General features: G+C 38.5%; 1 protein-coding gene across 1 annotated transcript; it reads left to right on the plus strand.

Annotated features, from left to right (window-relative positions):
- Positions 1-3,631: 3,631 nt before the first annotated feature.
- On the plus strand, positions 3,632-45,103 carry nos1 (nitric oxide synthase 1 (neuronal)). The gene is made up of 29 exons (XM_040051156.1): positions 3,632-3,841; positions 6,742-7,536; positions 10,192-10,294; positions 13,781-13,918; positions 21,699-21,844; positions 22,169-22,331; positions 22,524-22,615; positions 24,627-24,768; positions 24,872-25,011; positions 26,022-26,196; positions 26,807-26,908; positions 27,279-27,473; positions 27,556-27,641; positions 28,129-28,273; positions 29,176-29,280; positions 29,366-29,424; positions 29,531-29,647; positions 31,313-31,487; positions 32,145-32,283; positions 33,338-33,416; positions 33,629-33,822; positions 34,573-34,742; positions 36,207-36,417; positions 37,407-37,494; positions 39,152-39,273; positions 39,470-39,618; positions 40,095-40,289; positions 41,015-41,133; positions 42,012-45,103. Exons 2-29 carry the CDS (start codon positions 6,815-6,817, stop codon positions 42,025-42,027), a joined length of 4,287 nt encoding a protein of 1,428 aa, XP_039907090.1. The 5' UTR covers positions 3,632-3,841; positions 6,742-6,814; the 3' UTR covers positions 42,028-45,103.
- Positions 45,104-55,655: the final 10,552 nt, after the last annotated feature.

Here is a 55,655-nt window from a genome sequence, read left to right on the forward strand (position 1 = left end):
TGAAAAGGCAGCTACACCTTGAATATCTGCCTTTTTTTTTTAGTAAGTTAACCAGCTAAAAAGTAAAACATGGAGATGGGCTCATGTTAGGACGGTGAGTCCCCAGAGAAGTCAATCAGAGGCAAAAACAATAAAGCCCAGGTTTTCCATAGTCAAATCAAAGACAGTGCATCCATCCATCCATCTTCATCCGCTTTATCCGGCGCCAGGTCACGGGGGCAGCAGCCTAAGCAGAGAAGCCTAGACCTCCCTCTCCCCAGCCAACTCCTCCAGCTTATCCGGGGGAACACCAAGGCGTTCCCAGGCCAGCCGAGAGATATAATCTCTCCAGTGTGTCCTGGGTCTGCCTCCTCCTGGTGGGACACCTCACCCAGGAGGCGCTCAGGAGGCATCCTTGTCAGATGCCCGAACCACCTCAGCTGGCTCCTTTCGATGTGGAGGAGCAGCGGCTCTACTCTGAGCCCCTCCCGGATGGCTGAACTTGTAGTAATGATGAACAGAAGGAGGAGGACACAAGTGGAAGGTTTTGTGAAGTGGTCTGGGAGAAATTATCTGCTTTCTGAATGTGAATAAGTCCAAAGAGATTAACTTTTGAAGGAAGATGGCAGCTACACAAACTGCGTCTATCATGGGACAGCATGTGATGGAGGCTCCTGGGTATCCACATTGACAACAGATTGAACTGGAAGACCAACACTGAGGCTATGGAATGCAGTCTACTTAGATGTGGTCTGCTGAAGGAGCAGGTTGGTACTTGTAACTGATTCCTGTCAGTTACATGATTTATGACATTGCAACATTGCATGCAAACAGTGTTTCCTTATGTGATGCAATCATAATTCATTCAAAGGCCAAAGGATATCAGTGACAAACCTTTATTAATTTTAACGCCCACTGTTATTCTTGCATTTTTGAGTACTCTAGAAGATGGGAATGCCTGCCAACACATGATGAGAGACGATAATAACCCAGGTAATGTCAGTTATGCAAATTATTTATGCAAATGTACCGTTTATAAGATTGGGGAAACCTGCAGTCAGCAGAGACTGAAGAAGTCACTTGGGTGAATGACGAAATGTTTCTCCCACAAAACGCTACGTCCAGATGAACAGAATCAACTTTTGGAGATAATGTCAGTTATCTGTCATTAGATTTTAATTATCTTTTCACTCATTTTAAATTATACTCTCCCTTGTAGGTGAAAGTTGTGTTAGGTGGATGACACAATACATAGTCTTCAGTCATTGAATGAGCTTTTTGAGCAGGCAGATTGTAAAGGGAATTTCACAAGAGTACCTCTTTCCTTTAAATATTATCAATCCCACTATACAGTGCTGTGCAACAGTCTCATCCCTCACTTCTTTTAGATTCTGCTTCCAGAGAGCTAGACTTGAGCAGTCTTGAGCAACTCTTCTTCAGGCTTTCTGAAAGTCATTTTTTCTGTGGACATTGACTGCTTTTTCACTCATTTTCAGGTTTGGACAATATGACCTCAAATCAAAATCATGATTAACTTAACATTTTACTTTGATACAATTAATGAACAATTATTATTATTACTGTTATCATCATTTGGCTCTTGTCCTTATATTTGATCGACAAGGCTTGTGCCGTAAATTTGGGACAATATTGACAGAATTTAACGAGATAAAAAAAAAAAAATCAAGAAATAACTAAGATGAGCAGGTTTATGTCATTTATAAGTTGTGAATGTCACTTTTGATTAGTATTTGATTAATTCCGCTCTATTTTTCTTTCAAGCATTGGTTATTGGCCATTTTCACAGGAATTTTCTTTTGATTTCTGCATTTGTTGAGCCACTTAAGTTTGTTTGTTTGTTTATTAAGCCATCCAAGGGATGAACCAGTGTTGTGTCTTCACAAAACAAACAACATAGCAAATTTTAAATTGCATCTTTAGACAGTTTGTTACTTGCAGGTTGTCACAAAAACATCTATTTTGTTCCCATTTCTTTGAATCCACAAAAAATATAAATAATTAGACAGTTTGATAGTGGGAACATTACCATGTTGTATTAAATTAACTGATTTTGCGATTTTAAGGAAAACCGTGGCAATACAATTAGAAGTATTGTCAATGTGTAAGTTAAAGTCGCCGACCTAAATGAGCTGAATTCTCCGACTGGAGAATTTATTTTGGAATTCTGCAGGGAATTTAGGAGTTTGGTTGATCGCAATATAACTAACTGAATTTTTGCATACAATTATGAATGATAATTCAAAGAAATGAAATAAACCGGAAGCAGATAATGTTATATATATAATATTTCCAGTTTGGTGCTTTAAACATGGATTTAAGTGCAGAAATACAGTACAAGATAACATGATAATGTGCAGGCAAGTTATTTTGGTAGGAGACCTCAGGAGAGGTGGAGAGTTTATGTCTCTCAGCTGGCTTCATAGTGCGTCTACCTGAAAGTGCTGGAAGAGGTGGCCGGGAAGAGTGGCATCTGGGAATCTCTGCTTAGATTAGTGTCTCAAAAAAGTCTCAATGATAAGCCTGCAATGTGTTGGTGTTGCAATTGTTTTTTTTCTGTTTCAGTCCCCATCATTGCTCATTTTGGTATAAAACTATTTTTGTAAATTATAACTAGTCAGATTTTTCTCATAAAGACAATGTATGATACATTTATTAGCATGTAGACTATGTTTTTTTCAGATGCTGAAACCTGTTAAGTTCAAGATTTCAGGGATAACCGTGTTTAGTTTTTGTGTTTCAGTGGCCACTGTAGTTCCTGGAGAAGCATGGGCTGTGGGGAGTTTCTGCAGGATCATGATGAGTCATGATACTTGAGGCAATGCCAAATATATGCCATGAGTTTTTAATGTCATTTTCATTTTAGGGTGACTGTGGCTCAGGTGGTAAAGTGAGTGGTCTACCAACTGGAACTTTGGTAGATTGATCTCTAACTCCCACAGTCCACATGCCAAAGTATCCTTGGGCAAGATACTGAACCCCTTTTGTTCCCAATGCATCAATCGGCATTCGAGTGAATGGATATTTGCATGTTTTAGCTTGTTGTTCTCTTTTAGTGCCCACTGTTCTTCTCAGCTCTTTGAGGAGTGGATTGCTGGTATTTAAACTGTTGACAATGGTTTGTTGATCTATCTGTCTTTCAAACATATCTCTTATGAATAATATAAAGCCATTTAAAGTCAGTAAGAAAATGTCCATCACAAGGTCGAAGCTGCAATCATTGTATGGCAAACTGATTTTTATATTTATGTGTCTCATTGAGATTAAATATCTCTTTTTCAAGAGAGACCTGATCAAGATGGCAGCAGAAATTGCAACAAATGTAACAGGACAGCTCTATAAAGGCATTTCAAGTAGGACACACGTGTACAATAATGCAGAGTTACAAGTATATTTGCAAAACAGAACATTTCTTTATTTTATATATAAATTCCTGTTAACCACTGTGTATTTATCAAAAAAGAGGATATTAGACACTGAAAAAAGGAAAGAAAAAAGCACGAAACCCTGGGAATCACTTTTTGGCACATGACCACTTGCATGCTGAGTGATGACGATATCCGAGATAACTAAACCCACCTACAGTTCATTTAAATGCCCGCGCACGGTTCTCTCCGAGCTCGTCACAGTGTCTCCCGTTGCTCTGTATTTATAAAGAGCCCCGGTGAGCAGAAAGGCACAAGCGTGCCTCGTCTCTAGAGAGGCAGAGCGCGTTTCAGCGACTTGGAGACGTCTTTGGATGAAAGAGCTGGGTAGCCGCTGCTGAAGCCGAGAAGCAGGAGCGCAGGAGTTTTAGCCCAAGTTCACCGCAGCAGGTCGTTGTGCCGGCGACCTTAACTCAGGGGTGAGTTCTTGTTTTACTTCACTGTCCTCCCTTTATTTTTTCTTCTGTCTCCGTGGAAAATGGGGCTGTGCATTCCGCTGGTGGACGAAGAGCTTAAGAATAAATGAAGCGCTCTTAAACTAATCTGCAAACCAGTTTTATTTCAAAATTATTTGTCATGCACAGCAGTAGATTTGGCAGCCCGTTGCTGCTGTTTTTTATTTTATTTTAATTTTATTTCTGGTAGCAAAAGTGTCACCAGAACTTGTTGCTGAGAAAAATAAACACTATATCCGCGGTCTATGTGAACATTTTACGATTTTCTGTCGAATGCATTCAGTGAAAGGAGCAGTTCAAAATAAAATTATTCTACATTTTTGAATTTATTCGCCCATAGATTTTTCAAAAAGTAATAAAGGGCATTTTTAAGCTAGATGTTGCTCTATATTTAATCGATGTCATTTGGTCGTCTTTCCCAGTTAATCTTTGTTTCCCGAGCATTGGCAAGTGTTTTTCTTAGCAACACGCAGTTTCGCTTTTGGACTTGACAACAGAAATCAGACATTCTTGCTTTCACAGCTAGGGGGTATTGGAAAAATGTGTAATTTCGTTCTCGGTTTTTTGTTTTTATTTGTTCATTTTATTTATCTATTAATATTTTACCTTAGTATAGGTATTTTTAATGAACTTCTCATTTGTTCGTTTTGTTGCTTCTGCAAGCAGAGTGGGGACAGTTCCCGAAATAAATCTCACCTGTGTGTTTGTTTGACGCCTTGCCGGATAATCTCTTAATCCGCTAAAACAATGCTGTTCGGTCCATATTATCACCCTAACATTATTTATTATGTGCAACCTCGATGTTCCCTTTAACAACATGGCACTGAGGTATAAGGGGCCGACCTGTTAAAATAATGCTGCCTGGTACCCAGTTCATTCATTTTCTTAGTGGCAACTTTTATGAGCAACATGTGAGCACAACATAAACATTAGTAAAGTTTTTAATACTGTCACTGGCTCCTTGAGAGGAGACGACCTCCGATCCCTCTTTTCTCCCATTGGTTCACGCCATATTGAAAACTTTGGTGTAAAAATGAGTTATAAGTGGGCAGTTTATCCCTTCAAACGGTAAATTATTAGAAATGAGTTATTAAAAATGAAAACATACATGCAAACTTTGCAGAAACAAACTCAACCAGGAGTTACCAAAAACATTAAGAATTAAGGAATACCTAACAAGTACTTAATAACGCTGGAATATTACAGTAGATCGTGATTTGAGTCAGATATATGTACGTACACATTTGTCAACGAATACGGGCAAGCTATAAGCCACATTGCATACAGCTTAGTAAACAGTTGTTTGCTCACTCTAGATAATAGCATTGTAACCTAGTTAACATTGAGACGACTATGACCACTATGTTGCCTAACAGATAATCGTTCTACCCAAACCAGACAGAGCGGCAATCTCAAAAAAGATTTTAATCCTCATATTCGGAGCACATTTCCATCACTTTCCACGTCTGTTATTGGCAATTTCCTATCTTCGTGGGGTGCAGCTACAAAGGAGGATTAAAGGGCCGCCCAGCCTATAAAAGTTACTCCAGCACCTCAGGAGAGCTAAGCTAATATTTATGGATTAGTGGCAGTTTTTCCCAAGGCTATGAACTGAAGCCATGACCCCGCCCCCTGGAATGTGTGATTTCACTTATACGGGAGTGGTTGTTTGATGAACTGATTCAACTAAAAGGTTTACATGCCTTTAGTAAATATTGGGAAACGTGCATATTGTCATGAGAGCTTTGGAGAAGTTGATTTTCTGTCAAGTGGATTTCTGAAAAGTAGGCAAGAGTTCAAAAAAACCCTCTCTAGATTTTTTTAAAGATTTTTTTTTACCTTTTTTTTTTTTTTTTGGAATAACCAAAACTGGAATGTGAAGACCGTCAGCGTTCAGAGGGGCGCTGACCTTGGTGCTGAATTATTTCTGCTATGCAGCAGCATGCCTGCCCTTCTTTACTGTCTGCGTAGCGGGCGCACTGAGCAGCTTTACTTGAGTGCCTACTGTACATTTGCAGGCGCCATCACCCACGCGACCAGATGTAACGATTTCAAAGAACAAATGTAGTGGCGTTGAATTAAAGAGGTAAACGCATTATTGTAGCGTCGTGAAGACTGGCACGTTTTTTTTTAATCATCTGTAAAGTTCATTGGAAGTGCAGAGGCTTAAGCATGTGGTGAAAGACAATGCACTCCAGACTGGTGTGTGTGTGTGTGTGTGTGTTAATTACTGAAACCTCAAACAAAAGTAAAACCTTAGCTATTACCTTACCTGTGTTTCTAATGGTAAGAGCAGCAATCCTACCATATATAAGTACGCCAATCCTGTGCTCAAGCATGCAAAGTATATGTAAATGATTCATTATATCAAGTACCCCCAGGAAATCATAGAGATCAGAGAAAATATTATTAGATCACTGTCACTGGTGCATCAACTCAATTCCAGAGCATGATGTATTAAGAAAAAGAAATAAGTCCAAATTGTACCAGGTTCTTGTTCAAATGCAGCAGGAAATTTTTCCACTAGAGAAATCAAATATTGACATTCCAAAGTGCAATTAATCTTTCAGTTTTTATATACTCAATATTTGCTTTTTTAAACATTACAGAACATGGCCATGTGATAAGTAGGATAATATGCTTTTCATGTTTATGACAATATTTTGCATCTGTAGCTCAGCAGGACTTAATGATCTGTGTAACATTACCTTGTGAAAGCACTCTGCTTTAATGACTCATATACCCCTCTCTGACTGATGTTAAATTAACACACTGTAAACAAATCATGCTGTCAATGTAATTTCATTCAAAACTAATAGAACTTTTATTTCCCTCCTCCTCTTTCTACTTCTGTTGCTTTCCAGAAATCTTCCTGAGGACACACTTATACACACACAGACAAGCACACACAATTACACACAATAATACACAGGCACCATGCAGGAGTCGGAGCCTACAGTGTGCCAGCTCCAGCCCAACATCATCTCAGTGCGCCTTTTTAAGAGGAAGGTTGGCGGTCTGGGCTTCCTGGTGAAGCAAAGAGTTTCCAAGCCACCTGTCATTGTGTCAGACCTCATCCGTGGTGGAGCAGCTGAGGAGTGTGGCCTGGTGCAAGTGGGCGACATTGTGCTGGCAGTCAACAACAAGCCCCTGGTGGATCTGTCATATGAACGGGCTCTGGAGACACTGAAGAATGTGATGCCTGAGAGCCATGCCGTGCTGATTCTCCGTGGGCCTGAGGGCTTCACCACACACCTGGAGACCACGCTTTCTGGAGATGGGCGCCAGCGTACAGTGAGGGTCACACGCCCTGTGTTACCATCATCAAAGTCCTACGAGCAGTGGTCCCCTCTCAACGCATTGAGCCCTGGGCAACAGCAGCAGGTCAACAAGGATAACCAGCTAAGAGCCATTGAGAACCTCTCCTCTCCATCCATCACCCAGTCCCTCCTACAGAGGGGAGGCATGCAAGGCCAGGACCCCCTGCTGATGAGGGATGGGGGCCGTGGAGCTCTCCTGTGCAACGGGCTGGAGGAAAACAATGAACTGCTCAAGGAGATTGAACCAGTGCTGCGCCTCATCAAAAACAGCAAAAAGGAGATCAATGGAGAAGGCCAGAGGAATGCTGGGAGAAGAGATGCCGAGATTCAAGTGGCCTGGTAATTTGTGATGTGATACAACCTTATTGATCCCTTAGTTAAAGTGTCTTTGTCCACCATCCTCTTCACAGTGAGGGTTGCCATCAGAGACCAGATAGAATTAGACTCAGGATGCAGTTCAAGGACTCTTAAAGATGGTGGCTATTGGCTGACACAAGAACTTGCACCTGGTCTTGTGATTGAAAGTATCCCTGTTCACTCTGCCACCCCGCAGATTCTGAACTACCTGACGCATCTGTGTTAATTAGCTGTAATAGACAGTCTCTCATTCAACTAATATGACTCAGCTTACAGTGCCAAGTAATTATCGTCTGCCTGCTGGTCTCTAGCAAGCCTCACTTAAAATAAAATTGCTCACAACATTTCTCAGGACCAATTCAGTTGGTATTCTTCTACTGCTGAACCAGCTACTTTATGTAGGCTTACAAATACATCCTTTAAACAGTTTGGCAGTTTGGCAAACTTTTGCTTTTTTATAGATGTAAAGCTACTTTTCTTTTTACTTTTTACTTTTTTTTTCTTTTTGCTTGCTGTATGCATTGAGGCTGTTTAACCAGGATTAAAATACACAGCATGTGAGCATTTCCCAGTAGGCATGTGCTTTATCAGTAATGGATGCGACTTCCTACATTAATCATGGATAATTAATTAGTTAATTAGTTTTCTGTAACATAAAGCTTTACAGAAAAAAAAAAGTATTGTCTATCAGTTTGTAAGTGAGCTGCGCTTCTTATGAACAGCCCCTCTAGGATATATAGTTCAGGTCCTGCGGTATTTATGCATAACAGTAGTTTTGAAAAAGTGCAAAACTGGTAACAATTCTGTTTATTTTACACATTTGACTTTTATTTTATGATTTATTGAGGAAGACTTGGATTTCTTGCAGTTTGTTTAAGTTTTCCCTCTAGATGAGTTTTTCACAAGGCTTCTAAGTCAGGGATAATATAACATCCTCGATTCAGTCTACATGCTCTGCACAGTGTACTGTTATCGGCGTCTCAGCTATCTACCATTGTACTCCCACGACCAATTGAAATCAAATTGAGGCTGCAGTCTCCTTGAATCAATATCTCATTCTTGACCAATCCATGTGCATCCTCCTCTCTTTCATAAATACCCTTTGAGTGATTCATTGCCTTCTTGAGAAACACGTGCTCTGAAAAGACGGAACACAACAAAAGGAAAAACCTCAATGCAAAAACAGCAAAGTGTATGGTTAAACAACCGTACCTAATGCTGCCACCTGTGCTCCCACAAATAGGGATTTAAATACATTTGATTGTGCATGCTGAGATTTGTTCAGCACTGGTAAGAGTCAGTTAACTTAATTCTATTTTGCTGTCGGAAAATTATTTCTAAAGAGATGCTGAGGAGAGAAAGGTTAGAGTGATGAATAATACTAATATATTTTTTAATACTAATATTTTTTTAATCTCTGGTCATTTTTTCATTGCCAATTATACCTATTTGCACAGAAAATAAACTCACATTATAGCCAGTGTTGCTTGTTTTCAGAGGAGAAGCAATTACAGTTTCACAATTAAGCATGAGGTTGAGTCAGAGCTAATGACAAATGACACATGCAACTTCTCTCATTGTTTCTGCATGTTTGAACTCCACCTCCGATTTGTGGGGATGAATATGATCTCGCAAATTGCGGCAATAAAGAGATACAGTGTGACAGGGGGTGTGAAAGGGAGAAAGGATGCCTGTGAGAATTTACAATTAGCATGCATGCATGCTTATGGGGGTGGGGAGGGGGAGTGTGAAAGAAAGTAGGAGGCACAATGTGCGTGGGCGCTTTCGATTGGAGGAACGCAAACTTGAAATCACACAAAGACGACTTTGGTCTCATATGGTTTGCAAGAGCGGCAGCTCAGGGATATCCCTTCCCCCCCTTTCTCATTCAATCTCTTAGGATTAGATAGTTACAGCTCACAGAGAGCTCTCACTGTTCATATGTTTTTTTTCTTTTATCTCTGATGAATAACAGCCGTTCATACTGTAGGGCTATTTACTGAAAGAAAAGCAGATCTGCGGTCAGTCACCTTGATTCACCATCTGTTTATGCATCTCTGTGTCTGATTTTCGATTCAGGAAAACACTTAAATCTGTATTTTCTTACTATTACACACACAAACAGTTTAGGCTGTAGAATGGAACTAGTAATAAACACATGAATTTCTAAACAAAGACCACATAGGCAAGAGATGCTAAACGGATGTTTTTTCACTACCACTTATTTGCATGAACTTGCAAAGTATTTTCAGTTCAATTTCACAACTTAAAAGTAGCAGAAACACTTTTGAAATGAACTTAAAATCTGTGTTTTCAGTGTAAAAGTTTAGTCACATAAATGTGTCTGACTGAAGCGGTGAGCTATGCCTGTCTTTGTGCACCCACTATGTTCTGAACAGAGAAATTCCGTCGTGGGTGTGCAGAGCTTTTAAAAATTGTACAGGGTTTCCTTATTTAACAGTATTTTAGAGTGTCTACAGATCTTCTTTTTTTTTTGTTCGTTCTTTGCTAAACGGAATGCTTGTTTGATGTGTATGTGTATGCATGTCTTGGATGAGGTTTTAAATTAAAATGAAAGATTAGTTTGCACCAGATGCGAGTTTATACACCTGACAGAAAATTGTATCTGACTTCTAGGGACCTTGGCGTGGGAAATGGCACATCCCCACAGCTGGTGCCAGATAATGACAGAATGCTGGAAAACATGCCGGTGGTGCTTAACAATGCTGACACTGACAAGGTAAAGTGAAACAAATTCCCAGCCCTTGAAATGATTTAGAGTGAAAGAAAGCAGGTGTAGGCATAAGTTTTTCATCTATACTTTGATAGATCAAGAATTTGGAAAATAAACCTTTTTGTGTTCCCTGTGTGTTCGAGTCTTCCTGTGCAGGCTTGGTTAGTTCAGCTGTGTAATGCATGTAAATCTGTGACTGCCTTTATGGTTCTGTGCCCTTAAAACAATCATCCACAGTGTTCTATGGTCCCATGCATTCACAAACTGAGCATGCACATCCATGTTCTTTTTACATTGTGCAAAGCCTTTGCTTAAGATCCTATCACCTAGACATTAGATCCAACCATCAGCAAGATTGTGCAGCATTAAACCCAGATTATGCCTTCTACACAGAAGGATCTGGCCACAGGTCTAAATGTCAGCGATAGGGATAGTAATCTGCACATGGTTATCCCACTTCAAGGCCCCATCAATGAGACAGGATGGCCTAATGAATGCGTGCAGCTGCTGATCTGTCTCGCACCATCAAATGTGACCCCTGTTAAATTGATCCATCCTCTCAGACCTCCACAAGAGAGAGTGTTAATGTGGATGCTTGAGAGAATATATGTACGAGAGGGTTAGAAAGTGGGAGGGAGGGGAGATATGGATGGTGCTTGATAACAGAGTGGAAATGTTTAATGGAGTAAGAAGCCATATGTCTTTCATTGTCGTGTGTAGTTGCTAAAGTTGAGGAAGCCTATCTGCCTGTGAGAATGTGTGTTTGGGAACTGGAATCAATGTGTGTCCAGTATATGTGCACTTACTCATGCAGCAGGAACCTCCCCTGCAGGCGTTTTGCTAGACACTCATACTAACTTTGATGGCTCCCTGCTTAGTACTTAATGTGACAGACTCAAGTACAACAATAAGTTCATTAAAAACACAAAAGTTAAATAGTTTCAGAAAATGGAGATGATTTTTTCCCCTTTTTGACTACAAAGATTTTAAGTGACACATTGATGCCCTGCAAATTAGTTTTCTCACTTTGGTGAAGGATTTTCCATGTGTCTCTCACTTAAGCTTCTGCATAATTTAATGTGTAATAAGCTGACTGAAAAGGCAAGGTGGTGGGATGTTCTCTCATATTCAACCGTCTAGTGATTTATGGAGTCACCAACTCTGATACTCCACTGAAAACAGAAAATATGCCTCTGTGCTTCCTTTTTTTTGCACATTATGGCTTAATCATCACTGAAGAAGGCATCAGTTGTCAAATCAGAAATGTATTTGTCTTCAAAATCTAAAATATAGAACATATCTCTTCTCTCAAACTCTCAATTTCATTCATTTCTCTATTCATATCTACATGTCCTGTACGCTTCATCTTGATTTCCCATCAGAGGGTTTTGTTTGGGTGGGTGGGGAACTTTACTGCATAACCACATTTACCAGAAAATGATTATGCCCCATTATGAAATCATTTTCATCTAATTAGCTTCAATTATCTTAATTTCTAGCACCATGGATCCTCCCTTCTGACATAACCACACCTTATTCTTGATATTGAGGGCTCATGATGGATAATAGGATTTAAAATAAGAGATAAGTCTGTGTGTAATATCTTGGGGAGGACTGGGTCATTTAAACAGATAAAGCATGATACATGCACCAGCAAATGCTTTTTTGACATTAGGCACTGGAACATATTATTTATGCAGTTTTGCCATTCAAAATACTTGTGGTGCCAACAATATTATCAGTTGAAGACTGTAATAGCAGCTGTTGCTAGCAGATTTTATCAATAAACTGCAGACTTTGGATGGAAATCCAGTTTTCTTTATTTTTTTTGTTTTATTCTTCTTTATTTTGTTTTGCTGCTTATCACCCTCAAGTCTAACAAAGACTTAGGCAGACCTTCACTGGATTAAAACAAAACAAGATTAAACCTTTCTTCTATTCCCTCCAATGAGAAATGTTTATGTCTTATCAGACTTAGAGTGCTGATTTATTCATGAAAGTGGCCCGTTTCACATGTTCCCACACCAAACTGGGCAAAAATGCACTTTCATGATGTGGTTTGAGATTCTCACTCCAAACTATGTTTAAATTAACAGATAGCAAAACTTGCAACCAGATTATGGGAAGAGCAAAAGGAAACACCATCCCTTAAGTGTCTTAAGACCACTGGCTATGGTGTGATTATGTTTTAGGTTGTATTATCTTTGCATTTGTAAACAGTGACCATCTTTGTACAGTACATTGGGTCATAACAAGGATGACAATGGGCTAGTCTTAGGCAATCACTTTTTCCCCTTACCTAACTTGAGCTGTTACAATCAAATAAACAAACGCATAAAATAATTCATTTTACCTGGAAGTTAAACATGTAGGGAGAATTATTCTAAAAGGATCTTGATGGCAGAAAAAACCCACATCTATACTGTGTTTAGCGATTGTTCAAAGAAACGCGGTTCTCTGAAACTTGCAGATGGCGATAAAAAATAAAAATAAAATGAAATAAATGTAAATGCCAAAGCTATCTTCCAGCCCGTGAGCAACAAGCCTTACATTCAAATGATACACAACTTTTATTTCTTTTTTTAAGTCAGAAAGGCTTAATTTTTCCACATCTGAAATACTTTGCCTGTTTGATGTGCATTCTCCTTATGGTACAATGATCTTTCATCTTATCCACAACCTCACGTCATATCTGAGGTGCTCGGCGGGGGTTATTGTTGTTCGAGCATTAAACACACTACTTGTGCGTGTAAAATCAGATTCTATTCACTCCTTCCTACAGTTTGAGAGGACATCAAATGACAGTGAGACCCCACAAGTGTGACACTGTCGGTATTCATTGCTCCAGCAAGCATGCAAGCAAGTATTTCAAAAGCTGCACCACTGTTTGACTAACAAAGCTGTGGAAGATGATGAAAGAGCTTCCAAGGTGTGCAATTGATTACTCTGATCTTTGGCAATCATTTGCCAGCCTTCTCTAGGAGCTCTTACAGTTGGCTTTGGGGTTAAATTGCAGCCATTCATCAGTCAATAGCTACAGTACTGGAAAACCGTGTGAGCCTAGAGTTAGCTTGCCATCAACCTGCTGTTAAATGCTGATTGCCTTTATTCTGGAGAGAAATGGAGAAAGGAAAGAATGCAGATGGTTTCTGTGCATGGGCCTGAGTGAGAGAGACATAAGCACAATCACAAATCAATATTCCTTGAGAACAAAGGGCTGAGGTTCACCGAGGCAGCCAGTTGAAATGCTTTCAGATATTTCACATAGTATTCTTACGTCAAACTCTCATGTCCAACTTTATGCACTCAAATCCATTTCCTGGCAGTGGGAGGTCTGCGTCACTTTTCAACTTACTTCGGTATGACTCCCAGTTATAAACAATCTATCCAGTTTCCACCAAAAGTATTACCGAGGCCAGAACATATTAGACAGTTAAAGTACAAGGGTCTGAAGAAATGAGTCATGTGTGAATGTCTCTGTGTTTTTTACAGCCTCCAGCTGAGGGCAGGACCTCACCCAGTAAGTCACTGCAGAATGGCAGCCCTTCCAAATGCCCCCGCTTTATAAAGATTAAGAACTGGGAGACTGGCACCATCTACAGTGACACACTCCACCACAGCTCCAGCAAGGTAAGACAATTAAAACTCACCTGAAGAAAAGATCCTTAGGATCACGGAGATCAAGGAGCCTGCTATAGCATCTGTGTTTGTCACAGAAAACCATCCTAGCAAGGGTGAGAAAGATTTGGATGATTCAATTATGTAGTATGCTGTTTCTTCACGTTCTAAATCCCTTTACCGAATAAGAAAGATTAGAACTACTGGCAAAAAGAAACACCTGTATGATGCAATCTTAATGCAATGCAATATTGTGTTTATATTCTTTACTTTATTTTTTTTTTTTTAGTGTTGAAACCTGCAAGTAATGATGCATTTTTCTAAATCACATCTTCCCATAATCTTCAGCCTGTTGTACTTTTAGACAAATAAACTATATTCGCTTTACGGCTGACATCTCTTAAGCAAAAGGAACAAAAGCAAACTTCTAAAAGCTGAAACATGAAAAAGTGTTTGGCTTTTATGCTTGAAAAATGTTTTGAGACTATGTGCAATCAAATGGAGTTCTGTCTCACAAAACAAACTGCTTAATTCTCCCGAAACAACCACAGAGTTTAATAAAGAGTGTATTCATTATTGAATTGAATCACAATGTACTGGGGGTTTTCATTGTCACGAAATATGGTGAATACTGATAACAAGTTTAAAAAGAGAGTGTGCGACAAGATTCTGTAAACACAAAGGTTAATACAAGATTTAATAATTTTATCAGCTATAACAAGAAATATAGTTGTGATTTTGCATTTGTTGACATATCACAAAAGGGGGAAACAGATTGGTTTTCCATGCTGAAACCCTTTGTGTCAGTTTTTGCATTAAGGTACGAGCACAGCTTTTATACTGTAAGCTGACTAACAAAGTTGACAGATGTCTGTGACTTAAATGGTAATCTTGAAGGCACTGATGAACATAAAGTACAGTGTCTTGGTTGACTGAATATGCATTTAGCCTGCAGACTTACCAACACATAATCTGCAAGTCAAGTAGATTGGAAAACAATAGCACAGCATGGCGTCTGCCTTTTCGCTGCTTCTCGCTAACCATTCTTACATTAGTAGAATCCTGTCTGAACTGTTGGTGATTCAACTCATTAGAATTAAGCAGGAAATCGGGGGGGTTAGGTAAATCTAGGTGAAGCTTATGAAACAATTAATTCTTCAGACCGAAAAACAACATATCACTGGCACAGCCTACCGTATTGGGACAGCTCACATGGTCAGATAGTGACTCACGTAGTCATGACTCGATGACTCAGCATTTTCAGAAGAGAGTGCTGGGAAATTAAATACGTAATGTTTAGTGGATATTTTTGTCCAAAATGCTGATACATTCATGAATCAGTAACATGAGTGGCTCAAGAAAACCAATTCATTCATCCCTTTATCAACCATCTGCAGCTGCTTTAATAAACATTAATAATGAAAGGCATTAAGTGATACATTAGGATTCATAAAATCAGTAGATGTACCTTTAATACTCATCGTGAGATGTGAATATTGAACAGAAAATGATGATTTCTGCTTTGAGCTAATGCCTAACCTCAGCATGATAACTGACTCGGAAAGCCATTGTTGAAGCGAGTTTAATGCAGTGTATCATACAGCACTGATTAAATGGCATGATCACAAAGTGTGTCAGTAGTTTTCCAGGTGTGATCATTTCACATAACATTTTCACAGGTGTGATGTGATCAGTAGGCTAACTTGAAGGCAAAAATGCGGCAAATCCAATGGTGCAACAGAGAGTTCACCCTCAGCCACAACAAGTTTTAAAAATTCAAGGAATAAAATAAAAAAGAAAAGAAACTTGTAAAGTAAAAGAAACTTGGCAAACAGGTGGATCTTAGGCCTCTGAAGGTTCTTATCTATATCATATATTCTGATGTTGTCAAGTTGCCTAGAAACCCTATAGCAACGGGCTAAGATTAACCATTTCTATTCACCTGTAACATATCAGAAAAAGTTTTTTTATTTGACAACAATAGCATCACATTCAGAGCCACAAAACTTGAATTACACATGATATATTATGACACCATCACTTTTCCCAGCAAAACCCCACAACTGGACTACAAAACATCTGTATAGTAGAACAGAGCTTGATCATCACAGGCGAACCACAATAATTGACAAAAATTATATAATAATGTATTACATTTAAAAAGCTACTATAAAAGCTATAAGATCGAAACTGGAGATTATTTTTGTGGTTTTGAGAATTTGTTATCAAGAAATGCTGATTATTGGTTGAAAACAAAAAAACAAAACAAAAGTCTGCACTATTAATGGCTAATCTTTTCTTGCTCCATCAATCTGCTCTGATTCCCTCTCTACGTAGACTCTGGAGCTCTGTGATAACATTGCACTCTTCTTTTCGTCTCCCAAATAAGAAATAATTAATCATTTTTGAGAAGTAATAAATTCAGAAATTCTCTTAATTGTTCAAGGACAAAAGCTGTGCACATATTCAATATAATATTTATCAAAACTCATAATGAGGCACTAATTCTCTCATTATAAAAATGTTAATTGGGTCCATCAATAATGGAGTGTTTGGAAAACTGCAGCAATAAAACCTGTGTTTAATTTTGGTGATCACATGACTACTAGTAATTTCAAATCAGTAATTATCTTTCCTGTAGTATAAAAATTAACACTGCAATTGACCTTTGAACAGATCATCTTTTCTTACTTCTCACTCGTTGCAATTTGGTGTCTTTGGTTTGCATTCAAAAATATTAACGGCGAATTGGGCAAGTGAACCATGGCTGTGAACTTGATTTAATGAAATCTTTAAATACAATTAATCATCAAGTTTTCAAAGATTAAAATTCCATCTTATGTAAATGAATGAATAAAATATTTTCTTACAAATTGAAAGAAAATAATAACAAAACTTCACAAATAGTTAATGATAAATTTGGAGTTCCTCAAGGTTCAAGTTAGGGTTCTCTGTTGTTTAGCTTTTATGTTCATGATGATAAACTGACATTTGTCCATCTACTTCCCACACGTGTGCTGATGACACGGTTAACATGTCATTAAAAAGTGCCCCTTTCGACATTTTATCTTCTTTTTGTTTTCAGTTTTTTTTAGGTTTGTTGTTGTTGTTTTTTACATGGCAGTTTTCAGTACAGTTTTCAAATGATTGTTTCATTTATTAAGTGTCACAAAATCCTGAAATCTGAAACGAGGCAAACACGTTTTAAAATAATGCACATGGGTAGATTTCTGTGACTACACGAAGTCAGTAAAAATATGTGGTTATTTTTCTCCAGACAGTTTATCAGTTTATCAGACAAATTCAATCTAACTGTAGGAGGGAGAAGACAATATTTAAACAACTAGGTGTCATAACAGATCCACTGCTTACATTTAAAGCACAAGTTTTCAAAAAATGTGAATGGAGTCCATTTTAAACATATTAGGAGTGATTTAACTACAAAGGGCTCAGAGGTGTACATGAGTGTTATGGTTTTTCTGTCAGATGAAGTATTGTCTTACCAGCTGGACAAGTAGGACCACATTACAGTCAGTAAATACTATTTAGGATGATTCTGCAAAGATAAAAAATGAAATTCAAATCATAACAGTAAAACTGAAACAAAAATGCTTTTTATTAAAATAGGAACAACATGATTAAACTGACTGCTATTTTACTGGTGTGTTTGCTTCCAGTGAACCATGTTTTCATTTGTCAATGTAAGGGATTTGAGCCTCCATGGAGGCTTATCCAAGTCAGTCTGAAGCCATTGTGCATCTTTTATAACTATTGCTTTCCCTTACATTTCCATCAGAACATTGTTTACTAAGTAGCTGAATATTGCATCACAATAAAACATCTAAGCACAAGAGCTCAAATTCATGTTGGGCTTTCCTAATGTCTAATGATTTCCTAACTGTGACTGTCATGTTTCGAGGGAGCAGTGAACTCAAAAAGACTGTGGAAGCTGCACCAGATGTATATAAAGCATGCAGACCAAACTGACCACAGTATCAGCATTTCAATACATGCTTCATTCCAGATACAGAATTTGAAATGCTCACGGTGTATCAAACACAGTTGGATAGCACCACCAAAATGAATGCACCCTGACGAAGAAGAAGCACTCCATTCTTGAGCGACATGCTTCCCGCATTTTTGCATCTTTGTGGAGAATGATTCATACAGCAACAGGATAATAAGCCCAAACACACATAAAAAGCTTTGTTAGAGTACAAAGGACAATGAAGACCTGGAAGTGGTGACTATCATATACTTTACCATTTATAGGGGTATTTAAAGACTGAGAGAAAGCCTGTACCAGATTCAGTGTATCATGTCTTTACTGAGGTCCTATGATGGTTTCCCTTGTTTTCTGCCAGTGTACTTACTGATAAATATAGCTTTATACCATTTCAAATAACAATGTCAGTGTATTTGCAAAAAATCACTTTCTTATCCACTCTGTATGACATCTGCATGATTTCATTCAAATGTCATACTGTTGGTCAAACTATCTAATTGCAAACAGCAGGCACTTGTTGTTGCTTCATGGGAATAAACTATGGCTCAGGACAGGATATTAATTGAATTTTAATTTTTGAAGTTTTGGTTTCCAAAAAAACAAAACAGGATGGATAAAGGTATTACTTTTTCCATTCATTTTTCCAACAAAGTTCTCAGGTTTTATGCAATGTAAATGAACCATAACATTTCCTTTTCAACTGTGTGCTTTCGTCTGTCTTAAAAAAAATAAACAAACAGGCTAATTGCTAACCTCAGATCTAGCCATGAGACATAAAGAGAAGATTTGATCACCAAAATCTGTCTTGAAGAAGTAAACATTTTAGGTGAATCTCCAGAAAGCTCATTAATTGCAGCTTTAGGTAGTGCTCAACTGATGTGTTGGTTTGTTGTTGACTCTCTAGCTCTGTCTCCATGAATACCATCCACACCAGTTCTTTCAAATTCTCAAGTTCACTCCTTCCTGGGCCTTTTGTTGTCCATCTGCCACTACAGACATCCTTCAGTGTGGCCAAAAATTTCTTTAAATTAAAAAATACATATACTTTTCTTGGGGTTTTTTTTTGTTAAAATTGAAATTTCAATATTTATTGAAGTAATATTTACTTTGGTTCTTGTCATAATCAAACAATACTAGGGAATAGTACAACAAGGTCCTGTATATGATAAATAAAGAGTATTTTGAATTCTGAATCATGCAAAGCCACTGTGCTACAGTCCAAGACAATAAACATTGAGGTAAAAGGGGGATGTGAAAGATTGGCATACTTAATGCCATAAGACTTGAGATTCATGTGCATCTTTCAGTGATTCAATGTGTCACAAAGCTGATATTGTTATTAATGAAAAACTGTGCTGCAAACCTAATGCAACACATTATCTTTACTGGTGTTCTTGGACTTTAGGACCTAAAACAGTGAGGTGGTAGGGTGGCTCTAATTGGTAAATAAGATAACCTCTAAATAGTTTGAGGATAATACCTCAGAAAGCCTCGGCTATGCAAAGACTATGTAAAAAGTATTTCTTGCTATGCATTTTCCCAAACTGCTCGGTCCACCTATTTTGTTTTCTATTTTGTCATGCAGCTAAAGTTTCCTCCTCTAGTTAGTAAGCCAGTCTACCAAACACAAGGTGAGCTGTGCTGTTTAAGTATTCACCCTTCAAAACACTGCAGCCATTTGTAAACAGCAACCGGCAGCCTAATTACTTTGGTGACTTATCGAACAGGCTGTCACATGCATCCCAATGAATGGTCTGTAATAGCATTTTCAGATTTATTGTATATCACAGACTCTGCTGTATTCGTGGATGATCCGTCTTTTTCGAAAAGGACAGCTGGCTGGCATGAATGCCTAAAGCAGGATGAGGAGCGGACGTGCTGGAGCACAAGTGATTCCTTTGTTTTATTTTTAACATTCTGTGTTTTAATCATCAGTTTTCTTATTCTCCTCTTACCTTCCACATCCATCACCGTACTTTAACCACCACCTTTTTTGTTTTTTAGTCTTATTTCTGTTGTCTTTTTGTTTTGTTAATTATCTTTTCTTCAACCTCCTTATAATTATACGTACTTTGCTTTTTTTATAGCTCTTCCTGAGTTTCTCTCTCAACTCCTTTTCACATTTTCCCTTTTCTTGATTTACTGTGATGTTGTTTGTGCAGTTCAACAGAATTTTTTTTCCTTTTTCTGCTCTTGCTGAGTGACGTCTTAGGTTAGTTGGAAGGGTCAAAGTTTTTGGGGGGCACACTGTTGGTGCATGTCTGAGTGTTTGGACAGTGTAAGTGGGTGGCTCAGTGTAACAAGCCAATTTTAGCACTGCAAGGGTCACTGTCAAATTTCCTCTTCAACTGCACGCCCGTGCTATCATTTCTGTCGTGAGCTTTTGCTCACTCATTCGTTTTCTCTCTAAGCTGGTGACGGCAAACCAAAGTGACAGCTGACTTCAACTTTAATCACATTAAAGTTACCAAACAAGGTTGCTATGAGCAATTTTCTCCTTGCATCTGCCTGTTTCACTGTCTTTCGTTCTTTTTTTTAATCTTTCCTCCTTATTCTGTCTTCCTGTCTCAGCTTAGTGGAACGATACCAATCTATGACTCACCGACTTACTCATTCATTAACATGCGTGCCAGCCATGTGTGAGTGATATTGTGAAAGAAATGTAACAGTTACAATCTTTCTATGCATTAAGAGTCCAGGAATTGTGAAGAAATGATCTTTATTTGAATTAAGTAGAATATGATCATAATCATGATATAACAAATACCTGGTGAGTGGATGTAATTTACCAAAGCCATGTTGCTTTGTATATTAAAAGGTTAGGAGTAGGTCTTAATAATAAAAACAATAATAACTATAATCTAATGGCAATTATTGGTAAGAAAGTTTTGAGGTAAATGTGCCTGTCAACAGATTTAGCATGTTTTATGGTGTTACTGTCTTGAGTTATTATAACTGAAATTACGACTGTTTTACACAAAGCCAAAGTTAAAAGACCAAGAAAAGAATTTTGTGCATGCAAAATTACAGTTCAGTTCAGTTCAGTTCATTTTTATTTCAAACATTTCAAACATGTGCCTTCACAATCATTACAAAATATCATTCCATTGTTTGTTTGAAAAGGAGTAGGCAGAAGTATTTACTTATTTGTCCCTACCCCCTCAAGTTTTACCTCTCATTCATTAAAAATATTTTTTAAGTCTTAAATTAAACAAACAACATATGAAACAAAAGTAAAGCAAAACAAAACAAAACATACATAAATCAAAAACAAGAAATTAGCAAGACCCACCACAGTATAGTTTCTTTCATATGAAAAATACAGAATGTGTATATTTGCAGATACACAAGTTATGGAAAAACAAAAAAACAAAAACAAAAAAACCAATAACCAGTTCTTCAGTTATGTTTCATATCAAGTAACACAGAATTCTGCCTTTTAATGATGTTCTTAGTTTGCATACAAACACAAAACAAAGATCGATGCTGAACATGTTTTGCGAGTGAGCGGAATGTTTCGAGGAGAGTGAAAGAAAAGAAGTAAAAGAAAATAACCACCTGGTTACGCACACAATCAAGATGATTTAAGCCATTAAAAGCTAGGTTCTTGTTTATCAGCTTTGGAAAGTAAGATATATTGATATACAAAACCATAAAATGAAGCCAGTTGTTATTCTCTCCACACTCATGCTTTGTATGTTGACAAATTAAAGGAGGTTAAATTAAAAATAATAATACATTCATCCAAATCCCTCTCTAATCTGCGCATGTTACTTTTCTTTTCAGATGCCAATCTGTTCCGAAAATGTGTGCCTTGGCTCTGTGGTGATGCCCAACCAGCACATCCGCAAACCAGATGAAGTCAGAACTAAAGAAGAGCTTCTTCCACTGGCCACCGATTTCATAGACCAGTACTATACCTCTATCAAAAGGCAAGCAAACTGTGTGATACCTAGACAGAGTTTAAGTCTCAGAGCATGTACCAACGCAAGCAAAATTCTGTGAAACAGGAGAAATAATAGCAATTTCTTATGATGTTGTGCTGTTTAGGTTATTTGTGTCTTTTTATTCTTAAAGTACTATACAGTGTATTCTTTATTCTAGTCAAAACAATATGCAGAACAGAGTAATTCCATACAGGACTGACTGAAACCTAGACGGAGACACATCATCTGTTGTGGTGACCCCCAAGGGGTTAGGCCAAAAGAAGATATGTACCTGATCTTTTATTTTATGATACCCTGTCCTGTCAACAGGTATGGATCTAAAGCCCATGTGGACAGGCTGGAGGAGGTGACCAAGGAGATAGAAGCTTCAGGAACTTATCAACTCAAAGATACTGAACTGATTTATGGAGCCAAGCATGCCTGGAGAAATGCTGCCAGATGTGTGGGAAGGATTCAGTGGTCCAAACTACAGGTAATTTCAGAATGCCTGAAATCCATGAATGCTGTTGTCTAAGATTTGTGCTGTTAATGTTTTTTTCTGACAGCTTGTCAATTAATGTAGACAGTTATATAGATGGATACATCTCTGCCAACATTTAGATGTTTTCCTATTATGAAGCACTCATAATATTTCAGACTTCTTGTTTTTATATTTGCTTTTCAGGTTTTTGATGCCAGAGACTGCACAACAGCCCATGGAATGTACAACTACATTTGTAACCACATTAAGTACGCCACCAACAAAGGGAATCTGAGGTAAACACATACATATAGTGCAAAGTGCTCAGCTCTTTTCTCAAGCCTTCTTTTCCTTTATTGTCTTTTCTTTGATTTGGTACTGTTCGCCATGTATTCTTTCCACTGCACTTGTTCCTCTCTCCATGTGTTGCCCCCATCACGCCACTCTTTCTCTGACTACCCTAACTTGACCCACTGTCCCATCTGTCAGCATTCTCTCTTAACGCTGTATCTGACACTATCTGCAGCCTGTCTATCTATTTGTCAGCATCTCAGCACCAATCATTGCCCTGTTGGTAAAGTGCCAGACCTTACTAACAAGCAGTCATTTGTCAGACCTGCAAAGCCTCACTCACTTTCTGCCAAGTCCTAATCACATGTGACACCTCACATTTACTTCTTGGATGATGGATAGCTTCTGACTCATTACTACACTTAGCCTGGCCTAGGGAAGTCAACTCAGATATGCATGCTGAAAAGAGCCAATATAATATCCAGTCCACAGCTCTCTGGGTGGCTGGCTTTAATATAAATGGCCACAGATTCAGAAATAGGAATATAATTATCACATGGTGAATTGAAAAAAATAACTTGGTTCTAAATAACTCCAAAAAAATTATCATATAATAGTATCTTTTTTTTTTTTTTTTTTTTATAAAAAATACTGTGCTCTTGTATGATACCCTTGGTCTACATACTGATAATATTATATAAAAAGTAGCACTGTACAAGGTAACAAAATAGTCAATTTAAAAAGGTTGCAAATAAACAAAACATTTCATGTTTCTGAATATCTACCATTTTTCTAAAAACTCTATATAGTCATAAACTATTTATTAATCCTTTCAATATTAGAAGAGGAAGAGAGCTCACACATTTTAATTACTGGCCTTAAACCTGTCAATTATTCATTAGTAAGGAACTTATCAGCTGTTTAGAAATACTTATTAATAACTGTAATAACTCCTTTACATAATAGTGATAACTTTATAAAGAAAAAGACCATTTTAAAATGTATCATTACTTATGAAATGCAGATGTCAAATGGATCTGTGCCAAAATTACTTAACACAGGAAAACATTGTCATATACTGTAAAATTAGCACATGTATGTTAAGTTTTCTTATACAACTCTTGGCTTTATTTAGTTCTACACTTTATATAATTAAAGTAATTGGAAATTAAAAATGCAGACTTTATATTACTGATTATTATTTAATGATTGCATCCTTTGATTAGACCAAGACTGGAACAAAGATGTACAGATGGTAAAATCAATAAATAAATCAGGTTTCTGTCCTGGACAACACACCCAGTTGTACGACAAAAAAGCAATAGAAATCATTATCCAAGTCAACAAAACAAACAAGGTGGAAGACTGAGGTGACAGAGGAAGCAAAATCTCAAGAATGCAGAATTTACTCCTGATTATTTAATTTATATCACCTCTTTTTCAAAAATAAAGCAACTCCTGTTAAAAGAAGTCAGGTAGGCAGCTAAACTTGAAAAATGAACAAGTAAAACATTGGGGGTCACTGGGAGATAATAATACTTTGTCTCTATATGTTACTTTAACAATACAGCTGACACCTTACAAGGCTGTACAAGGCTTAATGTTCTACAGATGATGATTATTAACACAACTGGCACAGATTGACACCAGCTGCTTAGTATTCTCCCCCCACACGACTTACAACCAGCTTAGTAGTATTAACACTTTGACCCGGTCACAGTATTAAACGGTAACAGTATCATGTGGAGCAGGCCAAAGGTAGCTAAGCTTTGGCACTTCTCTGAGTCTTTTGAGATATTGAAATTCATTTCCTTCAAGTTGATTACTGACACAGTGCTAACCATCTGTTAGGAATGTTGAAAATGTTGAGAAATTTCCAAATATTAATATATTTGGAACTTTTCCCCCTTGACTTCAATATGGACAGAATCATAGAATAATAATAAAAAAATGTTGTGCCTATATTGCATATTAATAACATGTTTTTTATTAGCTTTTTCTGTTTGTTTTTTGCAGGTCAGCTATCACCATATTTCCTCAGAGGACAGATGGCAAACATGATTTTCGAGTGTGGAACAGTCAGCTGATTCGCTATGCTGGCTACAAACAGCCTGATGGACGGATCCTGGGAGATCCTGCTAATGTTGAATTCACAGAGGTACACATGAGGAGTTGTGCTATTAAATGAGTAAAGTAATGTTTTTTTTTTTTCTTTTATTATCCTATTTGTTCTAAACTTACATGTAGTGTTTGGTCATTAGATTTGCATGCAGCTTGGATGGAAAGCTCCAAAGGGTCGTTTTGATGTTCTGCCCCTTCTGCTGCAAGCCAATGGGAATGACCCTGAGCTGTTTGAGATCCCTGAAGACCTCATTCTTGAGGTGCCAATCACACATCCAAAGTGAGTTATGTCTTTCATCTTGAAAATGCAAGAAAAGAAAAGAAAAGAAAGAAAAAGAAAGAAAAAACATACAGAATCTAGCAAAAATAAGAAGAGAGGGGGCTGCATTAAAAGATCCACCCACTCAACATCTTTTAACAATACTTCTAAAACAATAGGGTGCTTTTAAGCCAAGAACTATGATTGGGTTATCGTCAGTTTCCAACTGTGCTGATTATTCCAAGAAAACACTGCTGCCTGTGCTTTATCTGTTGCTATGCCAGCTTTTGTGGTAACCATGGGGCTTGTTAGTGAAATTTTAACTTTCCTCCTGTTTTTTATTCTTATGTGTTCTATTACTTTTAAGAAAACTTTTTCAACAATAGCCACTGTACACATGCCATAAAAGCCATTGATATTTAAAGTGTTAAGCTGCTGCAGTCTTAAAATATGTGCAATCACAGTGAAGAATTAGATATTACATCTACAGAAGTTTTCACACCTTCAAAAAGCTATACAACAGGTTATCAGTGCATCACTGCATGCAACCGAGAATATTTCAGAATCCCTTGATGCACAATTCTCACTGTTAGACTCCCCTAAAATTGGCATCTCTTGCTACATACCCTACATCAGCTGGCCTTGAGCCTGGCAGCAGCTTGGCACAGGCCAGGACCACCAACGGTGTCTCATCATTACACAAGATTAGACCCAGCTCTGGAAATAATGCACTGAGAGCAGTGTTATCAATGCCCTTAGAGATTGCAGGGAGTGAGTGGTGGGAGGTAGATAGAGGTCCAGCTTGCTCTGTCCAGCACTGACAGTAGATTTCTTTGTGTTAATGCTTGTTTTGGCTGTCGTCCCTTTTTAAATTATGTGTCTCAGGAGTAATTAGTCACGCTCTTGAGGATTTTAGAGACCATTCACATCACTAATGAAGCAATGGACAATATCCTAAATTCAGTAGGGATTATAATGAGTAGAATTATGTGAAATAGCAGCCCTTAGCTATCATGTCCCTGTTTGCTCAGGTATGAGTGGTTTAAAGATCTGGGTCTGAAGTGGTACGGCCTCCCGGCGGTTTCCAACATGCTGCTGGAAATTGGCGGTCTGGAGTTCACGGGCTGCCCCTTCAGTGGCTGGTACATGGGCACAGAGATTGGTGTGAGAGACTTCTGTGACAGCTCACGCTACAACATTCTGGAGGTACAGTGTTGTGCCAAAATACAGTCATGTTCCATTGGAAGAAGAGAAAAGAATTTCAGGCACAGATTGACTGAAGCCATGTGCAGAGAAGAAAGCATGTATTGTGTCACTAAATGAGCCTGTCAGAATGCAGTTCTTCTTCCTCCATGTTTTGTTGCAAATCCTTTAATATAAAAGAAAACTGTGGTACTTTATACTTTAATATGTTTACCAATATATTTTTCTATAGATGGGCAAATTGAATTGTAACCTATTTTGTAATATTTAACAATCAGATCTTCAAATTATTTTAGGGCATGCAGTATAAATATATATGTGACATAGCATATAATTAGGGAGACCAGAGTGTTTGCTATTTTTGCATGTATCACATTATTCTGACAAGTGAAGAAAATTTCAGTCAGAGTCGTCCAATTATGAAGAGCACTTCAGGGCACATGGGTGCCAGCTTTGGATTTGTCTGTGCTTGCAGTGATGACGAGGGCCATTTGCTTCAGTACAGCATGACCACAGCACAGCAACTCTACACAGAAATGAAATGCTAAAGTTTATGTCACTAAAACTTTCAGTCTCAGGTATGTCAGGCTTTTTTTTTTTCTGTATTATATAGGAGGTGGCAAACAAAATGGCCTTAGACACCAGAAAGACATCCTCCCTTTGGAAAGATCAGGCACTCGTGGAGATCAATATTGCTGTCCTTCACAGCTACCAGGTATTGAAATCTGTGATTTGAAGTAAGTAGATTTTTAACTTCTTAAAGTTTTTAGACAGCTCCTTGGAACAACAGCGCCTACAGTTATCTTGGACTCAAAGTGGCTACTGCTGAGCAAATTCCGTGGCGAAGTGTGTTAAGCCATGTTTATAACAATTTGTTGGTGTCGAAATGACTAGATATTTGTGATCAAATTATAGCTTGATACTCCACGGGTTTATTACAAGATGTGCAGCTGTTTGTTTGTTAATAGCACTTGACCATTGTAAGCATTCAGTGTATCCATTTTAATGCACTCATGAATAATAATAAAACACTTATTTGGTTGTGACATAATTCATATCCATCCATCTATGCTACCTATTCTTAGACATGCAAAGTGACCATAGTAGATCATCATTCAGCCACAGAGTCCTTCATGAAGCACATGGAGAATGAGTTTCGGGTGCGAGGCGGGTGTCCTGGGGACTGGGTGTGGATTGTGCCTCCGATGTCAGGAAGCATCACGCCAGTTTTCCATCAAGAAATGCTTAACTACCGCCTCAGCCCTTCTTTTGAGTACCAGGTGAGTAAATCATTCCACATACCACACACCATGAGATCTCTTTGATTTAAGATCACCTGATTTCTCTTCTCCTATGCAAAAGCCCGATCCATGGAATACCCACGTGTGGAAAGGGGTCAATGGGACACCCACAAAGAAAAGAGCCATTGGATTCAAGAAGCTTGCCAAGTAAGTGTGCTTGGTTTTACTTAATCATTCATTTCTTTTCCCTTTTTTTGTCTTTGCACTGTAAGAGTCAAAGCTAAATTGCAACTCTAAATGTGAAAGATCACAAATGATTTGTATTTGTTAATTTAAGGCTAAGCAGGTATTCACTTTGCAAACAAAAGTTAGACACATGACAAAGACGCTGGCGTGCTCAGCAGTGAAATTCATCCAATCAACCCCTTAAGGAGTAATCAGAATTTTGTCAGTGTTTTGTTTGTGTATACATGCACTTGTGCGCGTGTTCTGCTATTATTATAATTGCCTTGAGGAGATGACAAGCTAGGTAATCACAACTGTCATCCATCCGTAGCTGTCTGCTACAGTGAACCAGCCTATTACTAATTTCAGAGGCTCAATAAGAAACTTTTTTTTCTTTCTATTATTCAGTTGGTCTTCATCTTTGCTGCATCTCATTTCATTTGCATTGTCTTTCTCTTCACCTCTGCAGGGCTGTGAAGTTTTCAGCGAAACTCATGGGCCAAGCTATGGCCAAGAGGGTTAAAGCCACAATACTGTTTGCTACAGAGACGGGCAAGTCGCAAGATTATGCCAAAACGCTCTGTGAAATCTTCAAGCACGCCTTTGACGCAAAGGTACCCCTTGCTCCCACCTTGCATCATCATTTCCAAAGGTTGAGAACTAGCTTATGTATCGCTGCTCTAATATCTAATTGAAAAAGGAGGAACTGAAAGACACCCCTCCCCCGAACCCCACTCTCTGGTTGATAAAGCTGAGCAGATGCCAGCTGAGTATAGATGACAAAAGGTCTGAAGAAAGAAAAGCCAATCTTTTGTTACATTTTCCTCTTGTCTCATGCAGTAAAGTGCCGCAGGTTGGAGGCAAGATTTATCCACTAAAGCATAGAACAGGGTCGTAGTTTTAAGACAAAATCCTTCAGTGCCGCTGGGTGTGCAAATCTGTATACAAAAACCAAACAGAAACAAGAGAAAGAAGCTTCTCTCAAACACACACTATGGGATTTTTCCTCCCGGTCCTATCTTTATTTGCTCTTCCTGTTTTCCCAGTGTGATCAATCACACAAGGAGATTCATGCATGAAGATTTGTGCATGTGTGTGTCACTGTGAGTGGGCGTGTGCTGATGGATCGCAGGGCAGATGCAAACGCTTAGGGGGAATCTTGGTTGTTGTGGGGCTAAAGGCTTCTTTCTCTTCACGCCTTTGGTTGTGTGTCTTTGAGGCGTATATGCATGTGAAATGCAAGTGCGGCCTGTGGCAGACAAACACCATCATGCTGAGTGGTATGCATCATGGATGCTCAATGTGTGGCAGCAGCATATTATCATCTCGTTAGAGGCGAGGACAGAGTGGTCATTACAACCTCCTCCTCTGCCAGCGGCTATGTGTTCAGCCTTAATTTACACGCTCAAGTCAGCTGTCATTTGGAGTCTGTGTCTAGGAAACAAGAGTGAGATAAACACTACACCATGTAAGTCGCTAAGCTTCCATCAGTACAACGCTCTTTTTTTTCCTGCAGGTTATGTCTATGGATGAATATGATGTTGTGGACCTGGAGCATGAAACACTGGTTTTAGTGGTAACCAGCACATTTGGGAATGGTGACCCACCTGAGAATGGAGAGGTATTTATGAATACTTAATACTTGTCAGTTATTAGGAGCTCAGCAGACACTTCTAATTGTATGTGTTTGCTCTTTTTTGCTGTAGAAATTTGGAGCCGCCTTAATGGAAATGTGCCACCCAACAACAAACACAGAAGATAGGAAGTGAGTTTGATATCTCAATCCAGCTTTTAATGTTTACTTAAGTAATTATTTTTTGTCTCTTGAGTTAAAAGCCTGTGCGTGCCTTTGCTTTTTTCTTATTCTCTAGGAGCTACAAGGTCCGTTTTAACAGTGTTTCCTCTTATTCTGACACTCGGAAGTCATCCAGCGATGAACCAGAAACCAAAATTAACTTTGAGAGCACCGGACCACTTGCTAATGTCAGGTAAACAAAGCAAACTAAACAAACATAACAGGTGTTTATGTGCAAATCTATCCCTAAATTATCAAACAGGAAAGCAAGGAAATCTGGAAGGAAAACTACAAAAAATGCTTATGCTAAATAGGATAGGCACATGCTATGCTCATAGTCAATGAAATGCTGCAAAAAGAATGGTTAAATGTTGGCTTAATATCCAGGCACATTCACTTTGAAACATCAAATGGGATACATAATACATAAATATGCATTTATCATCTAATCAGTAAAAAATCTTTGAATGTTTGATTAGTTTTAGTTCTTTCTGTTCACCTCTTGTGCAGATAACAGTAGAGCCTTTGTAATGCAGGTAGCAGCAGAATTGTAACTGTAATGTGATTACTGAATTTATTACAGTAATGTGTTACATTATTGCATTACTAAAACAATGTAATGTAACACATTAAATAAATTGATTACAGTAATGTATTACTTTTGAACTTGGTCCAATCAGTACTGGTGGTAGGGAATTAGACTGCAGTGTAAAGAAATGAATAGCTCCTTTAGCAAGTTAGCAAGGAAACCCTTTAATGGAGATAAATGATGTCAACTGTCACCATGCCTGGTTTAATAAAATTAGCAAGCTGAATGGGTCCACCAGCAATATCAGATTAACATGTATAAAAAATCATGTGGTTGTCTGAATGCACAAAGTTTAGTGAGCTGTTTTGATAATACACAACTTAATTTTTTTAATCAATATATTAAAACCCCCAGTAGATATTCAGTTAACTGTGTAATACACTGTAAAATACTTTTTATTAAAAAAATAAAGGTGCAGATCTGTTATATGGAGCTTATGAAAAGCTATGTTTTAGAGCTACGTTGCCCTCACAAGACACCAACTAAACATCTCATATTGTGGAATATGATGGATTACTTTAGGTTAAATATAATATAAATTATTTAGAATGAGCTCAGATGTAAACATGGAGGAGCAGGAGGTTTCTTCCTGTTAAAAGGGAGCTTTTCCTTCCCACTGTCAGCAGTGCTTGCTCACAGGGGGTCATATGACTGTTGGGGTCTGTTTTCTTTGTATTGTAGGGTCTTTACCTTACAATATAAGCGCCTTGAGGCAACTGTTGTTTTGATTTGGCACTATATATATATAAAATAAAATTGAACTGAATTAAGTTGAGTTCTTCCTCCATTTATGTCTAAATGGAGGGTTTTCCTTGTAGCGTTTCCTCAGTGCATACTCCACATGAGGATGGCTATAAAACTCCTTTCGGATAAAAATCTTATTGCAGCTGACAGTTTGCTGATCAGCTAAGGAAGAAAAGACAACAGAGATTTTGCTCAAACTTGGATCAGATGTGAGCTGACTTCCTCACGGCAAAGAAGTGGAAAGAGATGTTGTCTGCCTTCAAAAAACAAAGTGATCTGTTTCATGTTTATGTCCATCTAAACTCAGACAGGACAGGTATTTATAAATACATCAGCTGTTTTCAACTGTTTGACATATTCTGAGAGGAAGGAAAGGGCAAGTTTCTAACATGGACACAGTGGTGGTGGTTTGCAGTTGTGTATGTTTGTGTTTTATTTCTTGTTTTTTTTTTTTGTTTTTTTTTTTTTAACACTACCTGTTTCTCAGTCTCTGTGTTTTCTTCATATATGTGTGTCTCTGTTTAGGTTCTCGGTGTTTGGCCTTGGCTCCAGGGCCTACCCACACTTCTGCGCCTTTGCCCACGCTGTGGACACACTGTTTGAAGAGCTGGGGGGTGAGCGCATCCTACGCATGGGAGAGGGAGATGAGCTGTGTGGCCAGGAGGAGTCATTCAGAACATGGGCCAAGAAAGTTTTTAAGGTTGGTTTCCTGGGCTGAGACCCTTTGGGCGTGGTTAAAGGTGGTGTATTTGGAAAGTGTACATTATGAACCTAGAGTTAAGCTTTATCTCAAGACCGGTATGCTAGTTACTTGTCAAGTAGCTGTTCATCCCAGTACAATCCTCTTTCTGTTGTTTTTTTTTCTTGGAGATTATGTATTATGAATTTCAGGAGCGGGACCACACCTCCAAACACACTCATTCCAGGTGTCCCCCACTTCTGCAAGCTGTTCATTCTCGTTTACGTGCCCCACCCTCCCTCCGTCCTTGTTCTCAATTCTTTAACTTCTTCATTTCTATTTAGTGCATGGGGATCTGCCAGGCCCGGGAGCCATCGCCAGTCCCCTTTGAGGCCTTCCCCAAACCGCAGCTCAATTCATGTCAAAGCATTCACCTTTACCCACTAAAACGCTGTCAAACCTAAAATGAGGACGTGGGCCCAGCTAGTGAATTTTTATTTCTGCAAACAGTGCAACAGATCAGATCAAACTGTCTTCCCACTCTTTTAAAACCGCTGCAACAGTCAAGCTAGCATTTAAAATATTGTGCTTATATATGACCTCGACATTGCGATGACACATATAATCTTGGAGGGTTCCCAACTCTTTTGTTTATCTTCTCTGTGGCTACTCGTGAAGGCTGCCTGCGATGTATTCTGTGTTGGTGATGACGTGAACATTGAGAAGGCCAATGACTCCTTGATCAGCAATGATCGCAGCTGGAAGAAGAGCAAGTTCCGCTTGACTTACACGGCCGAGGCCCCAGCCCTCACAGAAGGTGAAAGTTCCTCTTGGTACTTAGTTACAAAATGCTTGTGGCAACTTAATATTAAAGGGGAAAGTTCATCTGTACAAAATACCTGTAATTGATCAGCAGTGTGGTAGTACGGTTATTGATAAAGATGAGTCACTCAGCCTTTACGTGACCTGAAGCTGAGATTTGTGGCACGGGTGTGAGAAAATCAAAATGAGATTATAATAGGATTTTGAGAACTTTTCCCTAGAGGTCTCGAGTTCAAAGTACTGGACCAGATTTGAAGTGGCTCTGTTACTTAATTTCCATAAATTCATTTGGTACTTCGGCACCTTCAAACTGACACAGATTGTGACGTAAGCTTGGGGGTGGGCAGACTGGGACCCATTGACTAGTCTGCTCATTTAGCCCTGGGACCAAAGGGTAGCATTCCAGAACTTATGGCTTGGTCAGAGGATATCAGAGGATATTCCCTTCCTTGTTGAGAGAGATTAAAAGGTTGGGATCTGAAGCGAAATGGCAAATATTTCAGTATAAAGTGAGAAATATCCATAAATTTGTTCTGATTCTTTTTTTGATATTACAACAATTTTACACAATTTGGCAAGATGTGTCTTTGATGTTATTAATGATGTTAATGTTTGTTAATGATATGATTCTTTTGAAGTTCTTCAGTTAGAATTTTTTATGTATTTTGATTTGGTTTATTAGTGCTGTGGAATATAATAATATTTGAAAAAGAATCCATGTATTTATCCATGAATACATAGTATTCAGCATAATATGTCTGTGCAGCAACTTTGCTACAAAATCATTGCATTGTCTTTGCAAAAATAGAGAGTTGTTTACATTATGCCATTATGTTAAGATTGGATCCTGACTCTCTGAACTATATAGGGCTGGGCTGATACCCTTTTTGTGCCCTTACCTTTACCCTTTATGTACAGACACTTCCGTGTCTGTACATAAAACTTCTTATCGGTCTCTCCCAGAAAGAAATCAAAGAAGTATTTTTTTCCAAGAAGAACAGGTCTGTTGATCAATCCATAAATAATGTATTATTTATGTCTGCTAACAGCATTATACAGCATTCACAAGAAGAAAGTTTATGGAGCAAAGATGCTTGAATCTCAAAATTTACAAAGTCCAAAATCAAAGTAAGTATGCATTTACACGTGAAACACTTTTCAGACGAAAACACTTTGTCGCATATTTGTACGTTTTATCAAAATTGTAAACTAACGTTCAGTTCGTCTAATGGATTCTTCTGGTGTCCAACTCATTCATTGTTTACAGTGACATTTTAACTAAATGGAACAGACTGAAAATGGTGCAATGTTATTTCCTAAATCTCTGATCCCTTTCATAGTCGCTCCACCATATTTGTGCGGTTACACACAAACAACCACGACAGCCTGCGCTACAAGCCTGGCGACCATCTGGGCATCTTCCCTGGCAACCATGAGGACCTGGTAACAGCTCTCATAGAAAAACTGGAGGATGCTCCACCTGTCAATCAAATCGTCAAAGTGGAGTTCTTGGAGGAGAGAAACACTGCCCTAGGTGGGTATTAGCAAAGTCATGCTACTTTGCGAAAACAGTAGGCATGCAATCACGAGAATGGCATTTTAAAATCTGGGCAGGTTGTCAAAATCCAAATGTAAATAAGAAGTCACAGCAGACATCATGAAGTCACACTTTAGCAGGATATCCATGCCCAGAAATTTTTCAGTGAACTGCATATTGGCAAACAGTTGTGGTGACACCGGGTGACTTAACTGTGATTTTCTCTGTGACTGTGATGCAAGACATTTGCTAAACACAGGATTAGTGCTTATTCAAAATTCATCTCCACAATTCAAGCCCTTGTTGTTAACAACTCTCACTGTATCTAATTTTCTTTCAATTCGAGGATCACATGTTCCATACTGCTGCTTGCATTTTGGTTGTACTTTGCTAATTACAGACAACTAGACAACATATCCAAGGGTGTTGTGTATAACGTGTTAGCAAATGCTTATCACACAGAGAAATGGCTCTGATCTTCGGACTGGTTTGATACTGATTCTCAAGCTAGTTCATTTTCAGTCAACAAATTCCACATTGTCTAGCATTAGATCAAGTAGCAGGGAAACAGCATTGCTAAGAGCTTTTGCAGCAAAAACCTCCCAAAAAACAAGCCAGCAAAAAAACTGCACACACACAGACTGCTCTTATAGTTTGTTACCTCATTTTTTTTCTTTCATCTTACACATATAAAAAACTAGTACATCATATGAATTAACTCAACTTTAACTTTATAATTTTCTGCAGGTGTAATCAGTAACTGGACAAATGAGACCCGTATCCCTCCCTGCACCATCTACCAGGCTTTCCAGTATTTCATGGATATCACGACTCCACCGAGCCCTGTGCTGCTCCAGCAGTTTGCTGCTCTAGCAACCAATGACAAACAAAGAAAGAAACTAGAGATCCTCAGTAAGGTAAATTCACTTAGTTTTCAATGTTACCATTTAATAATAATAATAATGGATTGCATTTATATAGCGCTTTTCAAGGAACCCAAAGTTGGACACCAGAAGAATCCATTAGACGAACTAACTGAACCTTAGTTTACGATTTTGATAAAACGTACAAATATGCGACCAAGTGTTTTCGTCTGAAAAGTGTTTCACGTGTAAATGCATATTTACTTTGATTTACACTGACCTTTCAAATGGCTGAGCTGCAGCAGCGCTGAGTGCTTGAACTTGTTTTGTGACCAAAGACATAAGGGATTTCCGATGTGTGCATGTGGGCTGTATCCAAAGATATGTTCTCCCATTTCCAATCTGAGATGAAAATGTATGCGTATTTTTAGATCACTTTTCCAAGAACTGTTCTATAAAAAGTCACCATGTGCTTAAGCTTCAACAGTAACCAACACATTCCCTGTGTTTCAAAATAAGAGAATATGGCAGATAGTTTTATGTGTCTCATAGCTGATTTGGTGCTCTTTGCACCAAGAGTATGTACAGTAGGAGTTAGCTGGCGCCAAATTAAAGCCGTTGATCGTTCTAACCCAGAGCCATCCCCCCTTGCAGTGCCTCCCACTATTCACTCTCCATTTTTGTCAATGTGTGGAAAAGGCTGGATGAGGCCAAGCAGTGACTCATATGCTCATACACAGAATTATTGTCACCAAAGCAAGAGGGAAAGATGGTAGGCTTCTGAATTCAGAAAGAAGAAATTGTACAGTAGAAACAGCACTGCAGAACATGTTTCAATGAGTTAAATCTCAAGTTCATTCCTTACAGGAATAATTGTTTTGTTTTTTGTTTTGTTTTTTAACATTTCTCTTCTTGTTTTTCCAAGCAATACAAAGCAGACATGTTGCCACGTCTGGCTTATTCTCTTCTTTAAAAAAGTTAATTAAACAAATCTATCAGCTTCTCTTATCTGTACAGTCCTACGCCCCCTTCTGTTTATCAAGGTTAAAAAGCCCAGGCCCCAAAGTGCTTATGGTGTTAGTTTTGCTAATTATGCATTAGGTGCTTCAAACTGTCTTTTAAGCTCATATTGTGGACCACGCCAGTGGGTTCTCAATGGGCATTTTGTCGCTCATTAGCAGCTTGAGAACAAAGCAAAAGTTGGTAACATATCAAAGGTTTTTTAGCCTGATGGCAGTGCTCTACTTTCCTCACATCCAAATGTCAGCGATGACACACAGAAACAGTTGGGCAGTGAATGGCGAATAGCTCTGCTTGTGGCTGCCTCCTGCTCCTGAGTGAGAAATGTTTACAGATCCAAAAGAGGAAACTATCCTCTTCTTTTCAGTTGCTGTGGGAGTTGCATTGATTTCTTAGTCTGAACGACAATAATTCAATAACTTACCATGACTAAAACTGTATCAAAGAAATGTCAGCCGATACCTTTGTACCACATTGTCTTTCTCTGTGACACTCCAGGGCTTGCAGGAGTATGAGGAGTGGAAGTGGTACAACAATCCCACACTGGTGGAGGTGCTAGAAGAGTTTCCTTCTATCCAGATGCCCTCCACTTTGCTGCTAACCCAGCTGCCTCTTCTGCAGCCTCGCTACTATTCTATCAGCTCCTCTCCAGACCTGCACCCAGGGGAGATCCATCTCACAGTGGCTGTGGTCTCCTATCGCGCCAGAGGTAAGGCCCTGGTACTTGAACTGCTCTAATTCCTGTCCAAGAATTTAAAAGCTGTGTAGGCGTAGCTTCAGATGCTTAGGTCTTCTCAGCTGCCTGGAGAGGTTAATTTTAGTCTACTCAGAAGACTTTTGATAGTCTGAAGTATTATGCATGTGGGTTTTATCAACATGTCAAGAATGTAAATTACACAGATATCAGGGTATTTAATATATTGCAGTTATTGGTTTATTTTTTCTTCATTTAACTAGAAAGTATTCTGATATTTAAACATCTTTTTCAGTGATCATGTATTTTAAAGTACTAGACATACTAGACATTTCTCAGACCAGTGCAGGCCTGGTATATATTTCGGTTAAGTCAAGTCTTTGCCATGGATAAAAGGCACAGTGCCATAGCTCCTTCAAGGCTACTGCAAGGATTAAAAAAGAAAAATGAGTCAGACTCTCTGAAAACCTTCTGAAGCTACAAGAGAAATGATTGGAAGTTATCTTAGAATGTAAGTCTGCTTTACAAGGCAGCCAAAACAAAACTGTAAAAACCAGAAACACGCACTGGGAGAAAGACTTTACATATTCTGTTTATAAATATGGCCACAAGCACAAACAGTATATTTTCAGTCTACTTCACTGCATTATTTAGGCATGAGGCATTATTTAGGGCACGATTTAAGTGTTGTTTTTAGCACCACTGTGGCAGTATATAATCTCAGCCTGTAAAGTAGTCAGTAAGCATTACTATACCTTTTAACTGCTATCTTCTCCCACCTGTAATGTGCACTTATGTGAACATATTACTATGATTGTATAAGCAACAGCTGAATTACTGTAATTTCCCTTTAGAGGAAGAGCGTGAGGAAGAGGGGAAGATGGCTATAGCCTTGAACACATGTTAGGACCACTCTTTTCCTGTTAGTTTGTACGCTTAAAAAGAGTGGGAGGCACAGGGGAGAGAAAAAGGTAAAGTGCTTGCTCGGTAATCATCTCTTTCAGATGGAGAGGGACCAATCCATCATGGAGTGTGTTCATCGTGGCTTAACAGAATAGAGAAGGGGGAGATGGTGCCGTGCTTTGTCCGAGGGTAAATATCAAAGTGTTTTTACAAGAAATTTTAAGGCAATGCAATCTAATCTAATCTAATCTATAGTAATTTGCAAAATTCTTTAGCCAACCCTTTATTTTGTTATATTTTCTAAGAGAATGGGAAGTAGGTGCAGCAATTTACTGAAGCATGCAAACATACACAGGCAAACAGTATAAAAGCTGATATATCAGGTACAATTCTAAAGAGCTTAAAAGTCAGTATTTGGTAAGAATCCCAACAAGTCTTTTTTTAAGTAAGCCTTCTTGTCATTTCTTCAAATATTCTTCGGGAATAGTTCCGCTGACTTCTTGAAGGACATTCAAAGCTCTTCTTTGGATGTTACCCACTTTTTGTGATAATGTCTGTCAAGATGATCCCGCACTGCTTCAAGAATGTTGAGGTTCGTTCTTTGCGGAGGCCAGTCCATGACTGGTGGTGTGTTTTGAGTGTTTTTTCTATCCAGGTGTGTTTTTACTGCATTGACAGTTCGCTTGATTGGTAACAGCTTCATTTTTCAGCATGACAATAGATCCAGACATTTTTCCAGATGGTAAACCTCACAGTACATTTCTACATTTATAATTCCATGAATTTTTACAAGATCCCCAACAACACTGGCTGAAATGCATTTCTTATTGCATTTCTTATTTCTTATAAATACTGTTTATGAGATTTTGATCTTCTTCTGTCCTCTACTTCCTCTAAATGTTTATGGACACACACTATTTCCTGCAGAGGTATGCCAATTTTTTGTCTAGGAGCCCTTTGAGAATCATCTTTTTGGTACAAAGGTACAATTTTAGGCAGCCAGTGTTTAAAGAAAAGCTTTGAAAGACCTTTAGAAATCCTGGAGAACTGTTGTTCAAGGCCACATTAAAAAATACAAGAAAGTCTGGCTCCTTGGAAACATTTCATGACACGTGAAAAGGTGATGTTTGACAAAGTAAGCTGATTTGCCAAGATAGGTACCACTCTCTTGTCTGCATGCATGATATAGAGCTAATATGATTATCAATTCATTCCTTAAGACTAAAAGTGGAAATAAAAATAACCGAAATATTTGCTGTTAAAGTTCTCTAATTAGTACCTTTTATCTTTTTATGTAAAACAACTCATTTTTATCTTACCAGGAGTGTTCTTTGTAAAATTTATAAGTTTACAGTGAATAAACAAAATAAATGTGCCAATTAGTGAGTTTTAGAGGCAATGAAAGGATTAGGGGAATCTTGACATCAAGCTATACTTACCCATAAAGCTTGATGTCCCCTGACCGTGGCTCAAGAGTTGGCAGTCTTGTAACCGGAAGGTTACCGGTTCGAGCCCCGGCTCGGACAGTGTTGGTCGTTGTGTCCTTGGGCAAGACACTTCACCTCTGCGCCATGGCCAGAGGGGCCGATGGCACGATATGGCAGCCTCGCTTCTGTCTGTCTTCCCCAGGGCAGCTGTGGCTACAACTGTAGCTTGCCTCCACCAGTGTGTGAATGTGAGAGTGAATGAATAGTGGAATTGTAAAGTGCTTTGAGGGTCTTGAAAAGCGCTATATAAATGCAATCCATTATTTTTATTATTAAAATACTCTATTATTCCTTTATTACATTTTATAGGCTCCATGGTAATTTGTTGGATGTTGTTTGTGTGTGTGGCATTATTTTAGTGCACCATCATTCCAGCTTCCCAAGAACAACCAAGCACCTTGCATCCTTGTGGGTCCAGGAACAGGGATTGCCCCGTTCAGAAGCTTCTGGCAACAAAGACTATATGACCTTGAACAAAACGGTTGGAATTTTCTTCTCCCTCAATCCATAGAGTTACTTTTGACCAACTTATAAAAAGACTTTGCAATGTATTTTCAGTGCTTATAGATTTATTCTTCAAATTAAAGTGATAATGTAATTTTGACACTTGTACTCTGGATATCACTTCTGCATTTCCATCCAGAGCAACAAAGTAACTCTTACCTCTTATCTTCAAGGGATGAAATCCTGCCCAATGATACTGGTGTTTGGTTGTCGGCAGTCTGAGATGGACCACATCTACAAGGAGGAGACCATACAGGCCAAGAATAAAGGGGTGTTTAAGGAGCTCTACACAGCCTATTCCAGAGAGCCTGGCAAACCAAAGGTACAAGCACTAAACACGAAGGAAGTCGCTTGTAACATCTGTCTCTGGCTTGTTTAGGTAGAAATAAATTCACAAATTTGAGATGGCTGGATAAATACTTCTGTAGATATAGTGTATTTTTACTTACCAATGTCATTCTGCTGATACATTTTCATATATACATTTGTCTTTGTCCTCTTTATGCTCAATGCTTCCTTTGTTGTTGTGATTGATTCTTGCTTTGTTTACAGTTCTGTCACTTTTAGCAGTGACAGTCAATACACGGATTTGAAAAGAAGAACAAAATCCACAGAGCATAATTTTTCTTACTCTGAGGTTGCTTTGTTCCCGCACATATCAGTCTTTAGGTGGCAGTTTGCAAATTTTACTTTGTGTGTAGTGTCCTGACTCAGTTTTTCACATTGTTTCCTTTTCTGCTATTTTCACGCTTCACTTCTCCATGCACACTCATCATTTCTTCACTGCCTCTCTGTCAGAAATATGTACAGGATGTACTGCGCGAGCATCTGTCAGAGACGGTGTACCAGTGCCTGAGGCAGGAGGGTGGACACATCTACGTGTGTGGGGATGTGACAATGGCAGGAGATGTTCTCAAGACTGTCCAGCAAATCATCAAGCAGCAGGGCAACATGAGCCTGGAGGATGCTGGCTTCTTTATCAGTAAGCTTCGGGTAAGAGTGGCGGAGTTCTCTCTGCAATATCATCCCTGTTATGTTCACGTTCATACTCCATTCTACCTTACTGAACCGTGAAGTAAACTTAATGTAAGGGAGATTCTAGAGTTAGTTAAAATACCTGATCAGCTGTGAAAATACTAAATGTAAGATGCTATCCATCATTGCAAAGGTAATGTTGTTTAAGGACTGGATATGGACATAAGCCCGATCACCAACTGGTATATCAGGTCCTGTTTTGAAACCTTACCTTTTCTTTTTTTTTTTAGCATTTTGGCTCTAAAGTGTAACCATATGTTACCATGTTGTTTTGGCTCACATTGGTGTTTTTGCCACTGCAGGTCCATTTTGTCAATATTGGTCATACTATGATCAGAAAGAAGGGTTATCTGATATTTGCCCATTGGCTAATGACCTGTGATTGACAAGTGATTAACCAGTGTGTATGCAGTTTCACATTCAGACCCGCCCATCTCTCGTCACACCTGGCTTCAAATTACTCATCTTTATATTTCAAAACATGACTTCAGACATCGATGGATGACATCATGGTAGCCAGCGTCTTTGGCTAGCCTTTTTCATGGTCATTTCCCATAGAATCCCATTTTAAAAGGTATATCTACAGCCTGCTGAAGAAAACGTATTATTATGCTACCAAACACACACACACATCTGGTAAACAGTTACTCAGCTTTGTCTCGCTACCAATCTGTTGTCGTTAGGATGAGAATCGCTATCACGAGGACATCTTTGGTGTCACCCTGCGCACCTACGAGGTCACCAACCGTATTCGTTCAGAGTCCATAGCCTACATTGAGGAGAGCAAAAAAGACTCAGATGAGTAAGTGTTCTACATTTCCATTATTTTTTTGTTTCTTTTCATATTTAGTATGTTACAAAACTGTTCTGAAATGTCAGTAAAAGTCAGAAGAATCTTTTCTTTGGTAAAATATTTTTCATGGGTAAAATAAATGACTGATGATTCACTGTGAATTCATGCTAACTTCTAATTAATCATGAGGAAAGGCTTTGTGAAAATCAGTTCTTTGTTTAATATTAAGAAAATATAGAAAAATGTATTCCATCATCAAAAAAACAAACAAATTAAAAAAACAGAAAAGGATTCATATCAACTATTTTTCTATTGATCATTCACTCATTCACATCCGTACAGTAAAATCAGGACCAATTACCACTGTGGAAAAGCCCATTCATATTTATGTCAATATTGCAACTACAAGAGCAGCTATATCTCAGAAACTTTTGTAAGTCAACTTCAATCTGCAACCTGTAGTTGCTGGCGACAACAATGTGTTGTCATCACTAGCTTCAGATGAAAACAGAGCAGGTAACCATAGAAACCTGTGGAGAAGAGCATTTAAACTAACAGGATTAGAGTGAAAGCGAGTGGCTCTGCTCCATTTCTGTTTTTGTTTCCAGCGTTATTTGTGCATATTCAAGATTAGACACTTCATATACCCTCGCCATAAGAGCAAAACAAGGGCCCTACATAGCCACTATGGCTCATTAACCACCAACAAAATGCATCACAGACGATGGTTCCTGTGTGGATTGTCACTTGAATTTCACATTCGGCCATCAAAGCCCCTGCTTGCTGGATGAGTAATGACTGTAACATCTCTATTTCCATGTCTCTGTTGCTCTTTCTGTCTGTCTGTCTGCCTGCCTGTCTGTCCTTCGCACTTTTTTTCTCTTCAGGGTTTTCTGCTCGTAGGTCGATGAATCGACAGGCTTTCTGAAAACAACAAGACACAGCACCGCTGGTTTACTAATACTGTGCCAATTTTTGTACTGTAAAAAATGGGTTTGTTTGTGTTCTTTTTTTTATATACCATTTTAATGTTTCTGTTGGGCTCTGCGATCTTGTCTGTAGCAAGTTGGAAATGTTCCGTTCTTTGAGAATCTGTTTTTGCTTGTTGATGATACTTCCAAAAATGATCTAGTGTAATGACCTGCCTCATTGTGAATGCATGACCAAGACAATATATTCAAGAAATATAATATACTCTGTGTTATTGTTACTGTTAAAAGGCTTTTATTGAGGTTTTATATTTGCAAGGAAATGTGTGGCATAGATAGTAAACTTTCATTTCTGTGTGGATTAAGTCAACTTTACTTGTTGGGAAAGTATAAGGACTGCTCAAATATATTTGGACTGTTTTTCATTATCAACATCAATCTCTTTAGTCCTTGACTAAGAAAAAGAAAAGATGTATAGGCATGCAGACAGAGAAACTGAAGGACACGTGCTGCGGACAAATTTAACGTATTGACAGGTATCCCTGAATAATGAAAACATAAATTCTGCCACTGCCTCCATAAACAGATTACCTTGCTCTTCATTGGCAATTCTTCAAAATGCATCAGCCTCTGTGCGAGTGCCATTTTTCTTAGTGTGCTCATTCTGCCATAACATCATAATCTTTTGGGTCCCAGGTGGTGTTTGCTGAAACTGCAGCACTAATGTGCAGGGCAGCCACTAAAGACCAAACGTGAGTCGATATATCTTAAAAATAAACTTCAATGATAAACTATTAACAAAAATATAGGTCTTGAGGGCTTTTTAATTTAACATCTAAATCATACTATGTTCAATGTGGTATAACGTGTTATAATGTGTTAAATTCTAAATGTCGCGGAGGATTTTTTTTATTTTTCATCAGCTGTTTGGAATAAGCTGTAGAGTAAATGACTAATCGGTGAGTAAACGAATAAGTAACAACTTAAAAGAATTGTTCGATATCATGGAAAATACATTTATTCACTCCAATAGGCTATCTCAGTGGCAGCTGTTTAAAACTTTGTTAAGATGTGTCCTAGATTTTGTCGTGTTTCATTGCAGCAAAGGTTGTCCAACTAAAACACAAGTCTGAAGAAGAAACGTATTTATGGGTACCTGATGTCCAGAATTAAAATGCTGCTGATATCAACAGATTGGTCTAGCAAGGCTGTTTCCCCCATTTCCAGGTCTTCTTACCCCTAATTGCCCATAAATCAAGTTTACTATTTTTACACTTTGGTTTTTGTACAGAATAAACTAATTAAATATAACATGTTACTCAGTGAGCTTTAATCGTGCCGTATTTGCGACCTTTGTAGAGAGCCTGTTTCCAGTCTGTATGCTAAGCTACACTAAATGGTTCTTGGCTGTAGCTTTGTATTTGCTGTAAAAACACAATATTGGTATTGATCTGTTCATTTTATTCTCAGTAAAATAGAAAGAGCCTTTTCCTTAAAACTCAAGTAATCCGTAACAAAACGTTGTTACTGAAGGGGAAAAGATGCTGCCCAGTTCGTATCTGACAGCTGTCAACTTGCTCCACTTATCACCTATTGAGCCTTTAAAATATCTATTTAACAGCATCATATCTCCTCTGCCTCTTGCCTTACATTAACACTTTGCCTACGTTTATGCATTCATCCTTTCAGTTTTTTTCTCTGCATGTTTGTGCTACCTTGTGGCTCACGCGCCACCCCTTCACTGTGACCTGACACCTGCTCAACGGCATCAGCACGCATGTGTGTATGCATGCATATGTGTGCCCTTGAAATTATCATAAGTGTGCGCATCTCTATATACGAGTGGGTGTAAAACATGCATGATCTCAGGTGTGTGTTTTTACATGATTATTCTACTTGTCTGTTACCTTGTCAAACTGCTTCGATTTTTAAAATAAGCATGAGTACCCTGCTCTGAGTCACACAAGCCTGCAGATTTAATGTTACAGATGGTGTTTTGGTAACAGAAAGCTGCCCACATGGCTTTTAGTTTTGATCGCAGCAGTTCGGTTCTATTGTTTTAAGTTCCAGCGAAGTTTCATCCAGAGACAAGAGGCAATCACACTGCCACTGTGGTCATTTGCTGCTTTCCAACGAGTCAGGGTTGTAATTTGAAAATGTATGTGCAGGGGCCACATTGTTTTTTTTGATCACCCACTTTGCATTAACCTGTGGCTTTTTCTTGTCAGCTTATGTGTCTTGTTTATTCCCTTTCTTTGTCTTTATTTCAAATTAAAGATAGCTGTCAGCATGACTAATTGATTTCATTGTGATTTTTAAATGTCCCTTCCAGTTGCTGAGAGTACTTTTTTGGTTTTCTGATTTTGCTATGTTATAGTTATAGGAGATAATGGGTGGGTCCTATTTTCCCTGCTGTTGTTCATTTTGGATGAATGTCTGCTCTGATTTATTTAAACACATTTAGTTGAACTGGAATGAAAGCTGTCAAGAAAATGTCTGTTGTGTAAAATGTGCAAACAGAAAAGAATATTATATATAGCTTCTATACATATATATAAATATCAAAAGACAAAGTATAAACTATAAAAACTACCACTACAATCTTTTCTAAGAATGTATTTTGATTATGTAAATGAGCACTTTGATTCTGCTTGATTTAAAAGGAACAAAAAAAGGCCTATTCTTTGTCGTGTCTGTCATATCCTTTAGGTATGAGGGTAAAACAGCAGCATTAAACAAATGCATGATACTTTGTCTCCTGTTCATATTTAAAAAGCTCTGTCTCTTTACCAGCACTGTGTCAGTTAGTGAGACTGTTTTGAGCTTGTCTGGCCTGTCTCACGGGGCCCTGGACTGTAACAACTTTGTTGAGAGGTTCTTATTTTTCGGTGTTTGCGTATCGCTGCTGCTATGAACAACTCTGATCCAATCAGCCTCTGCTATAATGACCTTTGTTGTGTACTTAATTGAGGGTATTCCATTTAATGCATCAGCTGCAAGGACTTTGCATTTACTTACAAATAAAGAGAAACATTTACAGAATATGTAAACACATTTGCTTGGTTTGTTTTTCTTGTTTATATAAGAAAGAAACCAGAGTGGAAAGGTTTATTCAGCCAGTAGAAAGTGTTTAAGGTTGAGGCATTTTAGTTCGGGGGTGAGGTGCACAGTTTATGAAGCAAACAATCCATTTACTTCCCCCTCCTCCTTTTTCCTCCTCCTGTAAATGTTGGTTGTCATGGTTGAAAGAGTCAGCACTCAGAGTACTGAGAGTGCCATGACAACCTGTCAACAAATCAAGCCATCCAAACATGACAAAAGAACTCTGATTGGTGACTTACAGTCAGGTAGTGAAGCCCTAGCCTTTTTTAATTACCACAGCAGAGTTTGCCAAGACCTTTAAGTAAGCTCTGTTGCGAGAAGACATAGTGCACCAAATCCTGCTGAAATTCAGTGCAGTGATTGAGCTCACAACGCAAATATTTTTCTTGCCGTTTGGATCTAAAAGCACAAAAAAAGGACAGAAGGAAAAAAGAAAGAAATTACTAAGGATTTTCTGCATAAAGGTAGCAAAATAGTTGTCTTAGTATCAATATTACAGCTATTATCAGTGTCATGCTTCATGGGAAGAAGTTGGCCAAGCAGGTGCTGCTGCCTTCTGTGCTGGAAGACGATGACGCAGAAACAGAAAGTGGGAAGCTGCAGCTGGGGGAGGTAGGAAACCGACTATGCAGCCAAGTTTGCAAACTCTTGAGCAAGGGAAGCGTGAACGACCAGGTAGGTAAGATTAGATTCTTGAAACTGTTCAAAGGCAGAATTTCAAAAAGCTCGAGATTAAATAAGATATAGGAGACGGACTTTGGGTGAGAACTGAAAGCATGTTATAAACCTGTAAGAGCATAAAAGAGCATAATAGGTTTTAGAAATTGAGATCTTAACCAAATCTCTAGGCACGTCTAAGCACTTTCCTTGCCCTGGGCAAGGAAACACAGCCTCAAACGTACAGACTAAAGACCTGCTGCTTCCTTTTATAGACTGCTCTTTTGACCTGTGTACTCACATGAATGTATTTAAAAGGAGGGCCTCAAAGTCATGTCCTTGTGTTTTAATTACACTGTTGGGTCCCACTGTGTGAGAAATTCACTATCAGAGCTGTGCCCGAACATGTGCAGGACCTGTTCTGCTATGCTAACTAATTCTACTAATGTATTCTGGAAATAACAATATAAAGCATCACTGACTGAGACATATGTGAATGTACCATAAGCTTAGAAATAAAAGGAGTGAAAGAGAGCAAAAATAGCTTGTGGTTCAAGAGGTTAAAGAGAGGTGGGAAGAATGGAGTGGGAGGATAGGGAAGTACTTTCAAAGATTATAAAAACAGAAGGATACGATCTTAAAGACACAAGCCCACACTGATGAACTAAACACTGTAGGTATTGGTTTTATTCTCCTGGCAGTGAAATCAATCAACTCTGCTCACACAGGCAGCGTACAACAGACAGGTTTGACGAGTCACGATGTCTTACTTTCTCATTTTCCATCTAGCCAAGAATGAGCCAGACAGAGGTTGATATGCGTGGGCCAAAAGACCAACACTCAAACCCTGACAGGAACGTGCTAGACGGAGGCACAAGACACGAGGAAGACGAAGAAAAGGAGCCTGAAGTACAGGAGTGCCTGAGCTCTGATGAGGACTATGATACAGATTTGGAGCTCGAAGGTATAATTTAATTTTGGCAACCAAAAGGAGATCAATTGGGTGGGAATGTTACAATATTTTATCATGTTTTGATAGCAAGTCTTAATTTGCTCTTGTTCACACCATGTAAGATAAGGCAAAGCCCTTTTGTCACCCATCTGTTTTTTTCCTATCTGCCTTTCCATTTTCTCAAACACCAAATGACTTTAAAAAAAAAAAAGACACTCCTACATGCACCCACCCACATATGTGGAGTCCTATTCTGCATGTTAATGATTTCATCTCAGTCTTTGTGTCAGGCTTCCTTTTCACCAGAAATGAAAACCATCTGGTATGAATGAGCTTTCCTGACAGGGCAAAATCAACAACAAGGGATATTTCAATGTCCCACTCAAAAGGTCCTTCAATGGGAAAATGTGCAATATCACTCCTTTTTACACAAAAGGTACGGAGCGTGAACGACTGAGACAGAGTGCTGTCTTTATGTTGCAGGTAAGGAGGCGGCATACGATCTGACGGGGCAGACATGCTATGTGACAGCGTGTAAAAAGTTCCGGGTGGTCCCTGCCTCTTATTTCCTGCAGCATATGCAAAATAGCACGCTGGTTATGATGCATCGTGGCCTGGGGCCTCAGGTATAGTAAAAAATAAGGCAACATTTTTAAAATTATTAGAAAGACAAAAAGGCTGATACTTTCATGGAAGGCTTTGGAGTTTGAGTTTCTGGTGACAAAAGAAAAGATTGTCAATAGTGCAGGGGAAGATGATTAATTTCTTTATTCTGTAGCTCTTTTTCTCCCTAAATGTTCCTATTTTATTATTGTTTTAAGAAATATGTTTATTGTTAGTATCATAAGTAATAATAATGCAATAATGATAATAATAATATTACCAACAAAAACATTTATACATGTTATTAATAAGCGCATCTACAGTATTATGAAAAAAAAAGTATTGGGCCACCTCTTAAACCTTTAAATGTCATGATGATAGGGAGAACTTTTAAAGTGGTCTTGAACAGTTCTCCAGGGTTTCTGAACGTCTTTCAAAGGCTTTCATTGGACATTGGCTGCTTTTTCATTTTTAGTCCAGTCCTTTTACCTGACCATTTTCAGAAGAATGTTTTTTCTGTGTTTGTGAAGCCACTTAGTACTGACCTATGAATCACTCAGGCACAATGAATCAATGAAACAGTGAACTCATTTTAAATTTTATCTTTAGGCACTTTGTTGCTATCAGTTGGTTGTAAAATACATTAAGTACAGGAATAAATTAAGTTACCACAGTGATTTAGCCAGGTACAAAGCGAGACACTTTTGTGATACAGAAAAGTCTCACTTTAAATTCCAAGTAGCTTGCAAAACCATTAATCTTAGTTTGTAGTGCACCTGTGAAACCTACCCCTCCTGGAGCTGGGTTCTGCCAAAGGTTTCTTCCTGTTAGTCCTGTAAGTCTAGGCCACTACAAAACCTTCATTTTTGTCAGCTGTGGTTTTTGTCAAGGCTGGCTGTGTATCAGGCAGGAGTAGGACCCAAAAGCAGGACATATAAACACAAGGGGTAAACTAAAAGCAGCTTTATTTAACTGAAAGTAGGTACAAAAGTCAGAAAACATGTAAAACCACATCAATGAGACTTCAGGGGCAATATACTGCAAGGGAGGGCAAAACAATGAGGAACAACACCACAAAAAACAAAGGGAGATTCTGATCATATATACATGTCAGGTAATTAGGATTACTGGAAACACCAGGGAACACAGCTGAACAGAATCTAGCTAACGAGACAAGGTGGAAGGAGGAAAAGTGAACATCGCATACACAGCACAGGAGACTATCAAAATAAGACAGGAAGTAACACACAGACTGAGAGCAAGACAGACACGTAAACTTAAATGTAATGGAATGAGTTTCCTCCATTTGTTGATAATGACTTTCCCTGTAAGGCTTTGTAATTCTTTTTGGACAAATAAATGTCAATGATTTTGTTTCCCAGCTGTTCTTGACTTTCTTTAAGTCACTGCATGATTTGTTGTTTTTTCTATTTAAGCGATTTATTGATTTGACAGGTGTAGCAGTAATTAGGCAAAGGTATGGCTAAAGAAATTAGACTTAGCTTTTCAAAAAAATCTGTTTATTCACAGTTTATTCATGGGTTATAAATGGGGCAATTATTTTCTCACTTGGGGCCAGGTAGTTTTGGATAATCATCACATAAAAACTGCATTTTGTATCTACGCGGACAAATATGCCAAAAAAAAAACCAACCCCAGAGAGAGAGAAAATAAATCAGGAAAGAGCCAGAAAAAAAGTGTTAGCATAAAACTAAACTGGTAGTTTGGCTGCAGCTGGCTGTTATTTTCAGTGATAGAAAGTAGTCAACTGGCCACTAGACACTACTGAGGCCCAGCATTTCCCTCAAACCAAAAAGCAGTACCAAGAGAGGAAAAAGCTGAATTTACATTTGCCAGGTGGCCAGGAATACAAAGATGTCCTCTGACCTAACAACATTCTGCCCTACTTCGTGTTGCAATTTAGTGCTACCCAAACAGTAAAATCAGATATTGCGATTTTAAGGTATTTAAAAGAAATAGTATACTGAAGGTAAAAATTTTAACTGCTTTCCATCAGCTTTGTATTCATTATATTCTGTGCAATTTTGGGATTTACAGTAATCAAACTATATTAATATCAGAGTTAGAGTGTTATTACCCCAGAAACCACAAATTAAACTGGAGACTGAAACCAAACCTTATTTAAAAAAAAAAATAAGGGGGGGCTATTTCAATAATTGAGTAATCTAAGTAGTTAGAAGTTAGAAATTTAAAATTTAATTTAATAAATTCAAGTAGTTTTAGAGTTTTGTTCCAAACAGATTGCACCAGAGAAACAGCCACACTTTGTTTAATATAGTCTTTGCAGCACTTTATGATTTCTCCCTTAGTGCATTTCATTTATTAGACCTGTCAATCTACACCCTCAGCAGCTATGCCTGGAACATTTCAAAGCAGACAATACAGCTAATTTTTTTCACAGTTTTTAACCTTATCAGGGTCACTGAAAACATTTTTATCTGGTGTTAAAAAGTCAACACATCATTCAACATATTTCTTTCTGGCTTTAAACAGACTTTAAAGAGATGATTTTCAAGCTATTGAGGGTTAGGTACCAAAGAAAATGATGACACCATTATAAAACTGAGGTCATGCTGTATTAAAAACTGATACAGAAGGTTCAGGCCAACCCCCACAACCCTTCTCTTTTTGTGTAGAATGGAAGAATATCTCTCTTTTCTCTCCCTGGCTCACTCATCAGATCAGTTTCACCTGATGGAGGATATTTGAAATGAACCAACTGTGCAAAGGTTAGCCAGCTAGGCATGTTCAAAATGATTATCTTGTAACTGTATTTTAGATTAATCCAGGCTTTTACTCAGTGTTGCTAATTCAAAGTCACATGGCTCCTTCAGGATAGATGATCATGAGATCTTTAGTAGTCAGTTCTGTGTCCAAGTCCAGCGCATCCGAGATTCAAAGATTTCAGTTCTTTTCCAAGGACACGGAACATAAATGGATCATCCCCAACACTCAATCATCTGTCTCCTATTGTGCTGATCCTCCTCCCAACAAAATACTTTAAACCAACCGAGGCAATCAAAACTTCAAAAGTTCACTGTGGTAGCAGTAGTAGTGATGCTACATTGTAAGTTTTATTAATAAAGTAAGCTATTGCTTCTTGGTGAGAAAAACACAAACAAATAAACACCATTGCATTGTTTAGATCATTTTCATTTCCATGCACTGACTGCAGCTTAGATTTTTTGAACAAGATGATGTAGATGATTTAGATGATTTAGATGTTGCTTATTAATTTTAAGAGCAAGAGCTTTAGCCAGCCTTAAAGCTAGGTATTGTTGATTTGTCTTCTCTCCACTATTTTGTAAACCTAATGTGCAAAGTTTGCAAGCGTCCTTGGTCAAATTTGTGGTAAAGTTCTTTGCAGCTAACAGATACTTATCAAACAAGCACGATTTGCATTTCACTGTGATGTTTTTCTTGTCTTAGCTAGTGGTAATGACCATTAAAGTTGGAGTAATGGATTTTTAGATGAGATAATAAAATATGCTATCAGGATTTTTACCTTAAAACATGTACCAAATCTACTCAAAACACATTAACACTAATATTGCTTTTCCTACATGATCTCCATACATTTGATTTATGCAGCAAGCGGTATTGTTAATTGTCACATTTTATCCTAAAGCCCCATTACACTTTTCCTGCATCCCGTCTACAGTACTTGTTGTTGACAGCATTTGACAGTTCCGTTTGTAACAAGATAATCAATGTTATGACTTACCTGTCAGTTGTTTTCATTTTGTGGATACATAGCTTTGATGCTGTAGTCTGTTATATAGACCTCACCAATACTTACTCCATTATTTCACCTCTTAAGAAAACAAGCTTCTGTTCTTCTATTTTCATTCTATTGATCTATGCTGATAGAGAAAACCTATTTAATTACATGGTCCTGCTAAACATTAGAGACAAGATTATTATAGTGTCACAACCTGAAATAAACAGATTTGCACTACATTTAGTATTAAACATTAACATTTCCATACATATATACACATCATTAAGGTTTCTTTATTATTCTTACAATATACTCATTTAAAAAAAGAAGAAGCACAAAACATTAAACAAAACAAAATTTAAAATTGTATTTTTGTCAATTATGACCCCTATCTATCCCTAGTAATCGATACTAATTACTGTCCTGTTTTTTCATAGTAATCAGTGTAAAATACCTCTTTGGTTTTACATATCCGACTGAGGGATGAATACATTCTTTCCAAAACTGAAACTGGTCAGGCAGGGGCTTTCAGCTGCATTTTTACAGGCTTGCACTGCTCTATAATGGTGTAAATGAAAGTTATAAAAGATAAATTCATTCCTTAACCAGCTCATTCCGTAGGTTCCAGCACCAGGAACATCATTCAGACAGATTAAATTGGATTTTAAATATGTCTTTATCTGTCAAACACAAAGGGTAAAATCACAAAGTGTGACTTCCAAAGGTTATCTGTTTTATGTCTAGGAAATTGATACGCTTTTTAAATCTTACAGAAATTTACTTTGCTTGCATTTAAACATGCTATACCCCGATGAGGCAGATTCTGTCCTATTTATCATCAAGTCGACTCAGTTAAGGCTTCATGCACTCAACTTTCTCATTAGCCATGCTAGAAACAATAATTTTCATGTGCTGTGAGTTTCATTTCTGACCTACGCCTCCACATCGCTCCCTTCTGCTTCATTTGTCTTGTACAGGTTTAATATTCCCCTCTCTCTCTCTGCCCACCTGTGTGAGTACATCTTTTAACAGGAATGCAGATAAGAATATATACTGCTGTGAACAAACAGAAGAAATTCACTTTGAGGATGGGTTGGGGGGGGTATGGTTGTGTATTTTCAGGGCACCAAAGCACTGGCGGTTCCCCTGGTAACCAACACTTCAATACTGCAACTGAACCTGCGAGATAATTGGATGGAAGGCATGGGTGGAGCTGCTATAGCTGAGATGTTAAAAGGAAATTGCTACATTACAGGTGGTTTTACTGTGATTTACTGTGGACTCAACACGTTGTGTTCTTTTTTTCTTTGTACTTTTTAATGGCAAAGGTGGGACCCCAACATCAACATATTCAACATTTTCCGCCAATAAATATAAAACACTTACCATCTCAAGTTTCCCTTTTATATCTGTTCTTTCTCATATTGCACTAGTTGTATGTGCAGTTTGGAACATGAGAACACTCTAAGGAGAGGAACACCTATATATGGTTCTTCTACATATCATTATACCGAAGCCTTAAAGTCCCATAAGGTGAAATTTATCCTGTACACAAGATAATTGTAAGAACAAATCATTATACTGTGCAAGAAATTTCAATTTCCTGTAGGAACATGTTACTTTGTTGCAATTTATAATAAGATCTTGTGCAAACAACTTCAGATGCACACAGTCACATATTAGAGACAACACAGCTAATCAAGTTTTAACTCAGGAATGTCACGTTGTTTTTATGTATTTTTTATTTTTATAACATATTATATATTTGTCTGATAATTTCCACATTTTGTCTGATCAGTTCCTAACAACATTTAAATTTACAATAATGGATCACACCGCAGTGGGGAATATATTTCATCACAGTCTTACTGAAAGTGCAGTAACTAGTTTACGAATATTCCTCCATTGTTATCTTTTTCAATGCTATGTGTCAACATACTGCAGACCAGCTACCTGAACTTTACCCCCACAAAGGTTGATTATCTCATTAATAAATTTACATCTTCACTGTATATGATTCCAGATACAGTAGAAAATGAAAAAGCATCAAATCACAAGTATTTGATTCTCTGGTATAACTCTCAAAAATGCACCATAAAAGAGATAACTTGTAAGCTGGAGTGGAAATTGTCTCACCAATTTAGAAGATCATCATTTAGCAAATAGTTTGTTGCTCTATAAAAATAAATAAATAAAAAAATCCACAAAGCTAGAACATCTTCATCATTGATTGAAAAAATAAGAACATTTGAGTTGGCTTCAGTAATTCCTCCAAATCATCAATGTGTTTTTTTTAGATTCCATTCCTACAAGAGTGTTCAAAGAAGTCCTACCATTAACCTTTAATGCTTCAATCTTAAATATGTCTCTATTAAGCTACATATCACAGGTCTTTAAGATGGCAATAGTTAAACCACTATTTAAAAAGCTAATTATAGGCCAAGCTCCAACACTCTTATTATCTCAGAAATAGTAGAGTAGTTGTAAAAAAGCTAACTGATCATCGGTTGAGGAATGGTTAATTGAAAGAGTTTTAGGCGGGCTTCAGAGCTCATCACAGTACAGAAAGAGCTTTAGTGAATGTTACAAATTATCTTCTTATGGCCTCTGTTAAAAAGTCCTTGGGCCAGGGCATGCGTTACCTGCATGGGAGGAGCATGATTCCCCCAGGGGCCAACAGCCAATCAGAATGCTCACCCATTCTCTCCTTGCTGTGGCAATTAAAAGTGTCGTCGGAGAGTAATGCTGCTGCAGGCAAGTTATGGACTTGAGTTGAATCGGACTAAGGCGGGCAAGTAACCACATCCTTACTTGCCAGAGAGTGTGTGTGTTCGATGTGGGCTCGTGGCAAATAAAGTTCTTCCACTCTGACATCATTCCCCGTCTCTGACCGGATTTTATTACCAGGGAACAGTACCGAATCACGTTTCAGAGATAGTGGTCCAGGGCGTCCGCTATAACAAGTGGTCCTCCGAGCCGGATCTGATCCCTGTAATAAAAGCATGGAAGAACAGAATGCCAGGAGACACCAGGCTCTTCCTGCCCATCTTCGAGGAGTGACTATCTCCCCCGGGGGAGATCATCACTTCCCAGATCAGTACACACTCCCCCGCCGCGTCGGAGACATGAGGAGGAGCCTGGTGGGGCTCATGGATCTCCTCGGTCTGAATCTCCGGTCACTCAGGATAGTTTCCAGTCTGGATGGGACATCAGGGATCGATGGGAAGAGGACACCGAAATGTTGCAGCAGGAGAATAATAGATTGAGAAGCGAGCAGAAAGCCTTGCTGGAAGCATTGGACCAGTTGCGATTGTAGAATGCAGAGCTGGCTAAGAAAAGTGACCAGAGAATGGGCCAGCTTCACCCCCAGGCTACAAATGAGACAGAGCAGTTACGTGAGCAACTCAACCACCTCAGCGGTGTTATTACTCAGTTGCAGAGTGCATGTGATACACGACCTCCTCAACAGTTCAAGCGAAGGGACCAGTCTGCCAAGCTGGATCGGCAGGCCAGTCCTGGCCATCACAGTGGAGCAGAGTCTGATGGTGGCAAGAAACTGCATGCAGCTTCAATCCAAGGAGTTAAGGGACACATTCTCCCAGGACTTGATATGACAATGCCATATGAGGGGGCTCTGCGGGAACCTGTTAGGCAGCCAGATTCAGCTTGTCAGCACCCTTAAGAACATATAGCAACACGCCGGCATTCTCTCGAAAGGTACGCTGTTCATTCCAGACATCTTACCCGTCCCTCGAAGAGGATGGCAGCATCGGTATTGGACACCCAGCACTCTCGACGAAGAAGTTGTGATTACTCACCTGAGGGTTTCACCTTGTCAGAGAGAAAACAGCATGCAGCATCATCGTGTCACCCTCGCAGTTTGGACAGGGATTATTACCGTTTCCCAGAGCTGCCAACTGGAGGTTGGGATTGCCCCCATCGAGAGTATGGGTCGCATTACCAGGCCCCTCCAAGACCCGCGCACTCGGAGTACTATTCGTACTCTAGATCCCGACAGCCGAGCCCGGTGGGGGGTCAGGAGCGCTATTATAGGGGGTCAGCACCTACAATCCCATATTTTGTACACCCAAATCCACAAGAGTTTGCAAGGCTGAGGATCGCATTGGAAAAAAATATCCTCCCAGCCGACGCAACAGAACGGTTTAAATTCCAAATACTGGTAGACCATCTTAAGCTGGAGGAGGCCCTGCTTATTGCTGACTCCTATAGCCATTCTAGGCACACTTATACCAACACAATGGATGCCCTCAACCAGGAGTATGGACAGCCGCATCAACTGGCACTCCAGCGTATAGCAGAGTTAATGGACGGGCCACCTGTTATGTTAGGAGATACCAAGACCTTCAGGATGTTTGCACTAAAGGTAGGCTCCCTGGTCAGCATGCTTGCACAATTAGGAAGGAAAGGAATTGTGGAGCTGGAATTTGGGTCCCACGTGTCAAGGTTGCTTGAAAAACTGCCGCATGATTTGAGATCCAGCTTCCGTCGATATATTCATCTTCAAACCATCCCCATTCCTACACTG

Source organism: Simochromis diagramma, unplaced genomic scaffold (assembly GCF_900408965.1).
Source record: "Simochromis diagramma unplaced genomic scaffold, fSimDia1.1 OVJJ01000131.1, whole genome shotgun sequence".
Classification (NCBI taxonomy): Eukaryota; Metazoa; Chordata; class Actinopteri; order Cichliformes; family Cichlidae; genus Simochromis; species Simochromis diagramma.

Bases quoted from the DNA above. Each gene is read 5' to 3' on its own strand.
- nos1 (XM_040051156.1), top strand. From the start codon at position 6,815: ATGCAGGAGTCGGAGCCTACAGTGTGCCAGCTCCAGCCCAACATCATC. The intron at 21,845-22,168 runs GCAAGCAAACTG...TCCTGTCAACAG, and splicing joins TACTATACCTCTATCAAAAG to GTATGGATCTAAAGCCCATG. The intron at 33,823-34,572 runs GTGGGTATTAGC...AATTTTCTGCAG, and splicing joins GGAGAGAAACACTGCCCTAG to GTGTAATCAGTAACTGGACA.